The 71,463-nt window shown below is 39.3% G+C and overlaps 3 protein-coding genes and 1 long non-coding RNA gene across 16 annotated transcripts in view; 2 read left to right on the top strand and 2 right to left on the bottom strand.

Annotated features, from left to right (window-relative positions):
* Nucleotides 1-1,915: 1,915 nt before the first annotated feature.
* CCNJ (cyclin J) lies at nucleotides 1,916-11,655 on the bottom strand. Its single transcript, XM_017804152.1, has 5 exons — nucleotides 11,520-11,655; nucleotides 9,568-9,778; nucleotides 6,807-7,106; nucleotides 6,561-6,720; nucleotides 1,916-5,083 (listed from the first exon to the last, which is right to left on the bottom strand). The coding sequence occupies exons 1-5, from the start codon at nucleotides 11,586-11,588 to the stop codon at nucleotides 4,672-4,674; spliced, it is 1,152 nt and encodes a 383-aa protein (XP_017659641.1). The 5' UTR covers nucleotides 11,589-11,655; the 3' UTR covers nucleotides 1,916-4,671.
* A 16,146-nt stretch (nucleotides 11,656-27,801) lies between these two features.
* LOC108510173 lies at nucleotides 27,802-40,497 on the top strand. Its single transcript, XR_001878755.1, has 3 exons — nucleotides 27,802-27,812; nucleotides 29,266-29,268; nucleotides 40,333-40,497. It is a non-coding gene; the product is annotated as an uncharacterized LOC108510173 (long non-coding RNA).
* A 5,593-nt stretch (nucleotides 40,498-46,090) lies between these two features.
* ZNF518A (zinc finger protein 518A) lies at nucleotides 46,091-56,032 on the top strand. 7 transcript variants are annotated; one of them, XM_017803947.1, is made up of 3 exons: nucleotides 46,091-46,200; nucleotides 47,853-47,971; nucleotides 50,343-56,032. In XM_017803947.1, the coding sequence occupies exon 3, from the start codon at nucleotides 50,455-50,457 to the stop codon at nucleotides 55,120-55,122; it is 4,668 nt and encodes a 1,555-aa protein (XP_017659436.1). In that variant the 5' UTR covers nucleotides 46,091-46,200; nucleotides 47,853-47,971; nucleotides 50,343-50,454; the 3' UTR covers nucleotides 55,123-56,032. The 7 variants fall into 7 exon arrangements, with proteins under 7 accessions (XP_017659436.1, XP_017659441.1, XP_017659439.1 ...); XM_017803952.1 differs by lacking the exon at nucleotides 46,091-46,200 and adding an exon at nucleotides 46,704-46,717; XM_017803950.1 differs by lacking the exon at nucleotides 46,091-46,200 and adding an exon at nucleotides 46,704-46,721.
* Nucleotides 56,033-60,008: 3,976 nt separating this feature from the next.
* BLNK (B-cell linker) overlaps nucleotides 60,009-71,463 on the bottom strand; it is a 100,938-nt gene continuing 89,483 nt past the window's right edge. For 4 of the 7 annotated variants that reach the window (XM_017803958.1, XM_017803955.1, XM_017803962.1 and 1 more), the window contains 8 exons: nucleotides 71,293-71,323; nucleotides 70,241-70,283; nucleotides 69,430-69,508; nucleotides 68,944-68,975; nucleotides 65,921-66,000; nucleotides 62,528-62,611; nucleotides 61,371-61,526; nucleotides 60,009-60,152 (listed from right to left, as the gene is read on the bottom strand). In XM_017803958.1, the coding sequence (XP_017659447.1) occupies nucleotides 60,033-60,152; nucleotides 61,371-61,526; nucleotides 62,528-62,611; nucleotides 65,921-66,000; nucleotides 68,944-68,975; nucleotides 69,430-69,508; nucleotides 70,241-70,283; nucleotides 71,293-71,323 (625 nt within the window). In that variant the 3' untranslated portion in view covers nucleotides 60,009-60,032. The remainder of the gene's footprint in view (nucleotides 60,153-61,370; nucleotides 61,527-62,527; nucleotides 62,612-65,920; nucleotides 66,001-68,943; nucleotides 68,976-69,429; nucleotides 69,509-70,240; nucleotides 70,284-71,292; nucleotides 71,324-71,463) is intronic. The other 3 variants (XM_017803957.1, XM_017803961.1, XM_017803956.1) reach the window with 1 other exon arrangement.

The raw sequence follows: 71,463 nt of genomic DNA, 5'->3' as shown, positions 1-71,463 counted from the left end.
AAAGAAAAGCAAATAATAGTTCTAAACAGTTTTCGAATGCATACACCAGCTAATAGGTGTGATAATTTTAACTGACTTGCAGTGATGAATATGAACATTATATACTGAATCTCAAGTTTATAATTTTAACACCTGGAAGTCTTCCTTAAGGTTCCCTTCTTATCTTGGTAGGGCTGGCAGCAGAAGTCCACATCCTTGGTTGCACTGTGGATTTCTAAAACCTGGAGCTACTTTCTATATGGTTACCCTTTAATTAATTCAGTTAATATGTTGTTTTTAATGTGTAGCAAATGCTTTTCTTTGTCAGAATGTATGTCTTGTTTATTGAAGTTATCAAAATTTACTATCTACCATTTAATTATAGGGAAAGAGCAAAATGTGTAATGTAAACTTCACAACTGTGCTTGTGCCATAACTTCTGAAATATCACTGTGATGGAGACTAAAAATAGCTGTGTATTTTGTTATTGCTGCTTTACTTCGTGTTTTCAAAAATTGCTGTTGACAGCCTTGTAGTACGAGATGACTAACTGGGCACTGTGCTCGCTCAGATAAGGCCTTATCTACTCACAAGACTTTTGTTCCTGTGAACTGTCAGACTGTAGAGTTTATGAAGTATTAAAGGAGGATACTGCATTACTTTCTGGCTTGTATAAACAGCAGTACTACAGTTGCAAAAAGTCTTTATTCCTGGTGATGTGCCAGTCACGCAAATGTTAACTTGAAATTTCATCTTTTAAGCTAAATTTGCAATGCTTAAATATACTCATATTTTAATGTAGATAATGAACCTGGGTCACGGGAAGCAGAGATACAGATTTTCTGGTTATGTACAAACACAAAAAAAGCCTCAGACTTGCAGTTTAATATCTGAATCTGAGACTTCTACTGAAATGCTGAAAAGTATCTGGCAGTCCTTGTAGTTGTTAAGACTCATAAATGCCAGGGATAGTTCCTATTTTGTAATTACAATTAAAAAAAATATAAAACCTTGAAATCTCAAGGAGACAGTCTAGACAGACTTGACTTTTTCAGCCTTAAGGGTGAGGATGAAACTTTCCAGATCAAAGTACCCATGTAATGTCCATGCCACCATCATGCTGAGCATTGCCCTTGTTCCTTAGTGGGACAGAGCAGAGCTTGCTCTCCCTCTGGCTCTAGGCCCTCTAAAAAAGGTTTTCACAGAGGTTATTCCTAAGTGGATGGGTGAAAGCTAACTGAGGCCTCATAACTTCATTTTCTAACTTTAGAGGAATTAAATTCTATGCAAGCTACCTAATTTTTGAACGCTAGCCGTGATCACCACCTTATTACCAATGTGAAATGTGCACATTGGTAGGAAAAACTAGAATTTCTTCTACTAAGAAGCAGTTATCAGAAGTTCAAAACAATCAAAAATATTTGTGCTAGGATGCATCATGTGATTTTATGCTGCCTTCAGCATGACTGAGCCTTCACAGCTATTGTAAATAACATAAGAGCTTGTAGCTCTTGACAACTGGCTATTCCTACGTGTCCTAAATGATTTTTAGGATTAGAAATTGGAGACTGCCAGTATCACTGCTTGATTTTGTTATAAGAACAAAATGAGTTCATCCCCCAGGCTCTTGAACTACTTCAGTCCTTTTGTTCTTGATTTCTTTGTTACAGCTCTGTACTAGACACATTGTTGAAGTGTACAATATTTAGCATATGCTATGGCTGCAATTAGTTTTAAAGCCCCTTCCTGCATGATTTCCTTCCTATTTTTTCAATTGTGAAGTCAGTGTGTTCCTGAAGCTGATGATAATGTTACAGAAAGATAGGGGGAAGGGACAGAAAGAAGTCCTTACAGCTTCAGCCCATACCCGGGGCAAGACAGTTTACATATTTTAAAAAACCACACACACACAAGCATAATACACACTGGAGCCTTCTTACTCAAAACTAGTTTTATTTTAAAAAATAAGTTGAATGCATAGCACTCACAAAGATTCCATTGTTTTGGACATTTTGCATTTAGGAGCACCATTCTTATTTATGCCATAAAAAACACATTTTGGTTCTAATAGTAAGAACAGTGTATTTTTAATGTACACTGGTAAAGCCCTTTTAAATAATATAGATTGAAACTGTTCAGTGTACATTTTCTCTGTAGTCATGATGCAGCTGTAGTGTCAGAAAAAAACCCGCAAACTAAGTAATAAATTAAAAACAAACAGCATGTAGTGGATCTTTTTACAATTGACCTAATGTCTCAAAATAGTCAAATAATACCCTATTAAATGCAAATTTGCAGTATTAACTAACTGAATAAGCCCCCCACCCATTATAATTCCAGTGTTAAGTATTAGTTAAATTTTTATATATTGAATGCCTATGGAATAAATTTACTAATACCCCCCAAAAAGAAGAGCCTATACTGCTGTGTCACAAAAAAGATGACAAGTTAGCTGATTTAAAGATTTTACAGAAAAAAATTGCTACAGGTATCTGCTGTTATTTCAAGTCATGGTCTATTACAAGACTGTACATTCATAGCATCAGAGGTAGTTAGAGCACTGAGGACTTGGATACAGCATTGCAACAAATCAAACCAGCAGAAAGAAGTCCATTTCCCTCTAAAATGGGTAACAGTGCCAAGTAAAAAGCACGGCATCTTATGAGGTGGAAAGTCTCTACTTAACACTACTCTCAGACATGGGGAAATATTCATTAAGAGGAGAGGAGAAGAAAAAAAACTCAAACCAACTTGCTCTTTAATAAAGAACTGATCACACTATGCCTATTTCAAAGTTGATTCTCTAGCATAAAACAGAGGGGGTCATCTTTTCCACTCACCCTCCCATCCCTCTTGACTTGCACATCTATGCTACAAAAGCCCACAACAAAAATTGGGATTTAAAAGACAAAACAAGAGAAACAGGATTTCTTCTCCTCAACAATAAACAGGTTTTCATAGCATGTTACATAATTCAATACCAGAACGAATGAACACAGCTGTCCTCCCTCCATTCTGAACATTATAGTCATGAAGGCTTTATTTTAATATTGATATTGTAACTTAATTGCCCCTGCTTTCAAAACAGTCTCTGTAAGATTCACAATACTTCAGTGTCATTTGATGGTACACAATTTTAAGTGCTGCCACTAAGACAGGGGAGAAGGTGGTAAAAGAACAAATAAAACAACCAAAAAAAAGCCCTTAAGCCTATATACTATAAAGATATTTTTAAATAGTAAGAGTCCTGTCATCCATACCTCTTCCTCCCATTCTACCACAGGAAAAAGTCAGGTATCCTCTTGTATTAGGGAAAAAAAACAACCAAACAAAAAGAAACAAACAAAAAACCCCCAAACCATCTCCATTAATATCTCTACCACCATTTTCATCCAAGAGTTGGATGAGTGAAGCTTTCTACCCTCACACTATCCACTCCACAGGAGAGAGTGTAATTCCATAAAGTTACGTAATTAGCACCTTAATTGTGATAAAGCAGTTCGCTCTGCAATATATTTTTGATCCACCCATTTAGAAGAGTAAATCTCTGTATCTTCTTCTAGAACTCCCAAATAGTAGAAGAAAAAGTTGCCCCATTATTACCTGAGAATTTCCCTCCACTATTAAGCCTGACAGAACTGGATTTCTGTAAGCATTTAACTGTACTTGTTTTGTACGAGTGACACTGTCAGTACAACTGGAGGATGCTTTCTGTTGGTTAATAATACACGTGTTTGTGTGTGTACACAGAGCAATCACAGCCAGTGCAGAAGTTCTAGTACAGTACAAGTTCAGCTGAAACTTTCTCTTTTCTTCAATTACCACACTGCTGGGCAGTAGTTCACATCTATGTTCTGTGAACACTGACATATCCCTTTGGTTCTCTGCATAGATGCCCTGAAGAAAAGCCACTTCACTTGCTATAGTATCTTCCCTCTCTGCCTTCCTTCCTCAAGTTATACCCCAATTAGTGTACAAACCAGCAGCACAGAGTAATGAATAGAAAATTCCCTGAGTTAGTATGAAAGAGTTACTTTAAACATAAAAAGGATAGGGAGGAGAAAAGAGGCAAAAAGATATTGTCTCTCCTGCAAGGTACAGAACTTAAGAACTAGCCAAAATACCAGTTAACTCACATGCCTTAGCCTAAAGCAAATATCCAACGCAAGTGGTGAAAAAGGGGCAAGAGTATGGAGTCAGCCAAATGAGATTTGTTTCTTCCTGTGATCACCATGTATCTGTAGAAGTCTGGCATTCAGTGGATTCTTGAGTTTCAGTAAATATAAGGTAATTGTTAATACTGTATGGTGGTATTACATAAATGTCTTCAAAATAATACTGCATTATCTCCTTCATTAAAAGGTAAGTCTGTAGTTAGTCCACAGCTATTTTTCTTTTGAATAGTATTTCACAGACATGCATTAGAAGAACTGAATATGCTGAGTGTCAGAGTAAGAACTTATTATCCCCAAGCATACAGAGTCTTTTCCAGAGGATGGTCTGAGTGTTTATTTTTTGCAGTCTGTATTTGAGCTGTGGTACCGGTTGCCAATCCAGTTGCTTTTTTTCCTGGAAAGACACCTTTTTTATTCAATTTTTTGCCCTCAAACTTGAGATTTAACAAAAAAAATGAAACAATTTCCACACAACTCCCCACCCCAAACAAACAAGCACAAAAATATTTTGTAGTTATCACCTCTCAAAGCAGGGAGTAATACAGGAATATCGTCCATTCACTTGGTAACTCCGGTTGTAGGAGACACTAATACATGGCTTCACTTCCAGTGGCACAGCCAAGGACGTGGCAGCACCAGTCTGTACGTGGCCTCGGGCCTGACCACTGGACTGTAAGGCAGCAGGGCAAGTCTGAAGTGGGTAAGATGCTGTGTGATTAGATGACAGTATCTGTTGGCAGCTTTGCTGCTGTGATGTCTGATGGTGGTACTGTAATGAAGACTGATGAGCCTGGAGATAGTGGGGTATGTGCTGCTGAGCATTGGCCTGCTGGGGGGTTGGGGCTGGGGGCTGAAATACAGAGTGTTGGGCAGACTGAGCATGTTGTCCTTTTTGCTTGTTTGCTTCCTTCACGTCATTATCATGCGCACTGAAACAAATGGAGAACAGAGAATACATCAAAATAGATACTATTTAAACTTTTCTGGGCTAACTTTTAAAGAGTACCCTAAAAATGATGCAAATATCTGAAATCTTCCAAAGCTTTTTTAAAAGATGAAAGAAAATAGTTTTAGCTTACCCTTTACAATCATCTAAGGTTTTAAAATTTGGTTAGGGTACAGTCTTTTTTCAGCATTTCACTTCATTGCATAGCAATAAAAATGCAGATGATAGCCAAGTACAATACAAATAATACAGCAGTATCTAGAATTAAAGTGCAGTAAAGTTTGGTACTGTACTTTATTATCCCAATAAATTTCCAGATTATCATAACCTGAAATTGGAAGGTATTTGCTACTTCTACCTCATTTAAATTAAACAGAGCATAAAGTTTTTGAAGACAGGATATCAGAAATGTTTTTAAGATCTCCATTACAGTACTTAAAGTTCATATGTATACTGATTATATTGATATTGGATCCTGTTCTGGGAAGCAGAAACACTTCTTTTTTTCCTTCCTCTCCCTTTTTTTCTACACCATCCAGTAGGCTCACTTGAATTCCCTTTGATTTACACCTGTCTGAAGTATATCTAGACACACTCCTTCTTGCTCTTATGCTGAGGCTAAGCAGATGTGCACACTTCATTCCTAATTTGTTATGGTGCTCCCCCCACAAACTGTTCCAGAGCAATACTGAAAACACTTCTGCAACAGCACTTGCATGCTTCAGGTACTAGTTTGACTTTCATTACACACATTAGTGAAACCAAAAGAGGCCATTGGGGTCATAATGTCACACTTCTAACACCAGTGTGATTCTTCTAGATACCACTGTGCTTCTGCTGATCAAAATTATGTTCAGATCTGGGCAAGAGCAAACTTCTGTAGGGGGAAAGCAGATTGTGTAACATCCTTTCCCAGTAAGATTCACTTGGCATACGTTGACATCTTTATCTCATGTCAACTGTATCTCTCCACTGTAGTGCAAGAATGGATACAGCAAAAATAGATACAAACTCCCTGTCATTTCCTCCCCCAGAAGCTGGCCACTCAAACAGTCTGCACATTTGATCCATCATCTGTTTGGAGCATGCCTTGAACTTCTAAGTCTTCTGTATGGAAGCTCCTATGCCTTCGTTGTGCTTCACCATCTCCTTTTGCTCTCTGAGCAGAACAGAGAGATTGGTAACAAGTTATCTAAGATTCTCAAAGCATCCCAGAAGATGTTCAGTGGAAATGCGAGGCTGAGGTTTGTTTGTTGAAAGAACAGGAAAGAGATCTGACAAAGTTTCTTTTTTTGGAAAGAACAAAACAGCTATTACCTAACAATATTCCCTAATACTTACGTATTTTTAGAACAGAGAAACAGAAATTAAGAAAGAAATTTAAATGCAGTGTTGACAGCAATTAAGCATAACAACAGATGCAGAAACAGGCTTTAAAAAAGCTGGTGCTGTTAACTTACATCAACAGTCGCTCAATACAGGGCACCAGGAAATCCCAGGAATAGGCAGTCAGATGGTGCAGGCGGGTAGGCCACGTTGGTGAGAGACGCAAGATAATCCTTGAAGAAGCTACACATGCAGTAGCAACTAAAGATGGAGCATAATTTAAAAATTCATGATCTAGAAAGAAGGAATGAGAAAAAGATTAAGTTTGATGTTATCTGTCAAGACAACAAAGGAGTCATACTCTGATATCCATAACTCACCTTGCAATGATACTTCCAGAAAGTAATCAGCATACTTTGCCATATATAACTTAGTCTTCTCTAAGCAGACCATTGGCCAGCCATCATGAAGATCAGTCTCATGGACAGCAATAGAAAGATAATAGTCGATGAAATGAGCAGCAGTTGGGAGGCACAAATTCCACTGAAATGTTTCTAGCAACAACAACTCCATATGAAGCAAATTCTGTTTTGTTAGTACCAAATTCATGTTAGTCATACAGCCCAAGCTGTTCAACTGTTCAAGTTTGGGAACACTGTCTTCCTTTTCTTCAAATTTACCTTCAGGTGAACAGAAAGAGGAGGGGAAAAAAAGGTTCAGCACAAGTGAACAATAAAATGGATCGTATCTAATGTCTTCATTGGTCATATTTCAATTCTACTAAGTCAAACAAGCCTGAGACTTTCCTGCAGATGCAAAGCTCAAATGGAATACATCAGAGACAAAAAGGGGTATGTACTATAAACAGCTAGATTTCAGCAGATAATGTCAAACTGGGTAGGATATTGTGCAGTGCCATGTTTCCTGTTGGTTTTCTCACGCTGGCACACAGAAGCTGGTTGCCAAGAGCAAAAGTAAGATCTGTTAGGACATCACTGGCACTGCATATGCAAGTTTTTGTCACCAAATTATTGTGTAATGTGCCCCCATCATCAATGAAATACCCCTGTGATGTGACTTGGCGAAAAACCACCACAGCATTTGGCTTTAATCACCCTCCCATCCTCACAGACCCTTTTTGTTTCTCGAGCTCATTAGAGCATAGTTAGAGCTCTAGTAAATGTGGCTGCTTTTAATGCCTGCTATGGTAAGTACAGTTTTAGATTTGAGAGCTGGCAAACTGCTCCAGCAGTTCAAACAAGTGGATTTCAGCAATGTGCATCTGAAAACCCCCTCTGCCATACACAGTTTCAACTTTAACACTGCTAGCAGCTTCAGCTTTCCTTGGACTTTTAGACTTTTAACTTGTCAGGCGTGTATGTTTTTAGCCTAAAGCAAAATTATGTACGTAGAAAACCCATTAATAAAAGAAACAAGTGTCACATTTCCATACAGTTTGCCATATGGTTGTGCTATTTCAATTTCATTGCAAATTCTTTCCATCTTACACTCTATTCAGTACTACATGATATGTTGTAAATGCACATTCTTTGAGTTTTGCAGGACTGAACATACGCGAACGTTTGCTTTTTTCAACAGTGGAGGTACTTATCCAATACCAGTCCCAGTCTGTTAGTTTTTGTTTCTCATACTCTAGCAATTACAGAAATAAAAATTTCAGGTGTCACATAATAATTTCTCTTATTACTTATATAACTTTATCAGATATATCAGTGTCATAACTTATTACACCACTAATTAAACTGCTTGTTTAAGCCACTCAGGGCAAAAGTTTAAAATAGCATTCTAGTTTGTGCTCTCTGAACCAATCCATACACTGCTTCTCAGAAGAGTGAGTACTCCAGGCTTTCAGAGCTACTTCCAGCTTGTCATGAAAGATGGCAGAGGTCATTTAAAAAAAAAAACAAACAAATCCTCTTCAGAACATGAATTTAATTTGAAAATCTGGCATTAGTTCAAAGCCAATCCATTTTCCTAAATGGATTACAGTGGTTTCTGAGGCAAGGTTTTCATACTCAGCATGACATCCTTTGCCAAAAGAAGATTGCTGGCTGGTGGTACCTAGTCAATGTCTACCCTTTAGAAGAATCTGAAATAATGCTTTTCTGGTTTAACTATTCTGCTGAATGGCTGTGTTGGTGGAGACAGGGGATGCAATGAAAGGATGTCGTTCACCAAAACCAGCCAACACCATAGCGCTCCAATTTTGTAGTGAAGAGGGCCTAGAGCTAGTGTGATACACCTTACTTGAGAAAATGAAAATAGATTCAGAGAAACAGATCATCAGAAACTGAACCAACAGTTAATTCTGCTGCTAGGACCAGGTTCTTTGAATCTATTGGTTTAAGAACAAGTGCCAGCAGATTTCCCAGCAAACCACACCCATATTTCTTCAGGGACATCGAAAAGGGGTCCACAAACGTTGAAAGATGGATAGACACCACAAGAATCTAGCTGAGGTCAATACAGGCAGCACTGTTCATAATGACTGTTTGTAATTAGTTCTGTCTTGAGAGTATTGTGCATTGACAAATGTATTTCACCAGCATTACATTTTGTATGTGACAATACAGGATTTATGTTAGCTTTAGCTTGCTTAGAGAACATTGCAATTTACAAAATCTGAAGTATTCCAGAAGCACAAGCACCATCAGCAGAATGCAGCGCAGTCTACATACGGTTTATTTAACTTCTTCCTTTATCACAGATATGCAAATTTCTCATTTCCGCCACATGATCTACCTATTTTGAGATATCTCTAGAAAGACAGTTTTTCTGCTCCTACAACATAGCTCTAAAAGTTCACATTAGAATAATTTGCTTCCAAGCATAAACATTAGTTTTAATCACAGTTTGTTTTTTCTACCCTCAGTTTCATCAGGTGCCAACAGAAATCAAAATGAGAGTCTAAAGGAAGGCTCTACCAACTGGGCCAAACTGATACACACTAATCTGCTCATCTTTTATATTCACTTTGTTTCCCCCCATCTGCTCTATCCCACCAAGACACAACTTGCATTTGGCAGTACAACCTATATTACGTATCTCAATTATATATCTCTATCTGTAGATTATATATCTCTATTATAATCTATATAAAGTCTGGTACCACATACTTACTCGCTAAAAGTAAACAGGAAAGAGCAACCACGTGCAGCTGCTGTGTGGATATGTCATAGCGGTCCATGAAGAGGTCCAGCAGATACACAGCCAGGTGTCGCGCAGCAGGGCAGAGCCTGAACCGATTGCTCACGATGGCAATCAGGTCTGCAAAGTATCTTCTCAGGTGTAACTGGGGAGACTGGCCTTTGTAGGAGGGCAGCTTCAGCTCCTAAGTGGACAGCAGCAGGTAGTTTTATTAAAACCATCATTTCAGTTTGGTATTAATTGGTATCAAATTAATATAGCTGATATTCTCCAATTTATCATGGAATAAAGGGTTTCTTCCTTCTCTTCACATGATCTCGGACTCCTTTTTTACAGAACAAAATCTCTTTGTTGTATTACAGAAGAACTAAGAAATACTTTATTTCTACACAACATTAGTATAACAATTTAAAATTTAACATCTTTCAACTGGGCAATCTGCCAGAGCAACTTCAGCTTTTACAGTTTCTATTGTATTACCTCTGCTGCAAAGGCTGTACCTGCCAGCAGGGACACAGCAAGGGTATGCAAGTACTCCTCAGCTGCTTCAACTCGAAGTCCAATAGTTTAACTCAACCCCTCTCTTGCTACAGCTCAATCCCAGCAAACAGACTTTGCACCGCAGTATTTGCAAGTTCCAATGCTGCCAAATCTCCTGCCTCCAGGAAAAGACCACTAACAGCTAGATGAACCTTAAGAAGAGGAACGGGGAGTGCACGTACCAACATTTGCTGCATGCGTGTGTTTAAACGCTGACCTGACCGATGTCGCACTGACGCCGATTACAGTTAAGTGTACACAAACCTCACATCGTCTCAGATTTCCAGGGGGGACCCCTCGAAACAAAGCCTTACCAACACGAAAGCTGAGAAAAATCCGTGGCATGATCTACTTTGAGCAAAAAATTTGGTCTGGCAGAAAACATCGTTTCTCAGGCTCCTGCCTAGTAGTCAGTACCTCCTCTTGTATACAGCAGTATCATGAATAAATTTATGAGTTAGATTGTGCAGCCCACTCACAATGTGTAAATAGGATTTTGAGTAAAATTACATTTCCAGCAGAAATTACTTGATTTGATTTAACGTGATTAATTTAACTTGATGACATCAAGTAGGAATGGAGTCACACAAATTTTTAAAAGTTTTAATGTGAATTCAAAGTTCTGAAACATACTATTGAAGTGAAAAAACCCCTGCATAAACCAACTCTCCACCTACTAAGCTTCAGAATTCACCTTCCACAGCAACTCAGCTTTAGTAATGATAACTTTGGTAGCAAATAAATGACCTTGTCCTTCTCTCACGTCCCCATACCCCCTCATCAAAAAAAAAAAGTTGCTTTAGCAGCCACACCTTCAGGAAAAATAATCCGCTGGCCGACTACTATCAGGCAGCAAAGGCACGTTTTTAGTAGGTTCAGTCACTGTAAACTGATTTTCAGCTCTGTGCGTAAGATGTGCTTTTTCTATGAAAGTAGCCCCAAAGAGCAACTTTTGAGTCAGTCGAAGCAAATCCGAGAGATTGCCTAAACCCTCTACTATTCTTACCGCACCCAGCGTTTGTACCATCGGGTTTTTGTTTGTCTGAGTTTTTTTTGTTTCAATAACATCACCACGCTCCCCGCGGAGTTCAGACCCGGACCGCCGTAGACATCCCGACAGCAGCACCGGGCGCTCCGTGACCCCTGTGCCTTCCAGAGCAGCGAGGGCACGGTCCGGCCGCTCGGACCCGCTGTCAGGGCACACAGTCCGAACGTCCGCGGGAGGGAAGGAAGGCACGGCGGGTTCAAGGTTCAAGGGGTTCAAGGTTTACAAGATTTACAAAAGCCGACCCCGCCGAGCCTCGGCGGCCTAGCGGGGCCGCCCCACACGCGCTCTCCGCCCGCCGCAGCCCCACAAAGGCGCCGGGGCCACCCCCCCGGGGTACCTTGTACCGAAGCGCTTGGTGGATGTCGGCCGCCAGCTGTCCTGTCCACCACTGCGCCTCCAGCTCCATCGACGGCACGGCGCAGCACCCGGGCCCGGGCCCCGGGAAGGAAGCGGCGCTGGCTGAGGGCGGGACGGGCAGCGCCACCCTCGCCCCTTTCTGGCTCGCCTCCGGTTAACCGCGATCAGCTGCCGCGGGGCGCCCCCGGCCCCCCGGCCCAGCTGGCCGCCATGCGGGGCACAAGTGCGGCTCGTTAAGCCACCCCCTCCCGCGGCGGGGCACGGCCGGGCGAGGGGGGCTCGGAGGTGGCGGCGGGCGCGGGGGAGGCGGCGGGGCCCGGCCCGGGACACCCGAGCGCGGCGCGGCGGCCCCGGGGCTGCGCCGCCATCACGCGGTGCCGCGCGCCGCGCCCATTGTTAAAGGGCCGCGCGTGTACAAAGCCGGGCAGCGCCCGCCCGCGGCCGCCCGCCCACCAATGGCCGCCCGCCTTACAGCACGGCCCTCCCGCCCGCCAATGGCCAACCGCCTTACAGCGCGGCGCGCCCGCCGATCGCCAATCAGCGCGCGGCACTCGCTGGCCGGGCGCGGGGGGGCTTCGGGCCCGCGGGGGCTCCGCGGCCGCGCCGATAAAGGGCCGGGCCGGGAGGGGGTCGGGCTGGGTGAGTGTTGTGGAGTTTCTGTGCTGTCCCGATCGGCGGGGCTCGCCCGGCCGGAGCACGGCAGTGTTCAGCCTCCGTCCCGAGCTCTGGATAAGACGTTCTTCTTTGTTAGTTTGGGGTTTTGTTTATTTGTTTGTTTGTTTATTCCCTCCATTTCCCCGGTTCTCTCCCCGTCTGGCTGAGCTGTGCAGTGTTTGCACGTGGTGGCGGTGGCCCCTCGCTCAGCCCTTGCCCCGCAGGCACACTGTCCCGGGAGCAGTGCGGGGCGCACAGCCCTCCTGGGCTGCAGGAGCTCTGAGGCTCCAGTGTTGGATTTATTTCGCGGCCGAGCGCTTGTTCCCTGCTGGCTAAATCCCAGTGGGACGGTTTGCAGTGGCACACATCCCGCTTGTCGATAGCCTGTGCCGCTCACCCGAGCGCAGGGTCCGCGTCCTGGCGGCTGGTCACCGGGAGCTCCTGCCCTGTGTCAGCAGGAGGTGCTCGGCACCTGCTCTGTGCTCAGAAAGACTTTTCCTAGGTGCCGCCACTTCTCGGTAACCCCCTGCTACGGAAACAAAAGCAATAGTTGGTGTTTCATAGTGCTTTACGTATTTGAATTTCTGAATATCCAAACAACCAGCTGATGACAATGTAAAACCTGGTACAAGGCAAAGCGTTGGAGAAGAAGTGCTTTGGTTGCAGTTTATGTTGAAGGAGTATATTTAATTTTTCATTTTTACCCTTGCTCAGACATTTTTCCTTTCTTTTTAATTAAGAAAATGGAAACCAACTTTTTGACATAAGCAGCTTAATTACTCTGTAGTGGGGACTGTAAAAGCCTGTTCCTTTCAACATGAGTGTCTATGAACTGCAGTAGTCCCTTTCCTCTGAGGATGTGTGCTCATAGGTGGGAACCCTTGTTTTTGAGGATGCAGTTTTGGACAGTTTTAATTTATGCCTATAACATTATGTTATAGGCAAGTGCATGCTCAAGCTAATTTTGATATTTGCAGAGATATTGTTTTTAAATTGTTTATCCTTGAAGAAAGGCCATACCAAATAGTATGTTTTAAGGGTAAGATAAATCTCAAAAGCAGATTCCAAACAGAGACCTTGTCTTTTACAAAATCTTTATGGCCTTCAAAAATGTGTTGCCTGCATGAAGAGGGGAAAACTAATAAACACCAACATGCTAAAAACCTGTTACAATGGGCTGAAACAGGAAAGTGATGTTTCTGCTGTTATGACTACTAGCACTGCTGCCTCCCCCTAGAGCTTTTAAACGCTATGTGGATTAGTCTTTTGATGAACTGTGAAGCGGGGAAAAAAATATTGATACTTGCTGGCTTATTTTTCAGGTGCGCTTTTTTGACTGGAGTAGGAAACACCATCCTCACAAGGCTATGTGCTCTGAGGGCTATTTCACTTATATGTAACAGAAAAACAATTATGTCGCTGTTACTTGCCACTCTAGAAAGTTGAGTGAGCTGTGGAATTACCTATTTCAGATACTTTTCCCAAGTTCCCATTACAGCCTATGTTAATTGAGTTGCTGATCTTGTGAACAGTTACGTGTGTATCTGCTTTTCATGCAATGAAAACATAAGTTTGGAAAGAGCATCATCCCGCCCAAGGCCAGGATTGCTCCTGGCATGCATTTTTCTTCTCCTGGAGATATTCAGAAACTCATCCTGTTGAAAAGGCTAAGCGCTTATGTACGGCCAGGTCGTTATCTGCAGGAAGCATACATCTTTTCAGCTGTTAACAATCAGCCATTGGAATAATCCCCTCAGGGAAGTGGTGGTTTTCCCCAGCGTTAGACACGTTTAAGATTCAGTTGGATAGGGGGCTGGACCATCTTGTCTGGACCATGCTTTTGCCAAGAAAGTTTGGACCAGATGATCCTGGAGCTCCCCTTCCAACACTCCCCTTCTATGACCTCAGTTGGTGCATTGGCCCCGACTGGAAGATTTGAGTACAGTCTTGGAGTGCCAAACTGCGGCTGATTGTTTTCAGAGTTTGCAAGATCACAATTTAGGGGTTTAAATGGGAATGTGAGTAGCACAGCTGTAATGAGAATAGGTTAATACAGCTTCTTTGCATGTTTTATAATTTATCCTAAAAGCACTAACCAGTGGTATTTTTTTGACTGGTCCAGATTTTGTCTACTTTTAATGGTCAAGGTTGTGTGCAGTGCTTTAAGTATTCCTACTGTAGTCCTCTGTATGTAAGTCAGGATGGAATAAAACCAACTCAGTAAGTCTTTAGAATAAACAGAGAAAATTAAACATAACTTTCAGTAGCAGTCCTTAAGTTTTCATTAGCGAGAAACCAAAAAGTGTGAAGTATGTATGGTATATGGAACCTGAGAGAACAGAAAACAGAATTAAATGTTATGAAACCATTTTGAAATTGGTATCCTCTTTCTGTAAATGACCCTGGATCACCTAAGCAAATACATGTATCTCAAGGGGGGAATGAAATTGCCTTTGAGAGCTGCTGTCTGTGCTTTGAAAAGGTGCCAAGTAGCAAGAAACACTGTTATTCTTGGAACTCACCAAGAAAAATTATTACTCTGAACTACATCCAAAACAGGCTAGAATGTAACCTGTGAAATCTGGAGTAAAATGCCTGTATCGTTTTTGTGGAATCTTCTAAAGAGGATGTTGCTGAAGTCTTACAATTTATGGATCTGTAATTCACAGGTTGTAGTCCTAACACAGTTTCAGACGTGGTGGGTGAGCTGGCTTCTCTTTGTAGTTGCTGGAAGGTTAGATCTGTATCTCAGGAGTTGATGCATGTATTTATGTGCTTAAGCTGCTTTTTCCTCCCGTTTTTCTGGTGGTTCTTCTTGGCCTGTGGAAAAAGAAATGTGGGTTTTAAAATACAAATTAAGAACTTGGAAGTAATTGCCAAGTACAGTAAATGCTCTGATCCTGCAAACCATCATCTCTCTACATTAGAACCCCCTAATAAAAAAGGATCTGTTTCTGGTGTATTGTTCTTAGTTTTAATGGTACATCAGCCACAGAGTACAAGTTTCTAAAGACTGACACACTATTCTACTTCTGTGCCCATTGTCATAAGATACATCTCTGAAGTTTGGGATTGTCTTGACTGGCAAAATGAGATGAATCAAACACTTCAGCTATGTAAGCAGTGCCCAGGATAGTAGCTAAATTCTGGAGTGACATAGCACTGACAGAAATATTTAAATAACAGCTCAGTTGCTATGTTAATTGTGGTTTTGTTTATTCCCTCTTACTCTTTTTTTTGTTTTGTTTTTTTGGTTGGTTTTTTTTTTTGTTGCTCCTTGGTCATTCTCATCTGAATAAAGAGATGGTAATTCCTTAAAGGCATTTTTGAAGGACTGTACTTTTTGAGTTATAATGTAAAAGAATCTCAGTTTTGTAGAACTGAGAATTATTAAAAAAAAAAAATATCCAAACTTGTTTTCTGAGTTTCTTGGTGCTGAGAATGTTAGCTCTGCTTCTGTTCTGCCCTTGTTCATCTTATTTTAAAATGGAGGCTGCATCTGATGACATTCATAGCAGTAATATTTCAGGGGCATTTAATTAAAGAGAATGAATCACCGTGAAGACAGGACTGTAATTGCTCACAGAGCTCTTTTGCAGCGTGGTGGTAGATGAAATGTGCCATGTTGGTAAAACAGTCCTAACACTTCAGAAGCATTAATGAGGACAGTCTCCTAAAGAAAGTACTCCAGGGTTGTATTTGTGAAGTCTGTATTGAATGCTAAAGGTACTCTGTGGGTGAGATTTTCAAATTGTCTGGGGATTTGGATTCCCAGAATAGCTACTGAAATGTGATTAATAGGTTTGAACTGAGCTGGTAAATAGTTCCAAATCCTTTGGAACAGTTGACTTTAGTTAATATGACTATTAAGAGAGAAAACATCTGAGAATGATACATGCTTTTCATGAAGCATTTTAATGAACAATTTGGCTTTAAATGTTTTCCCATCTTCTGGGAAACTACTATAAAAATGTGTGCCCATGAATGTTTTATTTGGCATTAGGATAAATGTATATGTTTTTGGTAATGTGTTGGATGAAGGAAACACTTATATAAGTGGAAGAGTGTTGGTGGATGTAATTTGTACTGAAGGATGGTTCTTTTCTGTAAGTCACACTCTTGGTTGTCAGTAACTAAAAAGACAGACGGGAGAAATTTTGCATCTAAAGCAAATGTACTTCCTGCTTGGAAGTCTTCAGTTTATTTGACTGGAATTTAGTAAAGGTTATTTGTTGTGCAGTTAGTTTAGGGATGGAGGGATAGAACAGTTAGTAATATGCTGTTGTTCCTGTCAAACGTGTTTTGATTTAGTTATATCTACAGAATTTAGGTAGGGCAAAGTGGCCTGTTGCTCTTCATTTCAAATTTAGAGTCCATCAAAAATTCTTTTTTTTTTTTTTAATACAATGTCTAGGGCTGCCAAATTAGAAGCCAGCCCAGGCAGAGTACCACAAAAGCTAATGCTTTTGCCTTCAAGGGACTACCGAGGAAAAGAACTGCATGCAGACCTGGGGCAGGGGCACTTGGTCTTTGTGGTGCTTTTTGTTCAAGTACATGACTAGTAGGTTTTCATCTCTGTAGCAGGCCATAGTGGAAAACTTCACAGTTCCAGTTTCTTGCTAATGAACACTCAACTGCTACTGCTGAAAGTAACCATTATTGTCCTCTTTTCAGAGGACTTACTGAGCTTCTTTAATCTGTCCTGATTTAGGTGCACAGCGGTGGGGCAGAGATGTGTAGAACACTGCACTTCCTTTTAGGTTAGGGAAGGCTATTCTAAGGTCGTTCTGGAGCTGTATCTTCTCTGGGATGAACAGGCCCAGATCACTCAGCCTCTTCAAAGGGCAAGTGCTCCAATCTCTAACCATTTTGGTGGCCATCTGATGGATTGCTCCATGACTTAATGTCTTTGTTGTACTGGGGGGAGAAGGGGGCCCCAGACTGTATGCGGTATTCTAAATGTGGTTCAACAAGTGATGAATAAATGGTAATAATCACTTCTTTGTATTCTTTTGCTATGGTTCTGTTAACATAGGCCACTGTTAGCCCTCTTCAGTGCCAGGCCATACAGTTGACTCATGTTCACCTTGCTACTGTAGTAGCCTTCAGCTTCCCTTCAGTGCTGGCTGGTCTATGTTGTGCTCCCTTCCAGGATGTTTGCCGGGGTCACAGCATGGTTTACTCTGTGTCTATGAGGCAAAAAAACCCCCAAAACAAACCAGACCAAAAATGAAGAATGGCAAATTTCAGCAGATTTGTGGCTAGGGTAAATCCTGCCAAATCCCCCAGGGTTTATGTGTGTTAAAAGTGTTGTGCTCCTTGATCCATTATTTAGAAGTACTGCACCTTATTCAGTTGTGTTAGGGATGAGTCAGTGATTTGGGGTTGCAGTAAGTACGAATAGTGTTTCCCAGCATGATCGTGGATCACAGTGAGGTCTGGGTTCTGGTTCTGCATCAGTGTCTGAGGCCTGTGGCCAATTCTGCTTCTGATAGCCAGAGCCCAGGGGCTCCTAATGTAATCTTAGCGTCTCAATATGCTGAAAGAATTTGAGATTTTTGTATGTTTGGGATATATTTTACTGTCAGGCACATGGTCAAGTGTTGAAGGAGCTGATTAACAATATTGTATCTAGCCAGTGTGTGGATGTACCTTTCTTGAGCTTCACAGATTAGACCTTCACTTCTGCTTCTTAATATCTCCTTATGCTCTTTAGTACATAATTACCTCGTCACAACACATCTAGTTGAGACATGTTTTAACAGACATGAGTCAGGACTCTATTTTCACTCATTGCATTGTGACTCATTACACCCACTGCATTATTAAAAAGGCAGAAACATACATGCACTTGGACATCAGTAAAAAAACTCTGATGACTGATTTAACAAGCCTGTTAAATGATCAGTCCAGTTGAAAGGATATCTGGATGGAAGGCTAAAATGAACCCAAACTGTTTGGTTTCACAGTTCCTTGCCAGTGGTAATTCCCATCTGAAACCATGACCCCCATTTTGAATTAGGGTCTCTGGGACTGTTTGATGAACACATATGCAGTGTATAAAAGCTGTGCCCTTAACAGGTAGTGAACACCTCATGGGAGGAAGGGTTCAGTAGGAGGTATTTTTTCTGTTGAAATTAATCAGCACTGACTGCTTCTCTAACACTAAGGAAAGAGGCAGTATTAAGACAGGTTCTGCTCTAGGAGAAGGGCAATGTCCACCACCACTGTGTAAGAGGTGAAAGGAATTGGTGAGACCTTAATCAACCTCAGACTTGGAGGAAAAGTGCTGTCGAGTCAGTGTGCATCTGTGGGCTCTATTTAGTTGCTTTGCACGTTGCTGTGATCATGTGCATGTTTTCTAATGAAGTCATATATTCGTTTTCTTGTCCCATTCCAGAGTTACGTTGAAGGACAGTGTGTAAGAACCATCTCTTTTGTGCTGTTGACAAAATGGAGTCATGTTTGCTTAACTTTTTGAGTGCAAAACACTGCATATCAAAAAACAATATAAATCTCAGATTGAAATTTGAGATATCAATATGGTAAATAAACAGTATCTGTGAAACACTCATATACTACATATTTTAAATTTTTGCAAGATTCTCTTTGGCAAGAAAACAAACTTTTTTTTCAACAACACTTCATTTTTCTTCTGTCACTAATAGCCTCAGTCTTATGAAATGCCAGCTTGTGTTTTTTCTTTGAGTGGTGGTCCAACAATTTCAAAACAGATGGCAAAAGTCAATCTTTGTGTTTGAGCCATTACTTTGCTTAGTATGTGACTGTGATTAGAGTAAGTATTGCTTGTAATAAATAAATTGATTGATACTGCTGGATGTTTGTTTTGTGGATGTTTGTTACAATTTCTAAATTACTCTTTGCTTGAAAATGCTTGTAGAATTCTTTCAAGTTTGCCATCTGCAGTTTGTAGTTTACTGTGTTACTGATTTATAAAAGCCAAGTGGCATTATTGTTGGTTTCTGGTTGTTTTTTTTTAATTAACCATCAGAATTGAATTGAACTGAGTTCTGATCCTCTTTTAAAGGTTTGTGAACATGAACAGTGCCATTTAAAGTTATCCTGAGCCTGTGACAGTGTGTTTACATGGTCAAAACTGGCTTTTTGTGGTGTTGTAGGGGAGCAAGAGCTCTGGACCGCAGAAGGTGAAGGGAAGTGCATCTCAGCAATGTTGGTGTGAATATGTGGCTGCAGATGATTGAACAGGGCTGGGGTCATATGGTGGCATGGAGTTGGAGAAGAGCAGAAGCAGGTGATAAATAGCATTGGCAATGAGCTAATAAGTTCTTAGAGGCTGATATTCAACGCTATGCTCAAACAGCGATACTGTGCTTGGTCGGGGTCACCATGGAAAAGTTAGTTCTTCGAACAGGATCAGATGTTGACTGCTGGATGAACATGTCTGTGAGATCACAGGGGCTAAATGTGGAGGAAAAAAACACGTCAGATTAGATTTCCAACAGTTAGGTTTTACTGCCTGACCATGTACTAAGGATTTCAGATAAACATTTCCGTGATGACGATCTAGAAGTGAAATTAGAAAAAAACCTCACCCACATTTTACGTAAATCTAAGTTATTAATTTTGTTATGAAAATCAGAGGTGTAATGCTGCAGACACAGAGCCACTGATGCTGGAACCAATTTGGGTTGTAGCTTAACAGAATTTGAAGTCCAACTTTTGGACTTCTACAAGTAGTTTAAAAATGTTGCTGTATGACCCAAAGCTTTGATCTGGCATAAAGTTTCTCTGATAGTTCATCTCAGTTTAAAACACTTATTGGGTTTTGCTTGTGCTGTTTATGTCTTGGTGCTACAATTACATTATATAAGAACAGGAATCACCTGTCCTTTGACAGCCTCTGAAAACTCACATAAAATGACAAATCCAGTACAAGCTCTGTAATTTATATTCTTACTATTTCAATCACATCTAAATATGATCTGTATAGATCCTGCTATTGATCAAATTTTTGCTGCTGTCTGATCCAACAGCACATAGATTGGTGCCTGTGGAAGTCTGGTCTTACCTATGGATAAGAACATCTGCATCCTCAGTGTTTGAGTTCCACTTCCTTGTTCTGTAAAGAAGGTAGCTGTGGCCCAAGTAACTGAGTGACAGTCATGCCATGCAATCATTGGGTGCAAATCTCACAAATCTTGCTCACCTCAATGCTAAATTGAAACCAAATGAGTAACATGATGTAGTGGAGTACATAAGATGGAACAACTATCAATGTAGTTACTGGAAGCAAAAAGACAATGAAGGCTTTAGTTTTTTTTTTTTACCATCAATGGAGGAGGTTGGAAACTGAAATTATTTAAAAAAGATAAAATTACATTCTTATTGCTCAACTTTGTGGAAACATAACACAGATTGTCTGAATTCAAAGAAAAAACAGAGGAGCAGTAATAAAAGAATCTACTGGGTTTGCTTCTGAATTCAGGTTAAGTAATACTGAATATTATTTCATGGCATTTCTCTAGTGGTTTGTGAGTACTTTCCAAAGCCAAAATATACATTTTTGACTGATTAATGGTCTGCAGTTAAGTGAGGGCAAGCAGTGAAATACTCTTGAGATTGCAGAACACAAAGCAGATTGACAGAGCTCTCCAGCATAGCTACAACATCATCCTCACCAGAGGAGAAACATTATTTCACTGTCCCCATCCTTTTTGACTGGGATTTTGTGTTTGCCATTAAACTACTGAAGTCATGATGTAAAATTTAATGATGGCAGTGTGCATTTCACTTCTTAACACATACTTTAGGCAGAAAAAATGAGGGAGCAAGCCAGCAGCATATGATCAGAGAAGTCTCCATAGATCACAAAGTAGGAAAAGTAGATACATGGATGTAGGGGAAGTGGTATGGAGTGCATGTACCTCTTTTCAGCTATTTCCAAATTTGGATTATTTGCAACATAAATCTATATGTGTGTATCAAGATTAATTTTATAGTGTCATAGAATCATCACTGTTTTATTTAACTGTATAATGAACAGCTAGATGAACTGAGCAGTATTGCAGAGGAACACAGTGTTTGTCTTATCTTCCTATTTTTAGCTTCTTCCTGAAATAGAAGAATAAATGGTATCATTACAACCAGGGTTTTCTCATGAACACCTAAACTACTTACTTAACTAACGGCCTGATATGGAGAGAAAATGACCATTTGGAGAATGCAGTTTAATGTAGGTTATTTTTTCACATCATTTAGAAAGAGTTCTCAGGAGTAAGATTCCAGGGTAATTACTCATGTCTGGCAAGAGCCTGCCCTGAAAACATTGCCTAGCCTGGCTTTGACCTGCTTCCAACTGGCTGGGAAGCAGCCAGGTTGCTCAGTGGAATTAATAAAACATTCAAAGACTGTATTAGCATAATTTAAATGTGTCAGAAGTATTTTATCACCAAGGTTTAATTGAGGGCTACCCATAATCCAGATTTTTAAATATGATGCTAGTTACTGCAACAGTTTGGTTCTGTTCCCGCTGAAGTCAGTTGAAGTTTTGATACTGAGAAGCTATTGTTTTTAAGTTGTCAAACCTGGATACTCTTTACTGAATAATTTATTACTTTCAGTGCCACGTGCACTAGAAACTGTTCTGGTACCATTCCTGTTCCCAGCTGTAGGAATAGCTATGATCTGGGAGAGTAGCTCTCTATCTCACAGAATTTATTTACCTGGGATATTAATGACATAACTGAGGAATATAAATTCCTTCAGAATCAGAAGACTGAATAATTGTGTATGCATGCTATTTAAAAAGGCTTAGAGGCCGCATTAATTGCCAGATCACTGAGTGTGTCCCACCTGTCACAGGAAGAGAAGCTCTTTGGAAGCCTAAAGGATGCTGCTTGCCTTAGTGTGCCTTTAGTGCATCTTCCATCCTCAGTATGTTCCCAAACACTGTCACACTGCCTGCAGGCTTTTTGCATATGGAGCAAATGGATTTAGGAGAATGTCATGCTACAGGCTACTTTGAGGACCAGTATTTAGGAAGAGCATGGATAGGGACAGCTATGGCAACTGTTGTGATTTCTGCTCATGAAAACTGGACAACAATGGTGAAGGCTCTGGGCTGGAATTTGCTGAATTTGCCATGGCCCTTTTCCTGATAATGAAATGTTTCTGTTTATAGAGCTGTCAAATCTAGCACTGCCACTTGCCTTCTAATTCTCCTATAGTATCTAATGATGCTGTTGTTTCAGTAGTATTCACAGATTGTCCTGGTTTAAAGAGGACAAAGAAACAATATATTAAAAACAAAAACCAAAACCTAAGCTCTCTTCCTAACTCTCTTTATTGATTGCTGCAGGTTTACTCCTACTAACAGAACCTTTTGCGGTGTATATCTGGGATAAACCCTGTTCACATATTTAAAAGATGGCATTGAATATTGTTAGCAAAATTAGCTGGGTAGATTAATATGTACATGTAATGGTTTCAAATAAATTAAGATGTTGCATGCAGAAACCCAAGTCAGAGTAATTTTGTAATGAGAATAAGGAGAGAACAGCAAAAACAGGCAGCTTTTACTTCACAGCAATTTGATGTTGATTGCCACATGCCCACAAATTTTTGTGTGCTTCTGAGGCATTTAAGTTCCAGTCTTCAGCTTGGAGTTACTGAATATGAAGCTATGACAGATTACAGGTCATTTGCAAGCTCTTGATAATGCAATGTGATTTGAAGCTGCTTGCCCCAGTATAAAAGAAAAGCCAGGTGCTTCTGTGTGCTGTGGACAAAAACGTAGCCAGGTGGTTGCTGTGAGGAAGCCTGTCAGGTTTGCTTGTGTGCAAAGTATTTTGAAGTACCTCACTTGAAACAGTTATAATATACATGGTGCTATTGTAAAAGAAACAGAAATGATTGAAATTAATTTCAACAAGTTGAAAGTAAGTTCAACTCTGAGAATGCATGGGATTGCCTTAGATTCAGGATCATTTTCATATATAAGAGAATTAGTAGATTCTTGAATCTCCTGTCATTCTAGGTACAGAACCATCCTGGTATTTGTGGACATCCCATGTGTGCCATTGGGATTAGTCACTTCAGCTAAAGGGTGCCAGAGAATTTTCTGGGGTTTTTTTAAATGAATTTATCCAGTTGATGCATGTGCACAAAGACTTGGTTTTGCTGGGTAATGAATGATATATTGGTTAGAGCCGGCTGGTATCAATGTCTAACTCCACAACACGTATCGTGGAAAGTCTCCCATGATGCTTAGATTGGTTGGGATCTAGTGAAGGGTTGTGGTGAGAAACTAGTGCTGATAGCAAAGACTCAAGTTTGGAGTAATGCAGCCTGTGACTACGTAGCTGCAGTCCCAGAAAGATTGCCACAGCCTCGGTAGGCACAATGCAAGGCACTGCTCTCAGGCATTTGGCTTCCAGGTTTGTACATGTACATTTTTTTCTGTACTCTTCACCAAGGATCCAGCTTAGCTGCCCTGAAATGCAGTGGCGAAATCTGTGCAACTCCCTTGGGTGCCCAGCTGATTTGAACCACACAGTTCATCTGGTAACAGTAAGTGACAAGCTGTTGACTTAGGGCTCCATTGACTGTGTGCGACTGCAGAGCAGAAGGCATATGTGTTTGTGTGTGTATGTGTGTGTGAAATTGGGCATCCAGACTGTGAAATGCTGTCAATCGGCAGCAGAGCAATCAGACAAAGAGCTTTTGTTGCTCTCTCTTCTCTCGAGGAGCTTGTTGTGATCAAATATGCAATCACTGTGAGAAGGAAGCAAAAGATCCAATGTTCCTTTTATATATATATATGTGTGTGTGTTTGTGTATATATATGTGCACACATGTGTATATGTTTTTCATTAGTAACACTTGGATATTTTTCCTGAGTGTAATTGAACTTGAGTTGGAGGGTATAAAAAAATCAATAAACATCAATAATGTAATTTTGTTTATTCACATAACAGTCCTCATTTAAATGTTTTAGTTTTCCCTTTAGTGTCTGAAAATGAAAACATGCATGCCGGAGGTGAAAGGAATGAATGTATGGAAAAAGAAATAGATAGCCCATCAAGCATAATCATTCTTAGTTTATTGAAGTCTTCAGCCTTGGGGTTTGGGGAGCTGGGGGTGAGGCAGAACTGAATGCAGCAGCAGAGCCCATGCTCAGCTGATAGGTATGTTAAATTTGTGCAACCTGATGCATACATACTACAACCTGGTAATTTGTAGCAGCTGAATCTGAGCATGAGACCTACATGCCAGCTTCTTAGAACTCACACTCTTTTCCTTGTTTGCCAACTCGGCAGGGATATATGTGGATAAGCAGATTTGGAAACAGCGCTGCTGTGTTACCTCTAGAGGGACCACCAGGACCAGAGATGAAGCCTGGTAACCGCGGGCCAGCAGCTCAGCTCTCTCCTTTCCCTTCCCTACCTGCTCTGCCTGAAGACAGAGAGCCCCAGGCGTCACCAGATCAATAATAACGAAATCCCGAGAGGAGAGAAACCGAGGGAAGCAAAATTTTGACAGGAATTACACTGGCAACGTGCAGTGTTCAGGGAGGTGAGAAATCCCTCCCAACAGGGCTCGGATGTGTCCTGTACCGTCCCCCTTCTTCCTCCCTGTGAGAGGACAGCGTAGACAGATGATTGTGCTCATGTCGGCAGAGTGTTATTACTCTCTATCATTTGTGTTTGCGGTTCAAACCACTTTAAACCACCGTCCCTCTCCCGTCTGACCTCTGCCGCCGCAGTCAGGGCAGAATGAGCCCTCAGAATATCGGGGGTTATGTGATGTCTGGACGTCTCTGCAGCATTTTGTCTCTGTGTCTCTGCATTAAGCAGTTGCACTGTGAAAATTCTGCTGGGATCAGTTAGAGTAGAACACTTACCACTTTCATGAAAAATGAGAAATCACTCACTGGCCTCGTTCAGAATAAATCAAGGTAAACATGGTTTCCTTGTTACCGGCTCTCCAAACTAGTCTGAACTTGCTCTTCAGCATGACTACACTCTTTCAAGCAAAATTCTTCATAGTTTCCTCCTACTCTTTGGCAAATGTGTCTCCATGGTCTTTGATTTATTTACTTTTGATAACTACTTACAGTTAAATGCTTTGACCACATTTTCAGCTTTTTGTTCTTAAACCTCTAACAATGGGAGGAAAAAAGCTTTAAGTATATATAGATATATAGAAAACACACATATGAAAACACTGTGTAGACAGTTAAAAGATTAAGTTGAATGAAATTTGTAATAAGCAGAGTCTTTCCTCTTTAGCTCGGAGCTCTGGGTTGTGGTTGGATGACCACACAATGCACATTTTTTTAAATTGTGTTGCTCGGTCCTGACTGTTGACATAGTCATGTTCTACCTAAGATGACTTGGTGTTGAATTTACTGATATTTGGAGAGTTGAAACCTCTGTTTGCTCTTCATCTGGAAAGCCTGGACTAAGTATCTTTAAGATCACACTGAAATATGTATCTGTGTTAAGGAAAGTTTCCACAGGAAACTGGATGGTCCTGTCCGACCATCCAGGAGCCACTCTGTCGGTCACTCTCGCACCACCTGAGCTGGGACCGAGGTCCCATCGCAGCGGCGGCTCCAGCGAGCCGACGGGTGCCCCGCTTGACTCCCTGCACTCACCACACTCACAGTCAGACCAGGTTTCCTTACCGGCTCGACCCCAGCTTTCCCATAGCAGAGTCTCAGACCTATGGATCCTTAAAATAATTTAATCTTGGCTCAACAAAGGAATAGTCAGCTCGAGACTGACCCTCCGAGGAGGACCCCTGAACAAAGGAAATCCTGGGGGTTTTGTGTCCTTACAGTCTGTGCGCGTGAAAGTCTGAAGCCATCGGTTCCTCCGGTATCCGAGCGTCCGCTGCCCCGGCCGGTGCCGCAGGCCTTTTGTTATGCAAAGGGAGGCTGTTCACGGCCTCTTTTCTCGGACTCCCACCACCCAGAGCTCAACTTGCATCTTGCACACCCAGCTACATGCACCAAATGTATTACTCAACACCTGCGAGCCCTCAGAATAGTCTGACTGTAGCCCCTCTGCATCAGACTGGAAAAGATTGAAGAACACTGGAAAAAACGGGGGCAAACTTTTACAGGTCTACACCAGCTCTGAGGGACAAACTCTTGAAAAAACTGAAGAGGTGAGCGGCCTGGTTATTATGTGTTAAACTGGTATATTGATGGTTTGGATTTACATGTTAGCTTTGCAAGATGTCACTTATCTGACTGTGAGCAGGTCATTTAATCTCTTTAATCTCCCTGAGGTTCCATTTGCCACCACTGCAATGCAACTGACTAACGCTTCCTAGAGCTCTGAGCACTGCTACACCTCGAGGTGGTGGAACACTGCGGGCATTGCTGCGCTCACTGGCCAGTGCTGGTCTGCTTTGTATGCTTCTGCTGTGCATCCAAAGGAAGACAGGAGGGAAGGTGACTTTCTGGCATGTTTTTATTCCCATCTCCTCTCACTGGATGCCTAATTTTGTGGACCAAAAGCAAGCAGCTGACTGCAGGGGACCAAGTACCCCTTGGTGATTGCAAAACAGATGATCAGAAACAAACCAACTGCGAAATTCAGGAGACCTCCCAGACATAGATTTTGTTGTGTAAATGATAAAGGCCAACAGGTACTGTAATGTCTGTGGTTCTAAACAGTGAAGTTCATGTGTTTTCACTGGCTTGGCTCACATCCCTGGGAAAACCCTCTGCTGGGGGGGTCTTTTAGGTGAATGAACTGTGTCTGCCTGGGGCTCAATCAGACACTTCTTGGTTCTTCTCCAGTGGAAAGGGGCGAAGAGGGAGAGAGGGGACCATTACATAAAAAGGGGACAGCTGTGGTTGCAGGAGGGAGTTAGCATTACCATTGCATTGCTTGAATTTGAGATTCCTACTTGAGAAACAAACTGAGAGGCTTGCATCCAGACTGGCCACTGTGGCAGTAATATCTGAGCAGAGAACCAGGCAGGCAGTACAGGTACTGAGACCTTCTGTTTCAGAGTGATAACAGTAGTTATTGAGTGTTAAGGAAAACTGGACTAATAGTTCATCCCTTCTTTCTCCAATCACCTCGCTTAGTAGCCATTTTGTTTTTCTGTGGGTATTAGATAATTAGAAGGCAGTTTTGTCTCTTTTGCTCTTTCTGCTTACTGGAGTTCTAGCTACCATGATCATGAAGCACCTGCTTTTCTTCAAGGCAGGAGCTTGAGATCACAAATCCTGCTCAATAGTTTTTTGGTGATAGTAGGAGAATTTCAGACAATCTACTAAGAACAGGAAGCTTTAATCTGGAAACAACAAGAATTAAAATATTACACTTAGTGAAATGTAGGTGAGTGAAAGACGATTGAAGTGGTTTTTTTTCTGGTAGTGAACTTAGATTACAGGATGAAATACAAAGACTCAGGAAATGCAAGTGCAAAGCTTCCTTGCACTTCAGAAAATCTTGGTATTGAATCCTGTTAAAAGCTGCATTTGTGTAGCCCATTTCATAGAAGGGTATTTCACAGAAGGCTTTTCACAGAAGGGTATTAATATTTCCATTGTTTTTTTCTTCCAATGTTTGACTTTCATCTTCTTTAGTACTAGCTGCTTTCTGTTCATAGTTCTGTTGTTCTTGTGATCTGTTACTCTGCAAATCCAAGCCCTACATGCAGCAGTAAACTAGTCTGCTGTCAATTAATCTGTAGTATCTCTACTGAATCTACCCAGAGTAAAATCTTGTTTGTCCACTGCCCACCTGTTTGGAGAGAGCCTTCCCTTTCCCACTCCCACCTTGTCTCACTCAGACTGACAGATGCCTTTAAAAAGAATCTGATGAACACACTTTTCTTCTGGCAACATATTTTGCAGCACTGCAAAAAACACAAAGAGCAGGAGGTTTCACAAATTAATCTCTCTTATTTTGTTTCTCTCCAAAACTATTAATTTGAACTGTAGTATTACATCTCCTGAAGTCTTGCAAGGCAACTTATAGAATTGCACTTAAAGAAATGGGCTCTTGTGTCGTGCCACAGGTCTGCTCTTGATCTTCTGGATATCTGTGTGTTACTCATGGGGCAGAGAAATGCTGGTATTTTCTGGTTGGTGTAGCTATATATCCCATTCATTGAGAATGTCTAGCAAGTTTCAAGCTGGCCAAAGCTATTTTTTGACTTTCCTTTTTTCTGGAGAAATTGTTCCACAGAATATAGGCCACCCTGATGGTCTGTGTTGCTGTTTCCGCCAGTAAGTGATGATACTTGTCTTTTCTGCATGGCTGGGTGGTTACTGTTGCTTTCCAGCAATCAATGTCCTCATGGAAGGAGTTTTGTTTTCCAGGAAACCTTTGAAATTGGTTAATTCCTTCTGTGAAATAATCAGCTCTTACTTTAATTTCTTCAGACCATAATTCCTAAGTGACTTCTTTTTGCAAGCACCTATAGTTTTCTCCCTGCTAAATTATAAGACCAACTCAAGGGTTTTTTTCTTGCAAACAGCCTCACCCTTTCCTACAGCTTCCTTATTGTGGCAATGTATTTGCCATATGCAGGATGGAAGGAGTCCTGTCAGAGATGGATTGGTGAGGAAAACAGCTCAAACATTATGGAGACAGAAGTTTTTACTGTGGTTTAAACATGTTTCAAAATGGCTTTTTGTATTTCTGCAGTGTCACTGTCTCCCTCTCCCAGACACCCCCTGTGAAGCTATTGTCTCACACAGAGTGTCCTGGGAAGGTGTCCTGAGGTGTTTCTCATTGGTCCTTTGTTAATCCCTTTCTATTGGTTGTTGACCCTTTACCTGATGGTTTTTTCTGTGTGACCCTGACCTTGTGATTGGTCCCCTTTTGACCCTCCTAAAAGCCTTATAAACCCCAACCCCACAATAAACTTCCTCTTTCCTCCGTCCCTCCTTGTGTGGTCTGTGTGTGCTCCTTGCAGGGTCGCCGGGCCACGTGCAGGGGCGGGGGGAAGGGCATTCACCTCACAGGTTATGGGGCCAGCATCCTAAGGCCTGGAGGTCTCCCCAAATCCCACTAATCCGCCGTACCTTATAGTTTGGGTATTATCACTTTCAGGAGAAGACAGTGGAGATGAAGGTGGCTGGGTTTTTTCTGGAGCCATCCTGTTTTTGCATCCTGTAGATAGAGAGTAACCAAAGAACAGGAAGCAGTTTCATAGCAACCATGCTATTTTTCTGTCTCTCTTTTGAAGACTATGCAAAAATAAAGTATCAGAAAAATTGCAGCAACAGCCCTGTGTAATGACTTTGCTGTTCTCTTGGAGTGCTCCTTGGATATTTCTTCTGTTTTTAATCTCTCAATTATCTTGCTATATAAACCGGTCTTTCACCACTCTCACCTTTAGCAGATCCTTGGAAACCCCCCCCCCCAGTATTCCTGTCCATTTTCTCCAGAGACCTCTTCTGGGGATGGTGGTTTTCCATTGTTTTAGCTATTTTTAAACAAAGGGACATTACCCTCCTTTAGCTGAAAGCAATGTAGGTATCACAGTCAGCTTCAGAAAGGTGTTGCAACTCCGTGTTTGGCAGCACATCAAAATAGAATAGGTGTTAAGGATACCAAAATAACCTGTTCTACTGCCCAACAGGTTTAAAGTCTTCATTATTGTGCACTGAGTTTGTTACCGGCATTGCTGAACACGCAACTTATGCAAGCTTTTGCTTGCATGAGTCTCTTCTACACTCTTGGAAGCTTCTGCAGAATTATGTTCTAAATCAGTTATATGCTCACAAGATGTGATTTCTCATTGCTGCTGTGAAGGAAAAATATTCATGTTTGCTTTGATTGCTTTGCATTTTATTTGTTTTCATATTTAATGTTATATTCTTGTAATTTTTCAGGCAGCATGGTCAGACAATTTTTTTTTAAAATTTCTTTGTTACAGAACACTGCGTAGAGGTTAATTTTCTTGCAGCGATTTCCGGGCTTTTAATGCCAAAATCACTGCTCAGAAAAACTGACTATTTTATATTGATCTTCCATCTTTAATGCTTCTGCTGCTCTGGACAGGATACACAGATCTCTTTAGAGGGATTAGGGAATCCTTAACAAATGTAGGATTTTGTTTCACTTATTTTTCCTGTACATCAAGGAGGTCTGGTGGCTTTTTTGGTTTTGGCTTCGTTTTTTCCCCTATTTGTTTGGGGGTTTTGTTTGTTTTATTTTTGTTTGTTTGTTTTTAATTTTGAGTACAAATACTGAAGCACTTGAAAAGCTGGTTCCCCCATCCAAGGTAAGAAAACCTGTTACTGCTGTGGAGATGTCCTTCTGCATTATATGGGTTGAGGTTTCCTATTATTTATTCTTCAGAGAAGCATATATAATAATAAAAATAATTTATTCTTTGAAGAAGGTTGACTTTGCCTTCTTGGATGAGGAATGAGATGAACCTTTTATCCACAGGTTGTGTTGTAGCTAGGTTTTTAGCCTTCCAAAAGGATGCTTACTCCCTCTGCTTCTGAAACTGGAAGCAACTTCAACCTGGCTGCCCCATATGTCACATCAACATCCTCAGACCCCTTTTTCTTCTTTCCCTGCAGGGCTGTTACAAGAATTAGCATACTTACCTCAGCTGTTCCTTGGTTTATCAGATGTTCAGAGCTGAATGTGGCAAGTCTTAAACACTTGATATACCTATTGCTGGTATACTGTATTTTCTTGGTGTCTTCCTTTAAGTCTGCTCTTCCTGTCCCATCAAACACAGAGAAGGAGGCAAGACTGAGTTCTGGAGAGTTTAGCTGGCAGACAGAGAAATGCACTACAGACTGCTCTGTAACCAGGATAAGGAGATAATGTTAGTTGTAATTAAAAAGTCTGTTTTCCAGGTTTGAGGGCAGATTTAATATCAGGGGACAACATCCAATTTCCATAATACATGCTAAAGGCAGCTGTGAACACATCTCCAAGGAGTAACATGTGTGTCCCTTTTCCCCAGTTATGTCAGAGTAAGTGGGGGCTAGGTGGGAATGACACCAAACTGGCATGTTAGCTTTGCCCTAAGACACTTCTGAAGCATCTCTTCTATGATTTTTTTATTTATTCAGTAACTAATTTTCTACAAGTACTTTTTTTCCCCCTTATATACTGGTGGAAAATCTAACAACTCCTTGAAGTTCCACATTGCCTCTCAAACAATGTAGCATCTCCAGTCAGCAGAGCCAAGTGACTGACACGCTATGGTTTCAGCTTACTCCCCTTAACTCTTTTGCTCTTACATTGCAGTTTCACACCCACTATTTTTCCCTATTATGTTTTGTCACTGACTTAGGCCAAGTGTTCAGCTCTTTGTCAGATCCATCAGGGCTTATAGGAATGTTTATTGATTCAGTAGGGCAGTAAAAATAATAAGCATTAAATGATGGAATGGTTGTAATCATAATAATGGAAAAACACAGAACTGCAGAGGATCCTACAAAACAAGCAAAAAAAAAAGGGTAGAAACTCATGAAGCAGAATAAACAAAAAAAGGACACTGAAAGGAAGAGAAAAATCCAAGATAAAAATGTAAACAGGAGCAGATGGAAAGTAACAAAATAAGAAGGTAATTTTATAGGAAAAGATATAAGAGATGGTGAAAGTGCAAGGGAAATGTTTGAGGATGGAAACAACAAAAAATACAGAGTTCTGGCACTTCTTATTCAGACAACATTTTCTGCTGCCTTTCCTGTTAAAGATTTGGAATCTGGCTTTGAAATTTTCATGCAGAAATTAATGAACTTCAAGTAAAGAAGGTAAATGCATGTCATAAGCATTTTTAATCTTTGGGGAACTTTTACCATTATTATTGGAAAAAAATCTATTTGCTTGTAAGTATGTTTATAAACTTAGCATATTAATTACTTTAAAAAAAGTAATTGAGGCTGCCAAGTCAAGTTTGCTGGTGATACTTAGTAAAACTGAAATTAATGAAGACAGGAGGTTCTTCTGAAGAATGGCAAAAAACTTTCATGCTATTATCAGGTGATTAAATGGACAATGACATTTGTGTAGATATGGGTCAAGGTCATGCACATGGCAAGAACCAATCTCAGCTTTAAATACATAGTGATGGAGACTGAACTAGCTGGTACTGTTCAGGAACTTCAACAGGCAAGCATGTAAAAATGTAACCTCAGTGCTGAATGGCCACTAAAAAGGAGACAGAATTCAAGAATTATTAGGAAAATACTAAAAAAAGAAATGAGCTAACATAGTTTTGCATTTAGATGTTCTTGGTGTGCTCACATCTTAAATACTGGATGCAGTTCAGTTCTCCCCTCTCAAAGAAAACCGGAGTGCTGATAAGGATCAATACATAGGATGGTTTGAATATAAAGAATAATTAAATAGATAATTATTTTTTTCTATGTAAAGACAGATAGGCAAAGAATATGATAATAACATGTAGCATAGGAAAACAAAATGATTGCTCCCTGTGTGTTATCATCTGCCAGATAGGTGACTTCAAATAAATAATCAGAGAAATTGATGGATTAAAAGAGTTGTTAGGAGTTATAACAGGCAGGGATACAACCATTAGCTGGTGGTTAGCTACAAATCCTTAGATGTTGGGATTTTTTGAGGAAGCATCTTGCTCTGGTCTGTGCTCCTCTCTGTGAACTTACTTAGACAGTGATAGAGATACTGGGTTGAGTGGTCCTTTAGTCTGACATTTTCAGCACAGCCTTTATGATACAGCCTTTAGTTTTTTACATCATCTCTGTCAAGGGTGTTGGACGGTGGTTTACACTAAATGATTGGGTGCCTTGGGAAGGTAAAGTGAATCAGTTGGAAAGACACCACAGCAATGGCCCCTGGAGTCTGTCGCCAGGAGAGTTGTTTCAAGGTTTGGTGTTCAATACGGACCTGCCTGTAGCACAGGTGATGAAGAGGGACCAGATCTCGTGCCACCAGCCAGTGAGAGGAGGAGTGTATTCCACCTCACTGCAAACACCACTGTACCCTTCGGTGAGGGAGATGAGGTGTGTGCCACAAAGCCAAAGGCACATGTGCACGCTGTGCTGCTCCTCAGCTGTTGTGGTGCTGGCAACAGCAGGACTTCGGGCTGGAGCTGCCCTCACTCCTCACTGGTAACACGGGCTTATAGTGTGAGAAACTGCTGGCATTGCAGACAGGGAAAGGAGTGGGCCAACCCAAGGCTAAAATAGCAATGCAGTAACAAGAGGGACTACAAGGAAAAGATGTGAACAGGGAGTGTGGGGTACTCCCTGTAGTTGAAAATTTTAAAGGACAGTGGTGGGGATGTGCTGACCGAGGCTGAAATTCTCAAGTAAGGATAGGGTCAGCAAAACAGAGGCCAGTGAGGAAAGAGTAAAACAGGGTGGCTTGCTTATTTAGGGGGTGTGTGTGGAAGGGATATGAAATAAAGCAGACAGGGCTGTTGTAGTGTCCCTGTTGAGCCTGATCACTGCAGCCTGGAGCAGGACAGACCACATATCCCCAGGAGGCTTGTTTTGTTTCCTGCAGGATTTCTGCCTCACTCGATGCACAGGAAGAACAGTGTTTGCTTACTAAGTAGCTATTCATGATGCTACTTCTTTCTCATTGTTTTGCATGAAGCATCTACCTATACTTCACTCACTGCAGTTTAGTTAGATCCCTTTTGAAAAGTTAAGTTGGAATTTTCTCATGGGCGTGTGATGGTTACAAGTATATCTGTCTCTTCATTAATAGTTTTCTTTACAAAATCTTTGAGATAAGTTTTGCCTTCCTCTTACAGAAGTGGATGTAGGGCACGAGGAGAATAAAATTGAAATTAGCGTTGGGTGCCTGATTTAAGAAAACTGGAAGGTAATTCTTCAAAGAATTCAGCATGATACTTCACTATGCATATTGACAGTGGGTGGCAGATCCAACTGCTGTGTGTTTCTGCATGCTGGGAATGTAAGTAGCTTTTATTCAGAAAATGAGACACTGACATTCCAAACAGAGGTAACATGGTGTTTCAGGGGCCTAGTCAGCATACCAGGCAAGGGACTTCTAGAAAAGGCAGGCATAAAACTGTATTCTCCAGCATACCAATGCAACTGCATTTACTGCACAAAGCTGTTCTTACTATTGCAGTAATCCTGTCCTGTCCACTTCATGTTTTCTGACTCACAGACAACGTTGTCCCTCTCTACACAGCCCTACTCAAATCCATAGTTGTTCTCTGAAACTGGAGCAAGGGCTGCATGTGCACAGTGGAGCTAAATTAAGGGGTTCAATGGCAGCTTAGCTTCTGTTTTCAAGAAATATAAAAGCATTAGGACAAAATAACAGATTAACCATCATGAGCATAAAATCCTGACCAAACATTTCTGCAGTTCCATCCAAGGAACTAATCTGATCACACCTATGTCAGCAATCCAGCATCCAATTAACACTTAAAAGCAGAGTTGGTCCAAAGTGGTGCTGTTATAAACTACTGTTTAAACACTGACTTTTTAAATAAAATAATCTCTGCTAATAAACTTTTTATAAAAAAAATCTTCACTGATAAACAGTTTTGTTGAGATGGATGAAATAACATGTTTAAAGGTCTTAGATAGTTCGATTATTAAGTTTTTGACTGTTTTAATTTTGACTAATTCCTTTATGAACTTTTCAGAAGTTATCAAAAGTGGTCTTGTAATGGCTTCAACCAGCTCCTTCAGCACTCATAGGGTGCATCCTGTCAGGTGCCAGGGACTGTATGTCCAATTTGTTTAAACGTTTCCTAACCTGATCCTCATTTCTGACTGAACTTTTGCAAGACATTCAGCCAAGGACTGAAGCCTTCACACCAAATGATGGAAGATGGCTTCTAAAAAGTGATGCTATTGGTATGTGATGTGTGGATGTGCATTACTGTGTTCTTATCCCATTAAAGATGGTACTCGGCCCAGGTACCTTTAGTTATCTAATGGTTAAATACATAATTAAGAAATAGTTGTTTACATTTGCTCTATAGTTAATGGAGAAAGACAGGCATCTCCAGTTGACATATCCTGTTTATTTTGGATTAATTCTACTCTTGGTGTCCTTGGGAATGGCAATTTAGTATCTTTTAATTCTCTAAATCATATACCAAGTCTTTCAGGACCAGTTCTACCTGATTAAACTTCAAGCATAAAATACTCTTTGGTTTTAAAGAGAACAAGATTTCAGTATATGTATCTAATTTTTCTAGCTGCATTGGCAAAGGCTGACATTCTTCCTTGCTTTGATCAGGGACATGGGTTAGGAATAGGGCACGGGTTCTTTCCGAGAGTTTCTCAGTCAGGTGTAGAACAAGGTGGAAAATTACAAATCTGAAAGGTGGAATAAATGCTACCACAACTCTATAGGTAGCACTTGTACCTTTTCTGACACAGACAATGTAGTGCCTACCAAATGTCAGATTTTGCTGTGAACTATATCATGGCAATGGGACACTGAAAAGGAGGGCCTCCTAGAAGATGAGCTGAAGTTTGGTTTATTTCCCTGGATACATTTTACTGGGACTTCCAAACACTGCAGAAATGTGAAATTTTCCCATATTCCTGTAGAGATCCTATGTTTGTAGATGTTCGCCAGATCTCTTGGAAAGCAGCAGGAATGTGGCAGCACATTTTCCATCTAAGAAGATGTGATGCTGAGTGCCAAACCTTGAGATGTTATCTGCTTCCCTGAAGAGCTGATCCTCGCAAAATTTACCAGCAGATCCTGCTGACCTGGTGGTCCTGGCATAGAGGAAAAATTGATGAGGCATTAGCTGCACCAACTGCAGAAAAAATCCTATCAGACTGTGGACATCTGGACATCATTTCTTCTCTACTTTTTCTTTGCTGGTATAGTATTTGCATCTGTGTTGTATCTGCATATTTAGATAAGTCATCTGTTGGTTAAACTGAACAACTGAGGTCTTTTATGGCCCTACACGATCCCATACAGAGAGGATGTAAAAGAAGTAAGATAGGTGTATTAGTTTTTTATTTAGCAGACAAATAAGCACTAACAACAAGACTGCACTCAAGGATGTGTGTGTCTCCATTGCTCTGCTGGAAAATAATTTGGTTGTAAAATAATAGAACAGTAAATAATGGATGGAGAACTTTGCAACACAATAGCAGTTATCTGTCAGAATTCCCTACTCTCCTTCCCCCACAAGGCTTAAAGGGGCATGTATTGTCACATAGAGCAGTTTCAAAGACTTTTTTTTGTAAGAAAGGTGGTGCGTATTTGTTTTGGAAAGTACAGCTCTATACCATTGTGAATAAACAAAAAAACCAACAAATGTACTGACTGAGGACTGCAATAAAAAACAAAATGCTGGATATTTTATTTAAGCTTGCACATCACAACTTCTTCAAAATTTGATAATTTTGACATTTTGTATTAGTTATTATACTGTAACAAATTAGCTACTGTTCTAATAATTTATGGAGAACTATCTTCTCTTTTATAGTAAATATGGAAGATTTCATACGATAATATGGTGCTGATTTATCATTTGTGTTTTCAGATTACTTCCATGTTTATGTATTAGGTTTTGATTTTTCTTTTATTGATACCTGGATGAAACCATGTTTGAACTATATATAATGGCAGTCATATTGAGCACACTCTTCTTCTCACTATCCTCCCTTCAGTGAACCATGAAGTCTGAGGATTATGTGGGACTGGTGTGCTTTGTGTTTTTGCTTTCCTATATCTCATTTTTTTTTCTTTCTTTCCTTTCCTTTTTTTTTTCTTTTAAATAAAAGCAGAACAAATATTACTAGCATACAAGTGGAAAATTTAGGCTCAGTTCAGGAAAATAACTTAGTTGTTTGAAAGGACTTTGGGATACACTTGACAAGAGGAATTTCTTTATGATATAAAGTCACTGGCATAGGATCATTGGCAGGTGTGTTTGGAGTAAATGTGGCCAGACTGATACTTCAGCTAAGGGATTGCCAATTCTTGGACTTGCCTTTTCCAGTTGCATAGAACTGATCTCATATTAAAGAACTGCAGATAGTTCATCATGGATGCAGCTCAGAGTCTGGGCCTATAAATCTAATCATACTAATCAGATAATCTGATAAATGTCCTTGCTGGAAGTGCAGAAGAATGCTGGGTGGAAGGGAAGAGTTGGAATCTTTTTAAATCTTAATTGCCTCATATGCACCATTATTTTAATGTTTGATACAGCCAGCAATTGGACAGGACGTAGTGTGTAGATCACCTCTTAGGATCAGTTTAGCCTTTTCAGGAAAGGGAAAGAAGGTCATTAATCCTTGACTTATGTGCATATACCCCACAATAGTAATGCAAGCCTGCTCACTGTTATTCTAACACTGCTAATTGGGAGGACTTCAGCAGACTGTCTTGTATCCTCTGAGGTCCAGCTGGTATCCAATTTCCAGCAGAGTTTGCTGAGAAACATGAAGGTCAAGTAACTTCTCCAAGGTTACACCATAAGTGGCTCAGCTGGGATTAGGACCCAGATTGGCCTCGCTCCTAATCTTTTGCCTTATTAATCACTCTAGTCTCTTTCTGCAAATACTTAACAGGTTCATATTTGCAGTTTCACAAACACAATGTTGTGGGCAAACTCACTTAATTTGGGGGAATAGATTTCATGAGAATGGAAATAATGAAATAGCATTAGCAAAGCTAACTCATAACTGAAATGTAAAATAATTATGACTGGATTTTGCTTATGGGAGATATTATTTTAATGGTGATGTTGTACTTCTCTTCTTGATCTCTTATGTCTCAGAACTGTGCTCATCTGACCACTCTTCCTTATCAACTGTCCATACACATACTATCGAGAAGCATGATATTTGCTGAAATTTTGGACTCTGTATTTACATTTATTATAACCCAAAGGAATTGGCTGATTGAAAATGCAGAAACAGTAACAAGATGGCTGTCACATGGTTTATTTGTTCTTTTGTAAAACTCTCTGTGAGGCAAATGCTGCAGCATTTGGGATACAAAAATGTTATAATGTAGTTGTTTTACTCATCTCTCGGGTGGGATGGAGCACTCCACCTTTAAGCAGAAAACCATCAACAGAGTTTTCAGTTAGGATGAAGAAAAACCCTGATTTTACATATCTCTAACTGAAAACCACGGCAAGTATTATGGAGCATGAAACAGTTTATAGTGCCAGCTGGTTTTAATTAAAGGCTTAGTTTCCCCAATACAAAGACACTTCATTACAAACCAACAAACATGTTCACACCAGTAGTCTGCCCTGATTCTGTACATAGGAATGGGTACAATGTACAAGACTGGAAAACTTGGAAAGCCTTGTGGGGCACAGAACTAAAATGATAGCCAACACTTCTCACAAGGATTAAGGAGCCAGAAAAACAAAAATGTCTTTATTTAGCTTGTTGCTAAACTATGTCAACACAGTGTAACTGATCTCCTGCCATTAGGCTGTGAAATCCAAAGCCATGGGGTGCAATTAAAAGGCAACCTGGCACCTGCTGTCTACACCTTTTGAAATAGCTAGAAAGAGAATATGCAGTTTATCAAGGGATTGAGGATGGTATATGAAGGGTTATCCATGGTAAATTCCTGCTTCAGAGTTAGTCTAGTACTATATGGCTTGGACTCCTACAATCTCTATCTCCACTTTTCGAAAGCTACGACTCTATATTAATAATCTCAGCAAAAATTCCAAAGATGAATGAATATGGAAATGGGACTCATTTGCACAGCAATTAGAGAAGATTAAATGCAATGACATAGTTGTGGGGCTATGCAGAGAAACTCTATTGTGCTGCTGTCTTTGTCAGACCTGGAGTGCAGTAGAGGATCGGCTAGCTAAAGATTCAAGATGACACAAAATTTAAGAATTGTTGACTATATTAAACTAATAGATTATTAGATTTTAGTCTAAGAATAATCCTTTAAAATCCATTTGAAACCTTGTAGGGAGCCAATGAAATGGATCAAAATTGGATAAAACTGGAGAGATTTCTTCCAATGTCTAATTTGATACCATTTTGAGACATCTTCAGAGCAATTTCTAGAAGATCCAGATAGAATTCCACATGTGGTGATATAGTAGAGGTACAAAAAAGTATAAAGGTATCTGAGAATAAGAAAGGAATGTAGTTTCCCATTAGATTCAAGGTTGGTACAGTTTTTATTAGGAGAGATTTATCAGCAGTGACTAGAATGGAAGTTGTTGTTCAAGCAGCTGAGAGGAAACAAGTTGTGTCCTATTCCACATGGAGATATCTGTGATTTCCACAGAATCCTACAGGAAGCAAGCACTCATACCTGAATGTTGTTTACTTCTCCCATTTGATTGTGGTGTGAAGTGTATGTATGTATCTCAGATTGAAATGCAGGAAGTACTGCTAATATTCATGGAAAAAAAGATGTATGAGAAATGTCACACAGTTCTTGAAAAAGAAACTCAAGAATTTCCTAATTTATATCGAAGACTGTACAAAGCTGTTGAAAAAAACAAATTAACCTTATAAATAACTAATGCTTTAGGACCCCCATGAGCATACTCCTTCACTCCAACTGATGGATGCACTGAGGCAGAGAGGGTAAACAACTTGAGCTGAAGTGTGTAGGTATGGACATGTGTTCCTAGATGGTAAAAACTCATGGGAGAGCTCTACTAACAGGTACTCCTAACTGTTAGAAATGCAAAAAAGGGACAGAAGGTGTAGTGTTATAGAATATGTAATGCCATGCCTTACGTTATGGCATAGAACAACTTGGCAGTTTAGATATTTCAGTTTATCTGCACCTTCCAAAACGGAAATTAGCACCAGCCTTGCAAAAGAAAACCAGACCAGTACTCAGGATGTATTATGTAATGTTGCATCAGGACAGTATGTGCAATGGTGTGTGATTTCTAGTTAGTTTGCTACCAAGAGTAAAATCTTCCCCATTTAGAGAAAGGCTTGAGGTTGATCTTGTTTTCTCAGCATTTCTGTGCGTTAAGAGATCACTGCAGTTCACTTTGATTCAAACTTCTCTGGGTTTGCCAGTTTCTCATCTCATCTGGAAAATTGTTTTCCAGTTTATTGCTCATATGGTGCTTCACTACTGATAAAAAGAATGTTGAAGTCATTAGTATCTGATGATGAAGAAGATGGTCGTGTCACTCAAGACATCCTGCTAGCTCAGCTCTCATTGAAAGCTGTAAAGTCAAGATGTCAGTTCAGGCAATCTTTCTTAGTCATCTGGCTGTAACTAGTTTTCCAAAGGGTAATGGCCTCACCTCTGAGACAGCTGGTTGGTGTAACCTGTCTCAATATATATGAGATGGGACAGGATGCTCTGGGAGGCTTAATGCCTTTTAGTTGTAATTGTGCTCTAGATTCTTGCTCTTGAGTGTTAGTTTCTGTCTACAATCCTGATCCAATTTTCTGCTTTCTAGACCTTGTCCTAGTTCCTCCTCCTCCTAAGTGCTAGTTCCTAATCTTGCCCTTCATCTGTTCAGCCTTGGTTCCTAGGTTTTGCCTCTTTCTTTTCCAGCCCTAGTTTCTGCTTTAAGTTAGCTTGCCTGAACTTGTTTCAGCTTGGACTGCTCACAATCCTGAAGACACTTGCAAACATTGAGGTAAAGTTATAATGAGCCAAATCTGATCTTCACTTAACCATGCAAACTTTAGTTTTAGTGAGATTAAAATATTCTCCAAGGACAGCAACTTTAGTATAGCCTAATCAAAAAAACATGATGTGTAAAAATTCTAGTTCTTTTACCAAGACAAACTATTCATGATGGTGAATCACATCTTTTAGCAGATTATTAGTAATTGAGTTACATGTGGTAAATAAATACAGTGATAAACTTTTAAAACCTTTTGTTTACACATTTCTCAGAATGCCTCTTCCTTTTGCTCTCTGGAAACACTCCTCCATTCCCAAATTGTAACAATAAAAAAGTCTCTTACTCATTTCACATACTGAAAAGGCAGAGAGATGCTTTCTCCACAAGTTTCTAAAGAAGACTCAGTAACTTCCTAAGAATTTCTCTCACGTGTACAACCGTATGATCAAAAATTGTACTTGAAAAAGGTGTGCTGAGAATAAGTGTATGTAGGATATCCAGCTATAACAGGGCCCCTTGACTGGATGTGTCCATCTGGTGGGTGTATTAAAACAATTAACATAGGAAACTGGTGTATGGAGTCTATTTAGCAGAGCATCATCTGGCCAAAAGCAGATTCCAACAAAGCTGTAGAAAAGGAAGGCAAATGCTGCTATTTCCCCAGCTGAAGAGTTGAAAAACTTGTCATCAACAAATTTGGGCATGGTGTAGGCTCTTTCGTGTAGAAAGAGAAACTAATTTAAATTCATGTTAGATTGAATGCTGTAGTTGTTTTTATTTCAACTTTTATTCCTGAAGTTTTAACATTTATGGTTTAGACAGCTCCAAGACTGATTTGCTCCATCAAATCCACAAAGAAAACTAAATTGTTGGCTTCTTTCACTGTTGCAATATTGCTACAGATGTGCAGGTAAAGATATAATAAGAGATCAAGGCTAAGGTCTGTAAATTCCTAAACATAATTTTCCTACATCTAAGTACGTTTAGTCCCTGGTTCCTTCCCCATGAATTTCCAACCTCTGCTGTTTGTGATATTGCCCACCCAGTTGTACCATGAAGACAGACATATTTTTTATATACTTTTCATGGACATTTTCAGAACATGCTGTCTTCTGGAGAAACATAATCACTTCAGCTTTTCTGGTGATACTAAGTAGTAGCTGTAGCTGCCAAGCAGTACATAAGGATATGGTTTATAATCTTATTACATAAAATCCAGGAAAGAAATATCAATTAATTATATTCTATAAAGTATATATTTAATAAATACATTAAATGCTGAAATAGAAAAATGCATGAGATTAAGTTTTATTCACTAAAACCCACAACGTGATTCAGAATTTTATTTGCTATAATTAAGGAATGATTTATCCCACATCATAAGAAAAATCTCAGAAACAAGAACTCTTCCAGAAAATCTGTACAGCCAACAGATGAGCAAGTTATAAGATAAGCACTCAGAATTTCAAACCACAGGAGAAAAACCAAAATGGATTTGCATCTGTAAGAACAGACTTGTGGAGGTTTCTACATTAAAACTCTGCTTTATGAAATATGTGTGAAAGACTGTCAAATTGTCTCAAAAGTATCAGTAGAAAAAGATTATAGAACAAAATGAACAGTATCAAGGCCAGTATGACCACAGCCAGGAGTTGAAGTGCAATAAGGAATGAAAGGACTGCGTGATTATGTCTGAGATGTAACTTTCTTTCACTTTAAGTGAAAGAATAGAAGGCGGCATATGGGACACTAATTTTTTTACAGGATTTATGAGCTGAAGAAAAGAACTATTTACTAATAACTTTTATGTCCTTACAGAGCAAAGTGATAAAACACTAAAGAAAGCACAGCATACATGAATATATTAATTTATTATATGGTATTTTGTAAACTTTATTAGTTTAAATTCATGTTAGATTGAGCAAAAAATGCAAGAGAACAAAGACTAAAAGTTGCCATAGAACAAAAAACTTTTTGAGATTTTGCTATTACATGTAACAATAATGTGAATAATCACAGATGTGAAAATCTAACTGAAACAATGTTTTCACTTTTAGCCAGGTAAATCCACTTTCTTGTAATTCAAAAATGGAACACACTAGCAGCAACACTTTATTATTATTTCTAACTCAGAAAGAAGCTCTCTCCTATGTGTGACTGAATTCAGTGATTTCAGGCAAATGCTTGAGCAACTTCACATTAAAAAGATGTAGTTTTCTTTAGAAAATGAAGAGTCCATAGAATCATTTATCATCCATGTATTTGCCTTAGCACACACTTTTGAAAATGGAATATTTTTTTTCCCCAAGTGTTTCTGAGGAAATTCTTCCATCGGTCCCAATTATTTGGTGTAGATAAATATCTGATATAAATAATTCCTGATAGTCTAGCAGATTATAAAATAAATTGTTCCAATCCATCCCGCTATCCAAAAATAAGCTGGATATCTAAATGAAACCAGGGATGTAGTACTCCTATTGTTTGTGAACACCTATGTAAAGCATTAAGTTTTCAATTTTAAAACATTAGAAATACAGAATTAATAGAAACAATAATAAAAATCACACTATAAAGACTACTTATTTGCACTTAATTGCCCTATCAACTTTTAACAGACTATTACTAATGACACATGTAGCGGGAAGCCCTGCCATTGTTTGCTATTTCAGGTGCACAGAATAATGTGATATTATGCACACTGGGACAGTACAAATACCTTTAAAGCTTCCAAAATACTACACAGCTTACATATGCTTCTGGAGACAATAGCCAATGCTCAGCAAAAAACCCCGCCCAAATCAACACCAAACCCAAAACTGACTGCAGATGTCACAGCAATTTTTTTTTTGAGAACTGTTGTGGGATATCGTGTTTTACAGAACATAGATTGTCTTGTGATTGAACAACATTTTCACAGGATGTCACATAATAAAGTGGACCAAAATCAATTTATCTTCTGAAAAAGAATGAAGTACTAGAATATTATATAGATTCAGTCCTTAATTTGTAAGATTTGGGAATTTAATAGTGATGTGTATACTGTGCATCTGGATATCCAGATGTATCATGTCTGATCCCTGTCTTCAGGAAAAATAATAGAGAATTATTTTAGTCACCCTGTAGCATTCATTGGTCCTGGAAAGACCCTTGAAATAAGTGTGTGATGACGCCTTAAACAAATCATACTCTAGGGATAAAATTAAAGTACTCAGAAATATGTAAGTTTGCATTCGTGTGCTCTGTCACAATTCATTCCTGATGTCACATGAGCTTCAACTGCCAGCATCAGGATTATTTCTGTACCACTTGAGAAGACTTTGATCTTCCTTGGATTGCCTAGATGGGTTTTCATTTAGTTTCTACTCTGAGTTTTGTAAAAAGGCAGTGGTTGCTTTCCTTGGTTCTCTCTTCAGCGATAAGGCAGCCTCTCATATCATAGTTTGTAAGGGGTTCCTAGCATTCCTGCAAATGGGAAGGCTGTAGACTATTGCTGTTACTGAGGAATTTTGGGGAGCATTTTTGTGGATGCTGACTCTCATGACTAAGGAGCTCTTTCATGAATTTTGGGAGAAGCTACTATAGAAAGTCAATCTTTTTGGTGTAGTTTTTCACTGTATTGCCACCATTTTTCCCCCATATATTCCTATACAGATCTTAATCCCAACAGAAATTTACCGTAGATTGTGTGTTTTGATGTAATTTTTGGTTCCTCTTGTGCTATAAAGGATCTCAATGTATGTGATAAATTAGATAAAATTAAATAACCTTTCTTTTTTCTTCTCTCCTGCTGGTGTTATCTCACAGGTTTTCTTTTTTTGTCGTGTGCTTGATATCCATACATGTTCTAAATTTGAATAATAAAGTGATAAAATAAAGATAAAATGTTTGTTTCCATCTTATATTTGAATTCATTGGGATTAGTAGTTGATAGCATGATGTATATTTTAATTTCAGATTAGGAATACTAGCATTCTAACACAAATTCGATACTGTAGCTGCTCATTAGACTGATGATTTTCACAAATAATTCTTTTTCTGACTTTAGGGCTGCTACCAGAACTATGACGTTTCTTTTTTCTTTCTTCAGCTGTAGTTAAGTTTTCAAATCCTCCAAACACTAAGGTACGTGTGTACGATCTCTGCTTCTGACTACTTAGAAATGTGTAATGAATTAGAAACCAGAATACATTTCCCTGCTTGCTTTTGGCATGGATTGTTTCATTTGGGTGTAGTAGAACCATCAGTGATATAATTCTTTTCTTGAAGACATTTTTTAGGGCCAAAAACCCCATGCAAAAATGGCTTCTATTAATTTTCTGTTACAGTCTAGGACACAAGGGAAATAAGTGATGTCAGTTGGAACAAGGAATCAAAAATATATTTATGTTTAATTTACCCTTATTCTGTGCACGAACAAAGACAGCAACACTTCTTGTTCTCATATTTAACCACGAATAAAAAGTGCACTTATTAAACTTTGTTGCAACTAGATGCCACAAGGAAAGTTTAGCTACATTGCTCAGCTAAATTGTTCATGAGATGGTTTAGGCCTTTTCCTCTGGGAAACCTTTTTCCCCTTTGCTTTTGATTTTTGAACATGGTTTCACAAGTGGAGAGAGGATTTCCTTTTCAATGACCTCTTCAATCATAATTCATCTTTACAGTCTATTTCTGCCACAGGTATTCGCCCTTTTGTGGTCATGGTGCATCTGAATTTTATTACCTCTCCCTTTCCTTCATCCTCCTTGGTGACCTTTGGGTGATCACGTGCATTAAAACAGCACAAACGCGAAGCGCATGCTCCTAATAACAAGTGCTGTTTATCCCACCTGTAAGCAGCAATGATACTGTGGCTCCAACAAGACAAGCGCTCCGTACTGATTTTCAGCTTTGATTTTTTATTATCTTGAGCATATTAAAACACATCAGCTGATCCCATGCATATATATAATGTCCTGGATGCTTTAAGTGCTGACATCTCCTACAGACATCCCCTATATATCCTGCCTACTGTTGTGTCTATGCAGGTCAGCAAACTCGTGTCTAGAGTGGGGCACGAAAAGCCTGGGCCAGTTCTTTCCTCTGTGAGGAGCATCAGCTCTCCCTGCCCAGCGCCATGGGCCCAAACACACCCTTGGGCACAGGGAAGCGCTGAAACACTCAAGGCAACGATGGGCGGTGCCCTTGACCGTGCCATGTGCCCAACGCCCGAGGTGGAGGAGGAGGAGGAAAGGGGGAACAGGAAGAGGAAGAGAAAGGGGAGGAGGAGGAAGGCAGCGGGGTCACTGGGTGCTGGTCCCGCGGGGCGGTGCCGCCCCGCCCGCCTTGGCCCTCGGCGGCCGCCGTCCGTCGCCCCCAGGTGAACGCGTATCCCTCCGCCGCGGCCGCCCCTCGTCGGGCTCGCACCCGCAGTGCCCGGATGGAAACTGTGATGGCCTCCGGCAGCGCCGCGCCGGGCGACGGCGGGACCCGCGGTAACTGCGCGGGAGGCACCGGGCGGGAGCGGGGGGTCCCCGAGCCGTGCGGGAGTGGCGGCCCGGCGCGGCGCCGTGGCGGAGCGGGGCGAGCAGGGAGCACCAGCCGCGGCGGGGCGGGACGCGGCACCATTAAATAGTGCTCGCCTGCCGCCCCGCCGGCGGCGGACGGGTCACGGGGCGGTCGGGCCGGGCGGGCGGAACTGGGGGCGCCTCATGCCGGGCTCCCGCGGGCCGCGGCACCGTGTTCCTCCGCCGGGCTCCGGGCGGGGCGGCGCTGCCGCCGGGGCCGCCCGAGGGGCCGCGGGGCTCCCGAGGAGGAGCCGGCGAGGGGAGGGAGGGCCCCGCTCGCCCCCACTGTGCTGTCGGGCAGAGCCCGGCGCTGCGACCGCAGTCGCACCCTGAGGCGGTGGCAGCGCGGGGGCTCCGTCCCCGCGCTCCCCGGGCTCCCCGATTCTCGCCCCGACACCGCCGCTCCCCCGGCAGCCCCGGTCGGGCGGAGGCGGCGGCGGTGCCCGTAGGTGGGCAGGGCTGGCCGAGTGTCTCTGCTCTGTTCGTGAATGCCAAGTTCGCCGTGTGTCTGTCTGTCTCTCTGTGAGCTGTGAGAGTGATCTGGTGATTTGTTATAATTTTTTTTTTTTTTTTTTGCAAGTGCAGCGTTGTGCTGTCAGGTCGTATCTGACCGCTCCAGCTCTATGGGTTTCTTAAGATCTAGTTCTGTTTAGTCCCTGCATGTGTCCAGATCTTGGTAGAGATGAAGGCACCACTCTAAATTTGCAGACACATAGGATGGGACTAGGCATGTGATATGCTGCAATACAGGTTTTTTTTTCCCGAAGTAAAATTTAAATAAGTGTAAGTTTTTACAGAAATGTGGAAAATACTGCCTGCCTCAATATGTATTCTGAATTTTGTTCGAAATGGAAAAACTGTAAAAGTTACCTAATTTAGCAGTGTCTAACTCCTGTTTGTTGTTTCTCACTAGATCAAAGTATATAGCTCAAACTTCTCTGTGTGCACTTTCTTCAAACAAAATACAGACAGACTGAGCATTTTTGGAGAAAGAAAATTGAGGCTTAGAGCCTCAAGTGGTTACTTATGCTTGTGCTTAGTGGTTTGGTTTGGTTTTTTTAGTGAGAATTAACTGTGGCACGTGCTTATGTATTTTCAATGTTTGTGTTCGTTATATCTGTTTTTTAATCTACTTACTTATTTCAGATACTGTGAACGTAATATTCTGCCTCCTTCTAGGGATTTGCAAAACTTTATAGGAACTTCTAATTAGGTCTTTGCTATAGAATTCATTAATATTTTTGCTGAAGAAAAGATAAATGCCTTTTGAGTTCAAGTTAAAATTTGACGGACAGAGGCACCAGTTACTTCTTTCTGTCCTGTTTTTAAGTTACCATATGTTTATGCTTATCAATTACAAATGCCTGAGATGTAGTGGCAAAACTAAGGTTAAGATAGGCCTTGTTATATTGTATATATACAATATTGATACTGTATTTGATGGTGTTCCTTGAGAGAGAACATACTACTTATTTTTGTCTTCAATGTATCAAAAATGCACATAATGTAAAATTGTGAGGGATTTGTGCTTTTCAGCTTTCAGTTATGCATTTTAAAATAGCTTTCCTTTTTGTTTTCAGAACTTTTTTTAGTATTTCTCCTGACTGTGGCCTTTTCTGAGTCTTGCATATTTACCTCTTCTATGTTTGTGGAAAAACCCCAGCTGCTGAAGAATTGAAGTCAAGTCTTTTCCTAACGCGTAAGTCAGGCTTCTTTGATAATGTACATTTAAAGATCGCTGGGATTTTTTTTTAACAGTTGATTGTTTCTGGTAAATATTTTTATTTGTCATGTGGCAGGTGCTTGTCCATAGTTGCATACAACCCACTAATAACAAAGTTAGGTTGTAATTTATAAGGATAATTAGTAAAAGGAGATCTCAGATCAAGTTTGTATATGCCCAGCTGGGACTCTTTGTGAAACGTAAATGTTTTATGCAGTTAGTGAAATTTTGCTCAGTTAAGGACCACATTGGCCCCATGTTAAAAGCCTGTGCCTTGTTCTCTGCAGTATTTTATCCACTTCTGATTTTTATAATGTTAATTGTAAATATACTTCAGGTGTCAGTTTTTGACAGTATAACATTTTAATCTGAATGATGGGCAGCTACTGACAGGATGATGTATTGCATCATGCAACCTGTAATCTTTGTGTTGCATCTGTATTAAAAAAGTTCTTCAAGCAAACAAATCTAAGTTATTTTTAGTTACCTTTTCTTTATGTGGGAGTTCAGCTTGCTCCTGTTCAAATAACAGATTTACTATTGACAAGGGGACACATAACACATGTTTTGGTGGAAATGGAGTGTAAATGCACATGAGTTGCATCTTCTGAAGGCTCAAAGTAGGGTAGTATCCTATGTATTAATTTCCGGTGTGGAAGACGGGAAGTGTGTCACTGAGTTAAAAGAAAAATAAAAATCCTGTACTCAGAGTGTATTCATTTGGAAAGATTCCCAAGGAGGGATTGTAGATCTCGTGGCTTGTCAGTTTTTTGAATGTCAGGTGTATAGTTGAAATCTTGCAGGTCTCATAGCTGGAGAGCACAGTTAAGTGAATTTATTTGATATTGGGTTCTGTGTAAAATGTCAAAGCCTGTTTTGCTTATTCAGGAATTGTGCACAAATGCTAATATCTTCTCCCAAAGAATGCAATAAAGCATAAGCTTAAAAAAAGCTTTGCTTTTCTTGCTACATGATACATGAACATGGACTTGTAAATTTTTCAATCTTCATTTTCTTTGTCAGGTATTTGCATGTCTAATGCTGCATACTTGCTTCTCATAGGACTATGGGAAAATATTTGGAAAACATTAGGATTATTGCTTATGATGGCTGGGAGCTCTAGAAGCAGTCTAGAAGCTCTTCATCACAAGGAGGGAGAGGCTGTGATCATTTTTTCAGTTTGAATGTGAATAAATAAGATGATCTAATGAGTTCCAAGTCTGTGTTGCTTCCGGGTGGGCACGGGAGTAGTGGAGAGAGAACCACTGATCAGATTTCAGCTAACAATTTTGTTAGGAAAGAAGAAAGGGACTCTGTGACTTCTACTGCGGAAAAGTTTTTACTAAAAAGTGTTGTACTAGTGAAGAAACAGTTCTTACTTTCCACTGTTGCTTTTCAAAATTTAAGTTATTTTTGATGCTGTTTCATTTCTGCTGATTCTGCGTCGACATGTGGGAGCGTTGTTCGAGCACAGACCTGAGGTGCTATGAATGGTTGGTGCAGCCTGTTGTGAAACACTGACATGAAGTCTGTAGTGCGGCAGTGATGCTGACCGTACCTCTCTGAGCCTTTTAATCCATAGAGTACTGTTGTCAGTCATGCACTTGTTCTGAAAAGATTGAAAGTATGGTGAGAAACCTGAGATAACTTTTATCTATTGACTACTTCAGCCTTGTGTGGTAATAAAGGTAGGCATATGAAAAATTCATTGTAGATCAGTGTGGTGGGTTTTTTGGTGTTGGTAAAGGTCATGTCTCCATTAGTGGAGTAGATCTTCCGTCAGATCGTGATTTTTCTTTGTCTTTGCTTTTTAAACACAATAGTTAGTTGCTAATAGAGTAGCAGACTTGAGTAATGAAAATATCAAATCCTGCTGATTTTGACTTGTTTTTAGCACTTCAGCTATGTTCAGTTATTGATCCATGTCACAGAGGAGTGTTTATGTTTGCTTGAAATCCCAAATGAGTAATAAATACAATCTTCATTTTAAAAAAGTAGCTCTTGGGATTTCTTATGCTTACAGAGTGGGAAACCCCCAAAATTCAATGGCATGGAATTTCAATGTTTTCATCTTTCAGTAGATGTTGTTCTTTAAGATTTATTTTTCCAGTTTTATATATATGTTTTTTGAAAACAAACAAACAACAAACCAACAAACAACCCCAATACAAGCAAGTAAAGATTATTGCTTATTTTTTTGCCTCATCCTTTCCCTTCCCCCTTCCCTCAAATGCTGTTATAAAAATCGACAACTTGTGAGATTGGCATGTATTCATTAATGAATTGTAATGAGTGTTCTAATTGCATTAGTTTTAAAAGTAATATTTTCTTTTTTTTTTAATTTCAGGAGAATGAAATGGGGAAGTTGTAGAGCTTTGACTCAGCGCAGTAGTCTCATTTGCTGCAGAAAGTAAAACTAATCTCAAGAATTCACGTAAAGAAAATTAAAGCCTAAAATCATGTCATCTGAAAAGGAACAGATTTTTTGTGATAAAAAGCAAATTAGTTTCTTAAATCACAATACTATGAGGAATTGTTCTACAGATACTACTTTGGAAAAAAAATCAGTGAATGATCCTTTAAGTATGAGGATTCAACCAGCAATTTTAGATGTCAATCTTGCTTATGGACTAAAAAATGTGAAAATTGAATTACCCAAGGTGAACATTCCAAATGAAGTATTAATGAAACATGAAGTTGATAGATTTAGAAAACTCTTTCAGTGTAAGCAGCAAACTGCAAGGAAGTCCTTAAGTCTAGACAAAATAAACGGAAGCAATCCTGATTGTTCAGAGGGAAGCCACTTGCAAAATAAACCAGAAGTGCAATTTGAAAAAGAGTTGAAAACTGCAGCAAAGATACTGAATTTCACTTGTACAAAGTGCAAGGATAACATTAGATACAGCCCAAATGATCTGCAGAAACATTTTCAGCTGTTACACTATGGCGAGTTGCCTTTGTATCCTTGTGAGATGTGCAGCTTCTCAGCGAATGACTTTCAGTCCTTTAAACAGCATCGACGCATCCATCGTAGCACCTTGGTAAAATGTGAGCTCTGTAATGATGAACAGATATACACTTTGTTGGATTTGACAAAACACTTCATATCAAAGCATTGCGTAAATGGTCACTTTCAATGTGAAAAATGTGCGTTTTCTACCCATGATGTGGGCACGTTTGTTCAGCACATTCACAGACACAAAGAGATTCCCTATAAATGTGGAAAATGCCATCAAGAAAACTTTACAGAAGAGGAGCTCCAAAATCATCTTCTTGTTCATACCAGTATGTTTTCCTTTGGTTGTCATTATTGCAGTTACAGCACATCACGGAAAGATTATCTTTTAAAACACATCATAGCTTTACACAGAGATCACTTTATTGCTAAAGAAAAACTGGAAAAGGATAAATATGAAAAAAGAATAGTGAAGACTCCAGCAGGACTAAAGCTTGTGTTGAAAAGGTATAAAATAGGAGCATCCAAAAAAGCACTCTGGAGACGGAAAGAAGTAAGCAGTGGAAGTGACAATACTGGAGAAGAAAATGCACAAGTGCTAAGAAGTGTGAATAAAATTCAGACAAATGCTGAGGAGCTGAACCAGTGTATGAGAGACATGGAAACAAATGAAGAAAAAGATGAAGTTAAGTACACAGAAAAGCGTAATTTCGTGGATGGAATGTTCTCTGCTACTACTGCACAATACAATAAGGCAGATGATGGAACAAGTTACGGACTGGGATTATTGAAAAATGCTGTTCATGGGCCAACAGTGTTGATGGTTAAAAACAATAAAATAGCTGTTCCGGCAAATTACAGCGCTAAATTTATGGGCTTTAAAATGGTAGATGGAAAACAACATATTGTTATAAAATTACTACCTACAAATAAGCAAAATGAGTATTTGTTGGGTCAGAAGGCTGATCCGGTTAATGATGGTTCTGCAACTCCTTTGCTCCAGACTTCTGATCCCTGTGGTTTGTCTTCAGGTGCTATAGCACATGTAACTGATCAGTCAACCTTAAAGAACAATTCTGTTCACCCATTAACCTCCCCTCTGTTTTCTTGTCCTGCACATCATTCAGGAAAAATAAAAGTGGAAAAACAAAATAACTCCATACTGTATGGTAGGAGTGTTTCTGAAACTGTAGCACCTTCTAATATAGCTGTAGGAAAAAGTTCAAATTATTTGCCAATGAAGTTGAGCTCAACTGTACCTCCACATGACAAAGTAACAAAAGCTGGAACTCCAAACAGTGTCTCATGGGGGAACTTTAGCCCTTCAAGTCATCCTCAGGTATTACCACCCGCTATGACAAATACACTTCATTGTGACCCTATAAAAATGCCCTTTTTTCCTGAACTGAAAATACAAAATGGTGGCCTGAATAATAGTAATGGAACTAATAATCTCTACTATTCAACTTCAGTGGATTCTTCTAAGGAAGGGTTGTTGTCTTTTCACAACTATTCCAAAGTGGACTCTTTAGATAATCCATGTAGCATTCGGATGTCAACAGATGACAGACACAAAGAATTTGTATCTAGCAAAACCGTTTCTTTTCAAAACAGTGGAAGTGAATCTGCATCTTCATATTCAGAGTCGATGAGAGGCTTAAAAGCAGAGAAAGTTGTGTCAGCTCGATCAAATATTGATAAAACTTACAAACACATAAACACTAAAAATAACTCTGTGTCTTTTAAAAGCCAGTCTAAATGCGGTGTTGACAGTGAGTGTTTTACGGAGGACCAGCATCATGGCCAGCAGTATTTGGACACTACCATAGGTCAAGGCTTTCAGAACGTAGCTGAGAAATTCCAAGAAAATGCCTCTGATTGTGTTAACTCTTTCTTAATGCCTAAAATCACATCTGTTTTCTCATTGCAAAGTGAACAAGCAGCTAATTATTTATCGCCTGAAATAAAACAGATACTGCAAGATGTGTTAAAAGTGAAAACAACTTCTCAGCAAGAGTTCCACAGCAAGACAAATAACTCTGTAAAACTTCATTCTGACAAGCTGCTTTCTGGTCATGAGGCCAGGAATACAGCCTTCATGCATTTAAAAAGCTCTGCAACTACATGTGGTTTTCAGAGGCCTCCTTCTAATGTAGACTTTCATTTATATAAGAGAGAGTGGAACACAAGATGTAGCACAAATGAAGGCACACATTGTGGGAGAGAAAGACAGACATCCAAAACATCATTTGATTCACAGGATGTGGACAAATTATCCATAACTCCGGGTGTTGGTACATTGCTAAAAACTTGTACAGATTCAGTCTTAACACAGCAGTTAGTAAAAGAGAAAGTACTGTCTGCAGCTCAAAATCCCAGCAGCTTTTCGCCGGTTTTACCTGTTCTTCAGGAACAGAAGAAAACCCTTTTCTTTAAGTCTCTTCCATCAGGATTTTTTGTTCCTTTGCACCTTGCTAACCAGCCTGGACAACAGGTGGCTTCAGGAAAATCTCTTCCATCAACCAGCTCATCAGATGGGCACGTGACTAAAGGTGTACCTGCATCTTTTGTTTCAAATAAGGGACCTGGAATGATTTTGACTTTTAGCAGGGCAGTTGGAACAGTTGCAAGTGCCGCTAATGATAGTTCTCAGGTTTTAGGGGGAATTGCACCCAGAGAAGTTGGTAAAATAACCATATCAACTTCAAAAGTGAAGGGGGAAAATGACAGTTTTGGAAATGTAAGAAGTTCCTGTAATAGGGAAGCAAGTAGTACAGCACATGATTCGTTGACTAGCATGCCATTCAGAGGACCTCCTGTAACTGCAAATGCATTGGAGTCATCTGTGAAAGGAATTTCTTCTGTGAAAGTGTTATCAGAGCATCGGGACGCTGTCTTTGGTTCTTTGGAGTCAGTAAACCAACAGGAAATTAAACAGGAACAAGATGTTTATGCACTTTTGCCTGATGGACAGCAGGGAGCTTTTCTGAAATGTACGACACCAAACAAGCCTGTAGTTCATAAACCAATTTTTTTTCAGGATAATGCTCATTATCAAAATTGTCAACCAAAGAAAACTAGAGCCATGCAACAACAGCTTTTGCCGAAAATGAAACCTCCTACTTCACATACACTGGCTGATACCACTCAGTCAGTGAGCAACTCAGTGCCCTCACTACAGGCAGATAACTTGCAGTTCCTTACTCCTGCACTAGCACAGAAACAAACTAATCTTAGTTTTAATAATGCCTTAATCTTACCAGGTGGGTTAATGCCAGCAAATGCCTCTTTGGCAAGCTCTAATCCAGCATGTTGTGTTCCTCCTGTAGAACCTGTTTATTCTACTAAATCTGCAGGGACACGATTGCAAAAAGGTTCTATTGAGAGTACACAAGTAATAACTGCTAACAACAGGAATAACTTTGGTTGTCAGAAGTCAACATGGAGCACCCAAACCAGAACTGCAAAAGTAAAACCTCGCTTAAAACAAACGCGGTCTAAAAGTTCAGAAACTCGAGGTGTGCAAAGAAATAAGAATTTCAAACGTAAAAGGAAGGCTAGTTGCCCAGAACCTCCAAGAAAGAAAGCAATGTTGCACAGAAAGTGTAAGGAAAAGAATCAAGCTGCAGTTGTTAGTGAATCAGGTAGCCCTTACAAACAAAGGGCATCAAAAAAAACTGTGAGGACTTTGAAATTACTTCCTTTTAATTCTAATCAGCTTGTAAAATGCCCTCGGAGAAACCAACCAGTTGTTGTGCTTAACCATCCTGATGTAGATGTTCCAGAAGTTGTAAATGTAATGAAAACTATTGCTAAATTTAAGGGACATGTTCTTAAGGTTTCATTGTCAAAAAGAACTATTGAAGCGCTTCTGCAGCCAGCCTTCTGCAATCCTTTGGATGGAACTACTGATGATTTTTCTCAAAAAAGATACAGGACCATAAAACCTATTAGCCCTGTAAAAGAAAGATTTGTCTTAAAATTGACACTGAAAAAGACTAGCAAAAACAATTACCAGATTGTGAAAACTACCTCTAATAATACCTTGAAAGCTAAGTTTAGCTGCTGGTTTTGTGGTAGAATATTTGACAATCAGGATAATTGGGTAGGACATGGACAGAGACATCTGATGGAGGCCACTCGAGATTGGAATTCGTTAATGGAAGGATGACTGGTGAAGAAAATAAAACTTAAATACCATGCATTAAAGTTTTTCAAAAAATATTCAATTGAATTAGGATACACAAGTGATTTTGTTTTTTATGTCAGTATTGTAACTGAAGTTCAAAAATGATGAAAAGTGCTTGTGTTTTAAAAGAAAGAGCATATTCCCTATTGGCATCAGCTTTGAGAAAGATCAAGGAGCTTTGTGGTTTAAATAACTTGTAACTAACTGCAAATACAATTCCATAAAAAGATATATTATTTTTTATTACTACTATTATGTGCTATATTTTTATTCTATAGAATGAATCTTCAGGGCTTTTGTTCTGTACATATTTAAAAATCTCTAAACATGTAAATATTTTTATACTTTTCAGTTACTTGGTATAATTCTTGCACAGAAATTACACCCCATCCCCCATTTTTCAGTTCTGTGCATGCACTACTAAAACCAATTTTTAAAATCTTTTCAAATACACGCAGTTGTTATCCTGGGATTTCTGTTATTTTTCACTTATTAGCTCTTGATTTTGTTTTTCAGGGATTGAACACTATTGTTAGCAAGTGCCTCAAAGATGTGAAGCAGTTTACATTATGTCGACTGTGTAACCATGGGTCTGCATAGGGCCATTCCCCCAACAGTTTCATTTAAACAAAGCCATATGTGAATGCTTTAAGCTATATTGCTATGCACATGACACTTGTACTATTTCTGTGCAGTTTGTCTACTTTCTTAGTGAAGTATTTTTCATATAAATTAATAAAATGTTACGTTTGTGTTAATGCGGTGAGTCAGAATAAAGTCGATTGAAAATATGCAGTATATATATTCATAATGTATATGGTGTTAAAGAATGGTGAACATTCCTAATCTGTATTGACTTTGTCACTATTAAATTTGCTACAACTTGTGTTTACAGAAGATGACCCTGAGCATTTATAGAAAATATTCCTGTCTTGCTATGTCTGCCACAAACCCAATATTGGGAAGTGCAAAGCACAATTTCAGGGCTTTAACTGCATTATAGTTTTGTCCCAGGTGGATGTAATTTGTTTTCTGCTATTGGTTATTCAGATACGCTGCCTTTTAGGATACCAGGGGTTTGGCAAAACCAAGGCTTGTATCACATGTCCCTCACTTTACCAGCCAGTAGGGTAATGTTCTTATGGTAATGTTCCTGGCTTCCTACTTAGACTTTTTGGGATAATGATGAAGAGAGAATACACTTCACGTTTTTTAATGTTTATGTGAGGGTATGTAAACCAAAGTCCATATCCATAGTGACTGAGAGTACACAGATGGAGGTTCTTATTATCCACAGTAATTATGTGTAGAGGCTTTGTCCTTCAGATTGTTAATGAAGCAGGAGGCTAGAACATCCAGACCTTTTGCCCAAGTATGGGAGGATTACATCTTAGGCGTGCAAATCAGCTTCCCGAAGTATTGATGGAAAAACTTCCGAAATTGAATACTGGGCTTGGAGAGGACTGGGGTATTTAAATCTTGGGGATTTTAGATTGTACACAAGCCCAGGTAGTTCTCTGTGACTATTTCCATAAGGTGAAAATGAAGATTGCCTTGCTACCAATGAAACAGTTTGAAGTCTTTCATGGATGTCACAGGCATGTCCACTAACCTGAATTCAGCTTCTGTTTTAAAAAGTGTTAAAATGATTTAAAAAAAAATTACTTCAGTGGCTAGATACATTTTTCTTTCTTTATGTGCCTTTGGTAGGAAGATGCCCACTTGCTTGTAGCTGGTGAGTTATGTATGGGAGTCAACTGAAGCAGTCAAGGCAGCATAGTTTGGGTGAATTACAAGTTGGTGTGTGTTGGTATTGCATACAATTGGTATGTGTTTTGTATCAAAATTGGATCATTTTGTGCTGGGTTTGAGCTCTGACGATAATTTGGCTAGGAACTTTGAAGATAAAGTGTAGTGGTGAGGAAATATGTTGGAAAGAAACGGGATTAGGAAAGGACAAAAACATGCTAAGCTTTTTTAAGGAGAAGGATCGAGCTCTTGTCTGCCTCATTTTACTCCTATAAACCCTGAAACTGAACCTGTGAATTTTGGATATTGCCTTTTCCTTCTTTGGCAAAAATATCTGTGAATTTTTTTGCTAAACCTACTTGGTGCCACTTCAGCAAGGATGACCAGTTTTTGTTAACAATTACTTAGCATCAAGACTGAAGTTCTGCTGTAGAATAGGAGGATTTCTCTATATTTATGAATCATGAGAGTGACAATTGTCACTGGAATTTTTTTCTCAGTGGCTTGTTTTCCTATTAATTGAGTAACCTGAAGTGGTACTGTGAAAAAGAACACTGTAAAACTAGGAAATGTTGAAATAAGGTTGCTTTATACAATCTTACTTCACTGTTGTATCACTTTATCCATGGACATCCATCTAATTAATTCTGTAATGGCTGCTCGATCCACAGCACTGGGATTTCTAATGTACCATACTTCATCCTGAGGGCCAATTTATTTTATGTCCAGAATCTAGGAAACGTTCCTTTCTTCCTGTATAAAACACTGAGTATAGCAAAATAGGTGATCCCACACTGGTGGGTTTGTGCATTTGGTGGTTTGGGGTTTTTTCCCCCTATAGAGCCTTATTTTGTGCCTAGGATGTTCTCAGGCTGAACCGATTATTTTGTGGAAGGTGGTATTGCCTATCAACTCCCTGCCTAATTTTGTTGTCAAAACTATGGTACCCCTGTAATCATGTAGAACAGGATAAAAGGAAAAGAAGGGTTTGAGAGTGAATGTAACTGCACCTTTGCCTAGAGCATACTTGTTATTTGTAAGTCAGCAACAATGTTACATGTAGTGCTGAGCACTTAGAGCCCATAGACAGGAGCAGCAGTGCTTTAAAGTGCTCAGAAGTGCTAATTACCTTAAAAACCAGATACTTAATCTCTCATATGGAAGTCTGTACCTACGCTTGAATTTCACTTGTTCCTATCTTTTTCCCCCCTGCAGTTCTAGAATGATGGTGGTACTACACACTTAACTCAGAAGGCAGTCTTTGAAGAAGTTAGACATTTGTGAGGAGCAACATAGAAAGGTTAGCAGGCAGACAGTTTTGTTAGTACAAAGTTTAAATACTGTGCAATACATGAGTGAATAGACAAGGACTCTACTTAAATTTTGAGTAGCTGCTTTTTCACAGAGTACTTTCCATTGCGAGTAAGCTTTTAAGGTGATGCTTAAAGTAGCTAAATAATATGAGTACACATATAGAAGGAATAAATTAAACTTGCAGGAACTACTAACTTTTGTTAATTTTGAGACCTTGACTTGGCAGTCTTAATGCTCTAAACATTACACAGGTATTAAGCATAATATTATTATAACACTAATTAATACCAACTGAGCAATGTATTAAACATAGCATTTATGTAGTAATGTGAACAGACTGTCATAGCCAGGCTTGTGTAAAGTCTGTATACATTGTTTCTTACTTGCCAGTGTATTACTTGCTTTACATCTGGGCTAAGTATCGCCTGGGTTGCAGAGGGAAGACACTGAGATGCTGAACATCATACTAGCATGCAGTTCTTTCTAGAAGACCGGTGCATTACTTGTAGAAGTAACTGATCAAAGGCACAAGAAGGTAGTTGCAGAATACAGCTACAATATGGCTCTAAGTGACTTGCTGGGATTTTACAAGTCTTGACTCAATTTTGCCTTAAATGCCTTGCAGATAATCCTAGAAAACACTGCCTAACCTGGAACAAAAAGAACAAAACGTGAGTATAAAGTGACAGTTTTGGAAAATACCTTTAAGATGGATGAGTTTTCAGGTCCAGTGAAATCAAACATCTCTAGAACTAATTAACAACTGTTCCTAAAAGTTTTTCATTGATGCAATTTATACATTAATCAAATTAATTTTTACCCCTTGAACATTGTGCAAATTTACTTGGTTCACACAATAATACAATAAGTAAAGCATGGTGTTAGAACAGGCCTGAAAAAACAAGTGGGTTTTTGTGTGTGTGTCCATAAACAATAATTCTGCAAGAATTGAGTGGTTAATTACTTTAGCAGTGAAGCAGTGCACTTGAGTCACCAACAGTAGGTAATTTGAAGACAAAAGATTTGAGAGCCATTAAGCCAAATATATAATACATGCAAAAGCTGTAAAAAGGGATGGTTTTCGTAACAACTCGTGAAGGAGCACATATAAATATATACATTAAAACATCAACAATAGTGAATTGATGCTTTCTTGCTGGAAAGATACCAAGAGATGAGATCCAGCAATGTCTATACACTGCTGACTTTACAATATTTTTTATTTTATTTGCACATTTGAAAATATAAACAAAAATATCAATGAAACAGGGTAAAGCTGAGGGAAAGGACAACACGTCCATTAATCTGTAACATTCAGGCACCTCTGCTGCCACTGATCACATAAAATACAGTCCTATTTTCAACTTGTGCACGGTGGTACATTAGGTCGATTTGGTCTAATTTCTGGGGCTGTGCCACTTTACAAAGAAATTGCTGAAAGCAGTGATCTGTGGTAAACAAATTGAAAAAGCAATGAGTATTCTTGTTTTCAAAATGAAAATGTCCTACAGGATATTTGTCTTTAAATAGCAGTCAAAGGACCAGGCTGTGATATGCAGTTGTTCTTCGCTTGACTTTGGATACCTGTGTTGTCCCAGATGGAAATCACAGATGAGAGTACATCTGCTTTGGCTTCTTGTGTTAAAAGTGAACACTTTTCTGATAAAAGTGATGTGGGGTTGAACTCTATGAACTGCATCTCTTACTACTCAGTAGGTGCTCTTAAAGTTTTCCATTATTTTGGATTTTCTTCTTTTAAAACCTTGTCCATGTCTTCAGATGTTGAAAGAAATGATTAAAGAAGACTTCATTTTAGCAGTTCAGTTTGATTAAGAAACTCTTACAATGTGTTTCAGTTTTGTTGAGTCTTTTGTGTTGTTTTGGCTGTCAATTAGAACCAGGGAGGTGCGCTGATGATTCTCTACTATTTCAGCAACACTGTCAAAGCGCTGGATAAAGAAAACAAAAAATAATTAGTGCTGGCTTCCTTTAATGCTTTTTTATCTTTGTTTCTCACATCACTGAAGAGGGCTAAGCTATGACTGTTACCAAGTGAGATGCTCTACCTTTAAGTAAGAGCACTGATCCTGCTTTAATTCTGATTCTAGTAATAAACACATTAAATTTGGACCATGGAAGATATGGCCGCTAGCTCTCTCATCCTTTCCATTTGTGATTGTCACCTGTACAGACCGAACCACAGAGTTTGTTACAGGCCATAGTAAACTGACACTGCTTTGATTTTACCCCAGTGTGTACTAGGCTGCAGACTGGCAGTTTGGAAGCTGCGTAGATGTGATTCAGACACCTCAGAGGGAAGGCTATCTCCAGGATTAACATGGTACAGACAGCCATCAATGAGAACTGTTCTAGTTATGCAGTTGTAATGTTTGTCACAGTAAATTAATATCCAGAATCTGCTAGATCTGTTGCTTTTCCTTTTGGTCTTTGGTCAAATACAGATTTTGGACTATTTATTTATCCTGAGATAATTTTTGACCCTTTGTTGAAGGCCAGGTGAGCTCCAGACTATTATTTATTCTGTAATCTCAAAACCATTGCCTGGGAGGCAGATAATTAGGCTAAGGTAAGCTTACTTTCACATTACTGAAAAGCCTACTCTGTGCAGCGATAACGAACTGTTTTTATTGGTATTTGGGTTCCACGTTTCTGTTTTCCTGTCAGAACAGGTACCTGTGTGGTATAATAGCCAACCAGCAATTTTTTTCATTCTAGAACTTGAGTTTAACATTTTCTTTATGTGAAAACAGTATTAAAAGTAATGTCAGCCTCATTTTTGATTGCGTGTTGGGGGTTTTCTTGAGTATGGCTGTTCTTTTAAAATTTTCCAAGAAACTTAACTAGATAGGTAGAAGGTAAATGGAGAACTGTAAACAGTCAGAAAATTTATCTAGCAGCTGTAGCTCTGATCCTGTTAACTTTTTTCAAAACCGTTCTACAAGTATGTTTTAAACTTGATCTGTGGTTTTAATTATAGTATGCAGGAGCTGACATTACACTGGTTTCTCTAGCTTGACAGATCAGTCATTATAAAGGGTATACTTTTATCTTGTTACATGAAGAATCTTACTGCAATATATCTTAATCTTTTCTTATTAAAGGTATATAACTGAAAACTTTGGAAAAACACCCCCTCATCATCTCACCTCTTCACCACTTTTTTCTCTGCCCAGTGCATATTGTCTTGTTGATTCAATAAATCGTATAGGGATGTTGTACACTCTTCTGTTGTAAAACACAACCAGTGTGTATGGTTGCTGTGAGTCCTGTCCAGAACTCTTTCTTATTAGAAAAGATCCATCCTGAAGAAAGAAAATAAATATTTGGCTTATTTTTTTTCAAATAACTTAGTTTGGTTTTAACTTAATATTTTAATTTATATTGGCATTAAACTCTTTTCTCCTATTAGAAAAACTGTACAGCAGCAGATGAGAAGTAGCATGTATTCCTGCTGTCTAACAGTAGCATACAAAGGTGTCATTTAAGAATCACCTTTGCTGCTGCTTGTTCTCTCTCTCTCAATCAGAGAGAAAAAGACGAAATAAATACCCAGTGGCAGCCATCTCTCAGGGTCCACAGATTATTAGGAAATAAAGTTACTATCAGTGGCAGTAAGTAGACAAGAAAGCAATGAGCTGTAAAAAGCACTCTCAAAGTCAAGCACCTGCACCAGTGACACTGTAGCCCTGTGCCCACTAACAAGCAGTAACCTCTATTTGGTGATAAACCCTGTGCTCTGCCACTTCATCTTGGTTTGTGGAGTTAGGCAAGTGTGGGAACGTATCTGATGCTGAGGATGCAACTCTACATGCTACTATTCCCTCCAGGGACACTGGCTTTTGTACACAGAATAGCTGAGAGAACTCAAATTCTCTAAGTACCTAAATGCACAGTGTTGATATTTCAAAATGCATGGCAACCTCAGCTTTTCCAAATAGAAGCTGTTTTCACATGAGCCACTGGACAGTGGTGGAGGTCACTTAAAAGTCACAGGGCTTTGCATTTCTTTAAGGGATGCTCGTGAGCTACCAGGTCTTCCTCAGCTCTCTAGTCTGTAATAGTTTTCTCCGCAAGGCTCCCATTATTGAGTTACACTGATGCAACTTTGTCTTGTGATGAAAACCACAGTTAAATAGTTTCACCACAATAATTTCAGGTTTGATATTTGACAGTACTTGCATGGCACAGTATTCTGACTTATTCAGAATATAAGTGATGTTCTTAAAATATTTCTGATTGTATTTTGATCTTTTTTATTTGAAGCTTTTTTTCATAAACCAGACATTTTTTAAAAGTGACTTACCTTGTTTGATCGGTACAATGCATCTTCTGCCATTTTCCTATCACAGGTAGCAGCATACCATGCTTTACTGTGAACACCAGCATCCTAGAAGAGAGAAACAGTGTTTTACCTGTAAAATAATGATGGTAATGAATATGGCTGTAGGGGAGTTACTACTAAATAACGACAGCTGTGAGGAACTAAAATGCAGAAAACAGAGTTGAGAAAAGTCTTTGCCATGAGCTCACTGTTTTAGTTGGATAGAGATAGGACAAAGAAACGCTGGAGTGTCAAAGCAGTGGTAACAGATGTGTGATAGAAGGCTGATAAATGACGAAAGAGGGATACTCTGAGGAAAGCAGGTTGAACTGGAGGACAGTTTGGTATTTTTAAAGAAGAAAGCTATTCTAATCAAATTTAAAGAGGGTATCCAAGAAATGTTGAGGAATAAATAGACTGTCAAGAATTAAAATGCTGCTCAGCTGTGGGCTAGCTAATGAGGTGTTCAGATTTGGTAGGCATTTTTGGAAATGATGTTTCCTGTATACTTAATGCTACTTGTGAACACAATCATGATTGTCTCCACCTGGATATCATGAAGGTTGGATTAGCGCATATTTTGCTCTTTTTGTTGTTATTAAGTAAGGACAAATGAATGGATTCCTTACAAAACTTAGTAATAATTAATGTCTTTCCTCTAATAGTATAGCAATGCAGCCCACAGTGCTTTCACCCAAGACATGGATTCAGTTCTGGTTCTCTGTTGGATTGAGCCTGAATGTATCCTTACATTTGAAGCAGTGCTCTTATCTAAAAGGCATAAAACTATGTTTACCTGTGAAGAATGATTATATCTGTGACCAAATAGAAGAGCGGCTTATATTTTATAACATATTTCTGTTATAAAATATTCCTCATTTCTGTATGTTATCCCCTGTAAACATCTCACCAAGATTATCTGGCTTCTCTCCATTCTGTTAAATGCTTGGCAGTGTGCTGTACAGCAGATGAACTTAACCCTTAACCTGTTCTTCCAAAGGGAAACATGGGACAAAGGACTACATGGGTGTGGGCATAGGTGCAGACCTAAAGGTACGTGGTAGAAAGACTGACACCCTAAAAATTTGTGAATTCTATTTTAGAAGATAGAAGCTCTCACAGCAAAGGAGTACAAAGATAAAAAGATGTGAGGAGGTGATGGCAGTTGGGAGTGGTACAAGAGTAGAATTTGAGTGAGAGAAGTAATGGTAGAAAACTGGGTAGTAAAATGATGCAGGAATGAGCATACATTTGGGGAACAGGAGTGGAGTTTAGGGGAGAGGTATGGAGGATTTTAGAGAATTTTGAAAAGGAAGGACAGGATGAGGGATTAGAAGCAACATGAGACCTATGCATTATCAGACTTCAATAGCTAGAAGATAAATTAGTAGGTTATCAAACCAGCAGTCATGAAAAGTGAGCTCTTGCTGAGGAGGTTGATGTAAACTCTCAGTCTGAGTGGAAAGGCTATAGAAATAATGCTAAGAGTATTTCCTAATGAATACATCTGGGTATTAACCTTTCTGGTTATTTGAACAGTTTTGCTCCACCTTTACAGTAACAAGCTTAATGAGAAAATTAATTTTCACACAAGCTTTGTCACCTCTGGACAAAACAGATTAAAGCTGAAGTTGCACATTATGGCTGAGCTGGTCTAGCTGGATTATTGCTGCCAAAAAGGGAATGTCTTGGCTTCTCCTTTGTGCTCATTTTGTTGCTCATCTGATCCCATGGTGAGATAATTCACTTTATTAATCTTGCATGAAAAAAAAAAAATCTGTTTCCCTTTTTGTTTTGCCTTGTTTTGTGTTTGACTGCCAGGTTGGTTTTCTGTCAGTTTAATGACTTGGCTCAGGCCACTGCAGGATCAGAAAGGAACTCCAGAGAAGTCTGTGGCTGGGAGGGGAGTTGACAGTAGGAGAGAGCATTGCACTAAATTCTTAAGACTGGCTCAAGCCATAACATGTAACTTTATCTTCAAAGTTCTTTCATGTATTTCTTCAGTCACACTATTCATTGGAAAAAGAAAGGATGAGAAGAATTGCAAGTATGAAAGGTACTTGTCCATGTAGAGAATGAGCCCAGCAAACAAATCTTCTGTTCAACAAAACAAGGAGTCAACTGGCCCCAGACTTTTCTGCTACCACTATCTGTAGCCTATAATGAAGAAGCAGACAGCTGCTGTCAAAGTTTGGATGGGAACCAAACATACAGCGAGCCTCGGGAATGAATGACATCTGCGAGCACCTGTATTGTGCAGGATGCTACAGCAAATTATACCACTGTACATAATTGGTGGAAAAATAACATTAACAGTTAATTTTTTTTTTTTTTACAAAACGGATGATTTATTAAGCTTTGGTTTTGCCCGTGGCTGTTACATAAAAACTACAAATGTAATTGCTACAAGCTGTTTATTTAGAGTCTGCTGGATTGTTTATTTGAAAGTTATTTTTATAATAAATATCCAGTATGACATACAGTTAAAATTTTTCCAGAACTTGAAATCCTTTGTGTTCTTCACTGTTGTATTATCTTTGTCATGTCAGGCTTTAAAACATTTAATGTCACTAGCTGTGCACAATAGAGCCTTTGTTTTACACTCACCAGAACTACTTTTACCTTGTTTGTGACTACTAAGCTAGTAAGAATGACTGCATTTTGTAGTCTCCCTTCATCCAAAATGAGAGTAAGGCAAATAGTACTGAAATGAAAATAACTTTGCATTTGCTTAGATTATTCAAGGATTAATGTTGAAACAAAACACATAAAAGAAGATTTGGCCATAAAACTGACAGCATTAACTGTAATGAGAAGAGATCTGTTTAAAGGAACAGAAAGGAGCAGGACTTGGGAGAGACTAAAACAAATGGGGGGGGAGGCATCACAGCATCATTGTCTCTGCTTACTGCACATTATTTTTTTTTCTGTGCACAGTATGTACAGCTATAAGTTAGAAAAAAGGAGGCAACTAAAAACTCTTTATAGCCATCTGTATCAAAGACTGGACATACACATCACCATAGATTTTTGTGTTTCATTGATGTTGAAGATATGAACTGGGGAGTCAGGAAGACATGAAACTAAGACGTTTCTTTAAATTTTGTTTGAAATGATTGATAGAGTGCCAAGGTTTGCAACACATTTTTCTACAGTTTGTTAAACCTCGCCTATGCTATATGTTCTAAGCTTTTTTATAATGCAAGTTAACATTCAGATTTTTTTGTGCTACAGAAAATATTCCCTGCAAAAGGGGACAAACACTCTCCACAAAAGCAGCATCATTTTTATTTTGAAGGGGAGTAGGGATGGAAATACTATTTTAAAATACAGGATAAGAAGATTTCTGTAATATGAAATTAGCTAATGTTTTACCTGGTCTGCAGAACTTGTGATAGATGAAGTGCTGCTTTGAGGGGAAGGGCCCAGAGAACGGTTTGCAGCTTCTGGCACTTCTAGAAAAGAGAAAGAACAACACGTATAAAAGTTTTCAAAGTATGTTTGTTATAATGTAAGAAATCGATTTGTTACAAGATCTGAAAATGCTTGACCTTTAATATCACTCAGGAAAGCTGTCTGCTGTAAATGGATGGGGCCTATATAAGTACTGGCACACTTGCCTGCCCAGAAGATTAGCCTTGCTTATGAAGAGAAAACCAGTTTGGTTAACAATTTGTTTAATAGTCAGATCTAGACTTAGCGTATGAGAAAAAACTCCACCACCACCCAAGTGAACGAATGTAGCAACAGATAAGAAAATGCAGGAGCACAATGCAAATAGCACTCAGTCCAGTGTGAGAAGTAGTCATATAGGTGAGGGAGTCATGAAAATGAATGTAGCTCAGAGAGAATTTTTCACTAATTCAGTCCAACTGAATTGTTTGTATGCATGTGCAAGAAGCCCAGGCTGCTAAATAGAGAAGTAGAATTAGTAGGAAAGTTTATGAAGCTTGATTATAATTGTAATAACAAAGCATCGTAGAAAATAGTTGTTAGGGCTGAAGTACAGATGTCAGAGTTTAAGAAATCAGGAGCCAAATGTTTGAGTAGTGTTGCTTAGTAATATGAGAGAAATATGGGAAATAAGTATAGATAATTGTTTTCTGATAAAACAGAATCTTGGTCCAAGAGTATAGGTGTCTGCTATGGGTACTTATAGTAAGAGTTAAGTGCAGATCAATGTACTAGAGAAGATGTTTGTAGAAAGTTAAGTGTTACTTATTTTGTTATTATGGGAAGCCTTATTTCCTGTGTGTTTTACTTATTGGGGAAATCAAATGCCACTAGGATTGTTAGCACTCACCTATTCCTGGACATGATGCTCTGCAGACTGCATTATCAAATCTTCACTAATATAATTCTGACTTAGATTTCAGTTTAGAAAGGAATAAGAATGTTATAGATGAGCCCATATAGTGACCAGAGTTAAAAAATTCAGTTGGACTAGAGAGCTCAGAGACAGCTGTGTGAAGTAGGTTTAAAACTTCTTTTGTAGATGCAACTGTCTGGAAGCTGCATTTCAAGTGGAGGGGAGACATTGTAAGTTCCAGATCTCAAGGAATTAGAAACCACTTGAAGAAGGATATTCAATATTAAGAATTTTGAGGTTTTCTCTAAAGTTTTGACTGACCAGCTGCAAAAGCTACAGTTGAAAAGTAGATTGTATGAATAAAGTAAGAACTGCCAGAAGTCAGCCCAAATTAGACTTGACAAAAGGACATTGAAATAAGTAATAAAAGATTCCTTAGCTGTGTGAAAAAGGAAAGAGAGATGGGGCTTCATGCAGTAACAATTTTATTGATTTTAAAGGTAATCTAGGTACTAAACAAATAGTAGTTCTGATACAGAAATGGAAATTTCCACAATGGAAGCAAAGCTTAAATAACCAGTACAATTGAACTGGTGGGCCCACATAATCTTTACCCCAGAAATTTCAAAAACTGGCACATGAAATTCAGGGGTGGTAACAGTAATTTTAAATAATTTTCAAGTCAGGATGGTACCATATGATTAAAGGATACCAAAAATAATTGCTGTACCTAAAGTTGTAAAAAGTGAGCTGAGCATTACAGGCCTTTCTGTCTATTCCACAGAACAAGGCCCTAGGAGAGACTTTGAAGGAAATAACATTAAGATTTGGATGTAAAGATACAACTAGTAAGACAAAATCTGAAACTTACCCAAGTAGATAAAATGTTACAGCTCTTTCATAAAATAACAGAGTTCTACAAAGAGGGAATATAGCACTGTACTTAATCTGGACTTCAGTGGAGTATCTGATACTGTGCCATATGGGAAATAAGCCCTTTTAGTAGAAAAGATAAAAGTTAGCTCTAGGCTTGTATGGAGACAAAGAAAAGATGACAGGTTATGCTGAAGGGACATTAGAGATTAGGGACCAGTTGTATGTGTAATAAAGTTGTTGCTGGACCTGACACAGAAGAAGAAGATGTTAAAGAAAATTTACTAATCAGAGCATCATTTAGCACCACATGAACTCAAAGAATAGTTACACTTCAGAGAGCAGTAAGAATTTATGCTTTAAGTTGAAGCACATCAGTTGTGTGACAGGAGCAGACAAACTTAAGAGCATCAGTCAATGTCATTAAGATGAACCATTATTATACTTCCTCAGCAGAGGAGATATAATTGCAACATCCATCAGGCAAACATTTCCAGGAAAAGATGCACTAATAGCAGCATATAAGTTTAAGCTACACCAAATGCAGATTTCTATGTGCAATTCTTACCATTTATTTACAGTGTGAAAGATATGTTGAGGCTGAACATGTGGAGAAAAGGGTTTATAGGAAGGTCAGACAAGTGTCTGCTCACAAGAGACTAGAAAAATGCTAAATCTAATTTACACTTCTGTGCAAAGAGTAAATACACATATTACCTAATTTAACTGTGAACTGAAACAAAGTTCCTCTCGGAAAACAGAAGAGCTTTAGCCTTTGCCATTATAAAAATACTTTTTCCCCCCCTCCCTCCTGTAGAGAAAGAATAAATTGGAGGCAATAATAATCTGTCTGTCTTCTAGGCAAGAGAAGCCTGGAACAGCCCAGAAATGTCATATTTAGGATTCTTTTGTGGCAAGGAAGATTGATGGAATCTTTATTATGATGGGAAATGGCCCAAACTGCCTTTGGTAGAAATTTCCAGTAGTCATAAATGGAAATGAAGCACCCAATTTCCATCAATTACCCTGACATACTTCCTTAATTTTACTAGCTGAGCTAAGACCCTGGATACTTGATCTCCTCTTTGTATGCATTACAGATATATTAATTCCAAAATAATTAATATGCATGGCATATTGAAATAATCTTAAATCAAAGATTAATTTGAAATTACAAATTAATCACATATTAATTCAAAAACTGAATTATACTTACTTGGCAGAATTGAGAACTTTTGGAGCAGAGGCCTGAAATAAATATCAAGAGATTACAAAAAGGTCTGAGGGGATCTACCCTGTTCTAATATCATGAAAATTGTGTATTTGAAGCATGCAGTGGTAGAATGTGTTCCATCTTACCCATCTGTCCATTGAGAAATTAAGAGTCTGATACAGGTATTTAAAAAAATTATATCCCACTAGTACTGAAAACAAGGAATTTAAACCTGGTTTAAATCTCCATTACCTTCCTTATGAGATATTATACCCTCCCATGCTTTTTGGTGATGGCTATAGTATTTGGATGCATTCATTTGCTATGCTTTATTTTTGTGCTACTGTGAGGCTTCAGGAACCACAACTCTCAACAGAAGGCTACAGTGAAAAACAGTGCTTCCCTTTGAACCTCTCACAGCTGTATTCAGAACAAGCAGCAGGTGCTGGTGCCCTGAAATATTCAAAAGATTATGGAAAGAGATCTTACTTCTGTGCACCACTTGGAAGGGGTGGAAGTGGAAGCTCTTGGTTGGAACTTCGTCGTCGTTCTGCTGCTGTAGGTTTTTCTGTGGTTTGGTAAAACAAATGTTAGTGTCAAGATTTCTTCAGAAACATATTGTCCCAGATAAGAGAGTTCCAGCAGTTGAAGGAAGGTTTCTTTTGCTATAACGTTTGGGAATTTTCCTCACATGGCAGCTTGCTATCACGCTACTTTCTTTGTTAATTAGTGGCATACCACCAAATTTCTCGGCAAATAGCTGTGCTGTGGGTGCCTGCAGGGTCGCAGTGGGACACTTGCCTTCTGAGAGGCGAGCTGTGTGACACAGGGGGAGGACACTGGGGCAGGCTGCCTGCAAGAGCTCGGCTGGTTGGCTGCATCTCACCCTGGTGTCAGACAGCAGCTCCTGCTGAGCCTTTGCCTGGAGGAGCAGAGACGGGACGCAGTTTGTGCCTGTGCCAGGAGTCGGCTCCGTGTGAGGTGGTTCTGGCTGAGTTCTGAGTGATTCGCCTCCCTTCCCTCCTTGCCACTCAGAGGGCTATATGGCACATTTCTGGTCCATTATTGTCCTACATTACCCTGCCAGTAACCTCAACAGTTTTACTGTGACTGATTTCAGAGAACAATGATACTCAGTGCAGCTCAGGCTGGCCAGATCCAGTCTGAAACGGCTGAAACCAAACACCCCTCAAAAAACCAGAATAAGTTGAATGCGGTGTTATTTGTTTCATGTTTCTAATAAGAAGGAAATTTAATTCTGATAAATGTCAACTTTTTCACAGTAGTGGAGATAATTTACCTTCATTTGCAGTTAAGATCTCTCTGGAAGGTAAACATGGTTTCTGCAATAAAACAGAAGGACACCAAATATTAAATGGCATGTCACTAGTACAGCAAATGTTTATCTTTTTATACTTTTTGTGAACTAGTTTACATGTAGACTTGACAACATCCTGGAGGAATTAGGAGGCAGAGACACAGCCATTCTCTGAAGAGCCTCTTAATTGTACAACCTTGAAGCTCAGGATTTTGCAAAATAGATTTGGAAAGAATCCCAGTTTGTGGGTATAAATAGACAGACAAAGTAAAATCTGGAAACGTGTGGTTTTTTTTTTTTTTTAAACTTCCATTGGTAAGTTTGTGGTGTAACAAATGATTCATTCTTATCTCAGGCCCAAAAATGAAGAGCCTATCCCTTATTGAGCTATGCTCACAAATTTCTGAACAGCTTTCTTTTTACTGAAAGTTAAACTATCAGTTTAGCTCACAGTAAAAACTCAACCAACCTTCCAGTTTCAATTTTTTTTCGTTTTGAAACAATGATAATAAACTGCCAGTTTTGAAACACTTTTCAAATTAATTTATTTGAAAATTTAACCAGTCGTCTTACTTTCTCCCACTAGAGATTTTGCAATATTTTTCTAATGATGAAATACTTACTGAAAAACCTCTAACAAATTTGGTAAAATCCTGCATATTTCTTGACCTGTCACTCTTACAATGAACTCATGTTCCCCATAGGCAGCCCCGTGTATATTTCCAGGAATACTTCTGAATGGGCTGTGTTCCCATTTATTTCTCATTTATTCAGTTCTTGCACTGTGTTTATTGTTACATCCTGGAGTATTGAATCCAAATATCCCTTTAATCAAAATACTTTCCCACTTGAGCTTTCTCACTGCTCTTAGTTCATGTAATAGCACCCAAATATTTTTTTTCTTTATAACTCTCTTCCCCCTCTTCTTTTTAGGCATTTAAGTTGTACCCAAACATATGATAAAATTAGGTTTTACAGTACATTAAAAATTTAATAAAATTATCATTTGGTTATGCAATTACAAGTCAACTTACTGGTGAATTTACCACATTAGAAGTTTTCTTGCTGAAGATTGGAGGAAAAAGAAAACAAAAAAAGAGTATGGTTACTTGGGAGATACATGAATTCATTTAGCAATTAAGGATCAGTTTCATTGATTCTCAAGGTGTTTCTAAGATGGGATGCACTGGATAGCTGTAGGACTT

The sequence above is a fragment of the Lepidothrix coronata genome, unplaced genomic scaffold (assembly GCF_001604755.1).
Source record: "Lepidothrix coronata isolate B3197 unplaced genomic scaffold, Lepidothrix_coronata-1.0 Scaffold8, whole genome shotgun sequence".
In the NCBI taxonomy this organism is placed as follows: domain Eukaryota; kingdom Metazoa; phylum Chordata; class Aves; order Passeriformes; family Pipridae; genus Lepidothrix; species Lepidothrix coronata.
This window is presented reverse-complemented; position numbering and strand designations above follow the sequence as displayed.

Bases quoted from the DNA above. Each gene is read 5' to 3' on its own strand.
- CCNJ (XM_017804152.1), bottom strand. From the start codon at position 11,588: ATGGAGCTGGAGGCGCAGTGGTGGACAGGACAGCTGGCGGCCGACATC. The intron at 6,721-6,806 runs GTGAGTTATGGA...CCTTCTTTCTAG, and splicing joins TCTGGAAGTATCATTGCAAG to ATCATGAATTTTTAAATTAT. The intron at 5,084-6,560 runs GTAAGTTAACAG...CATTTGTTTCAG, and splicing joins TGTATTGAGCGACTGTTGAT to TGCGCATGATAATGACGTGA.
- ZNF518A (XM_017803947.1), top strand. From the start codon at position 50,455: ATGTCATCTGAAAAGGAACAGATTTTTTGTGATAAAAAGCAAATTAGT.